At 37.7% G+C, this 72,089-nt stretch overlaps 1 pseudogene; it reads right to left on the bottom strand.

Annotated features, from left to right (window-relative positions):
• Positions 1-46,143: 46,143 nt before the first annotated feature.
• LOC117708080 (U2 spliceosomal RNA) lies at positions 46,144-46,286 on the bottom strand (annotated as a pseudogene).
• Between the last annotated feature and the right edge of the window lie 25,803 nt (positions 46,287-72,089).

The following is a 72,089-nucleotide window of genomic DNA, read 5'->3' as shown; positions in this document are numbered from 1 at the left end:
TAATACTGATTCTGCCATTTCTGGGCATAGGAAGTCTTTTCAGCCTTTTAGTAACTTAAATTGTTTTCTCTGATATGTAGAAGAATTCTAGAGGTTTTTCAGCATCTTAGGTTTACTACTAGATAATTTTTGTTAATGTTTTTTTTTTTCTGGTGACTCCTTTTAAACAAATTTATTTGGTATATGGAAAAGCTACTACATATTCTAGGTTTCTTCTTTACACCGATATTTTGGTAAAAGTCTATCACTTCTAAAGGAATTCCAACAAAGTCTTCATAGTATTTTAAGTTTAGAGTAATTTCATTTATAAGAACAATTTTACTTCTTAGTATCCTACCCCTCTATTTGCATCCTTTTAAAATTGCTCTAGGTATGTCTTTAAGCACAGTATTAAATAAAAGTAGCAAGAGTGGGTAATTTTGCTTTGTTTCTGATTTTGAAGAATATGGTTTTCATTTTCCCCCATGTTGTTATGTTGTCTATGGGTTTAGAGTATATAACCTTTACTGTGTTTATTGGGTTCCTTCTACTCCTAGATTCCATAGACTTTTAGAAGAAAAGAATATTGAACTTTGTCCAAAGCCTTCTTTGTATCCATTGGTGTGCTCGTGTGATTTCCGTCCTGAAGTTTATCTATGCATTGTGCTAAATGCACTGAATTTATTTGCATTCATTGAATCAGCCTCACATTTCAGAAACAAAGACACTTGATCACAAAGTACAGTTGTTCTAGTGTTGTTGAGTTTTTTTTAGACGTGAAAATCTTTATTGGATATTTTATTTACATTTCAGATGCCATCCCATTTCCACATTCCCCCTCCCTAGAAAACCCCTATCCCATGCCTGTTTCTTCTTTTTGATTTAATACTATTTTTAAATGTTAATCAAAGGCTTTATAAGTTTGGTAATGTTCAATAACAAGATGCCCATACAATTAGAAGTGTAACCCAATACCCAACCTAGATATATCAACTATCTTTGACTGGCAGAGACACATGAACATCTGCCTCCATGTTCCCCACCCCCTCTTGTCACCTACCTACTCTTCTCCTTCTCCTCCTCCTCTCCTTACTCCTCCTCTTCCTCTCCATTCTCCTCCCACCTTAGCTTCTCCTACATGTCACCCTTCCTGTTAAAATAAAACTTTTCTCTTAAAATACAGTTAGAGCATAACTATACCAATTTGTGTCAGTAAGGTACAAGATAGACCTAATACCCAGTCCATCATTTTGTTGACTAAACAGAACCTCTGTCATTTCTCCTAACTAAAAGACTTAGTTCTGAACCTGGCTTTTTTTTTTTTTTTTTTTTTTTTCTTGGCTTTAGAATGAATGTCAACTGAAAACCATCCTCTCAAATCTTTTCTTTCAAAGTAAATAGCCAGGATTGGCTATGAGACTATTAAGTCTTCAACCCCATCAGAAATCCAGAATGACTGAGTTAACTGAAATTATGGGAAGCACAAAGCATAGCTTCTAAAACTTAGCCAATTTATAGAGACCGCTGAACACCTGGACAGTCCTTATACTACAAAAAGTTGGAGCATCTGGTTTTCAGCCTTCTGGCCCAGGATCATCTGACAGACCAAGTGATGCAGAATTATTAAGGGATAATTACTCTGTATTGGCTGACATAATCAGTTGACTATTCCGAAAGTGTGTCTTTTCTGGCCAGTGATTTGTCTGTAGATGAAAAGAGTCAATTCTTGCCTAGTGGCTGTCTCACCACAACTGGAGTAACTCCAAAGATGCTCAATTTCTTCTTAGAATCTAAGACAGGAAGCTGTCAGGAGCAGACAGGTCTCTAATCAAAATGAACATTAATACAGAAATGTTTGTAATATCAATTCTGTTGACTTCTGATATTTTGAAAACCAACTATCCATGTAAGGCAATCTGGACTGTTGTCTGTTAACTCCTCTCAGGTATTTCTAAATAAAATATGGAAAACACCCTAACAATAAACTCAGAGCCATGAATTTGCTATAGGCTCTTAACTCACAGGCTAACCATCTCAAATCAGTTAGAAAAGTTAAAGGACTGGGTCTAAGCCTTGTATTCCTAAATGTGTTATATAGGCACAATGACTATGGGAGTAACAATATTAATCTCACTTTTATATCAATAAGAAGCTCATACCAATGAAAATCTTAAATTTGAAATCAAAGTAAATTTTGTACCATTTAAGAAATTATAACTTCATCTTAATAACAATTATACATATTTCTATGAATAGGTTATGGCTATGCAATAAATCCTAACTAATCCTCCCTGTTCCAACAAAACCACTACTTTTCCCTAGAAAGACAGCCCAATATTAAGTACCTCAGTCCCCAAGCCCAAGAAATAGGGGTGCTAAATCTTCATTAACTTCTTTAAGCTGATTATGGGCATTGAGATATTAGAAGAGGGGCAGGGGGAAGAGTAAATGATAAGCCTCTGACATCTGTGTCTTCTCTGCATCCAGCTGCAATTCCAGGATATCAGAGGTTTGAGCAGCTCTGCTCATCGCACTTGATGAGTAGATACACCGAGGCTGTGTATTCTGCAATATACAATAAATAAATAAATAAAAACAAATTTTATATTAAGATAATTTTTTGTTTGAATTCTGGAATCTAGTCTTCTGGAAGCCTGCTTCTGTCATGTCTAATCTATATAATTCTGGCAGTTTCTATGAGAGTGTGCTCCCACCATCTTCCCATTTTCGTCTCCTGCTCTCGAAACTCCCCAACACTAAGGAATTCAAACTTTCAGGCACCAAGGCCATCCACTTCCACTGATGTCTAACCCTTCACCCCATCCCCCCTCCTCCAATTACTATGAGGGTGTGCTCCCAACATCCTCTCATTCCTGCTTCCCTGCTCTTGAAATTCCCCAACACTAGGGAATCCAAACTTTCAGGTACCAAAGCTGTCCACTTCCACTGATGACTGGCAAGGCCACCCTCGACTACCTATACAGCTGGAGCCATGAGTCTCTTCCTTTGTGTTCTCAGGCTGGAGATTTTAGAATGGCTACTCCAGCTTGTTTCTTAGGGCCATTTGCTTGAAAAATTGTTTTCCAGCCTTTTACTCTAAGGTAGAGTCTGTCTTTGTCACTGAGGTGGGTTTCCTGTATGCAGCAAAATGCTGTGTCCTGTTTATTTATCCAGTTCATTAGCCTATGTCTTTTCATTGAGGGATTGAGTCCATTGATATTAAGAGATATTAAGGAACAGTGATTGTTGCTTCCTGTTATTTTTGTTATTAGAGGTGGAATTATCTTTGTGTGGCTATCTTCTTTTGGATTTGTTGGAAGAGGATTACTTTCTTGCTCTTTCTAGGGTATAATTTCCCTCCTTGTATTGGAGCTTTCCTGCTATGAACCTTTGTAATGTTGGGTTTATGGAAAGATATTGTGTAATTTGGTTTTGTCGTGGAATATCTTGGTTTCTCCATCTATGGTAATTGAGAGTTTTGCTGGGTATAGTAGCCTGGGCTGGCATTTGTGTTTTCTTAGGGTCTGTATGACATCTGTCCAGCAACTTCTAGCTTTTATGGTATCTGGTGAGAAGTCTTGTGTAATTCTGATAGGTCTGCCTTTATATGTTATTTGGCCTTTTTCCCTTACTGCATTTAATAGTCTTTCTTTGTTTTGTGCACTTGGTGTTTTGACTATTATGTGATGGGAGGTATTTCTTTTCTGGTTTAGTCTATTTGATGTTCTATGGGCTTCTTGTATGTTTATGGGCATCTCGTTCTTTAGATTAGGGAACTTTTCTTCTATAATTTTGTTGAAGATATTTATTGGCCCTTTAAGTTGGGAATCTTCACTCTCATCTATACCTATTATTTTTAGGTTTGGTCTCCTCATTGTCTCCTGGATTTCCTGGATATTTTGTGATAAGAACTTTTTGCATTTTGCATTTTCTTTGACAGTTGTGTTGATATTTTCTATGGTATCTTCTGCACCTGAGATTCTCTCTTCTATCTCTTGTATTCTGTTGGTGGTGTTTGTGTCTATGACTCCCGATTTCTTTCCTAGGTTTTCTATCTCCAGCGTAGTCTCCCTTTGTGATTTCTTGATTGTTTCTACTTCCATTTTTATGTCCTGGATGGTTTTGTTCAATTCCTTCACCTGTTTGGTTGTGTTCTCTTGTAATTCTTTAATGGATTTTTGTGTTTCCACTTTAAGGGCTTCTACCTGTTTACCTGTGTTCTTCTCAAATTCTTTGAGAGTGTTATTTATGTCCTAAATGATGTGTTATTTATCATCATCATTAGAAGTGATTTTAAATCTGAATCTTGCTTTCCTGGTGATATGGGGAATTCAGGACTTTCTAGTGTGGTAGAACTAGGTTCTAATGATGCCAAGTACCCTGTGTTACTGATGCTTATGTTCTTGTGCTTGCCTTTTGCCATCTGGATCTCCTTAGTGCTACCTGCCCTGTCTCTGATTGGAGCCTGTCATTCCTATTATCTTGGTTGTATCAGAACTGTGTGGGGTGGATGTTACTACTGGGGTAAGAGCTGGGGCCCAAAATCTGCTCAGTGCTCAGATGTAGACAGGAAGAGCTAGAGACCAAGATCTGCTCAGTGCTCCAGGCCAGGAGTGACTTCCTTGGTCCTTGTGGGTCCCAGTTACTCCCTCTTTGGGGCGGGAGTTGCTGTCTGCTTACCTATGATACTACCTGGGTTAGAGCTCCTGGGAGCCCCTGCTTCCTCTGTGTTCTGTGAGATTGGGGCAGAGCTGCAGCCAGGATCTGCTCAGTGCTCGGGCCCAGACCAGAAGGAACCAGTGAGGAGTTTTGTTGCAAGAATTTACAATGGTTGATCTTGATTGTCAACTTGACACAATTTAGAATCACCTCACCTCAAATATTAAAAACTGTGAGGAACCTTCCACAGGGTTTTAAGTGAAGTAGGAAGACTTATAGTGAAAGATAGATCACCATCCATGATCTAAGGTCTCAAAATGAAGTATACAAAAGGAAGATAGTAGAGAATTAGCATCCACACCACAATGCAAACCAAAACAAAACCTATATCCCTTAAGTTCCTTTTGTGGGTCAATGTTCACAACAATGAGTTTTGCTTCCTCATCTCTTGATTAATGTTTTCAGCCATCTTATTACATCTGCCTTAACTATTTCCTCTTCTCCTGGTGTTTTTCTTATCACCTGTAAGAATTGGTCTGCCCTTTGATACTTAGACTCTTCCTGTTCATGCAGTTACACAGAGACAGCTTCTAATTCAACACTGTAGCCTGGATTTGGATTTGCTAGAGGGCTGTAATGTTGATAAAGTCCAACTAATCATTTATTTTAAAGAAATTAACTAATGAAAATGTTTTATGTTTAGTTTCATACAAAATATCTCAGTTCTGTTCATATCTATGAATAGAAATAAATTTCTATCTCTTGAAACTTTCTTTCAAAATCATAGTGTTTTCTAAAATATTATTATTGTACAAGTCATTTCCTGACATTTTCCTTCAAGTTATATTTCTATGATGACAAAGAAAAGAGAAATGAGATAATTTTGCTTTCTGGCTTCTCCATTTTCTGTTATTTAACTAGTTATTACTGGTAAATTTTAATAATAAAACAAGACATTTACGAGAAAATTGTATTTAACTGCCTTTCATTACAAAGAAAAGAGGTAAAATCTGTCCTTGATACTTTAATTTTTTTTCTAGGTTGTAATTAATTGTTTCTATGTACTAAGTACTGGCTATTCTTTAACACCCACTGAACTTATTCTTAAAAAGAAAAAAAAACAACCTATATTTGGCAAAAGAACTTAAAATAAAAACAAGCATACACATACGCTTCTTCTAAAAGTAGATAAAATCCTCAAAGACAATTAGACCAGCCATGTGACCATGTGGAAAAGATTCAAGACATCGTGCATTTTCTAATGTTGTGTTCTGTGTTGTCATTTTGTGTGTGTGTGTGTGTGTGTATGTGTAACTAGTGAAGAGTATAAAAGTATCGTGTGATGTTGATTTTTGTTTCCAAATGTTTATTTTCAAAGACTTAGAATGGTTCTACTGGTAAAATAATCCTGAAAGCAGTATAAAAATATTATACCTTCTATGGACCCTGGAAAATCATTCCCAATGATAGTGAACTATTTTAATAAGTATTTTTAAATGCTTCAACCTCCCTTCAAGCCCACCAGAGTTAGTGGAAAAGAAAGGTTAATAGGAAATGAAAGGGGTTATTGACCTGTTTAGAAATAGTTCTTTGAGGTTATTCCAATCTTCATTGTCAGTAGTCCTGTCCTCTAGCAAAATACCAACAATAATAACTAGTGGCAATCTAGTCTGTTAGGGATCACTACTTATGAATCAGCAATGGCAGTTCATAAAAACTGTGAGGCTCCATCTGTGTCCATGGGAATGGCAAAAGGCCTCCAGAATATCATGAGAAATTCTAGAGCCTAAATATTCATGGTTAAAAAACACGTAAAAATTTACTTGTATTTATAATAACCAGAAACCAGGCTGCATTTCACAGTCTTACAATGCCCTTGCCTACCCTGTGAGGTAAATGAGAGCTAAAAACTGTGAGCCCATGAAAGCACCATGCATAAAATGGGTACAAATGTGTCATTCTCCAGTCCATCCCTGAACCATTCTCTACCTACACATTTAAAAGTTGAATTTCTATATGAATAGTTCTATTTTATATATGAACAAGAAAATCCACACTGTAATTCACCTTCTAAAACTTGCCAAGGTAAAAAGAAAGAAAAACAATCTAATTTAACAGTTTAATATGGCATATAGTCAATAAATAATGTTTTTCTTCCCCCTCATGAGAGAAACAGTAGCTCCAGAACATAGAAGTCTGTTGTCATCTAGTCCTGACCTTTGTCTTCTCTCAGAGCCATGCTTAGTTGTATCGTTTGATGACCCCACCTTAGCACTCACAACCTGGTCTGTTTTCTATTCTGCCACCAGGTCTTCTGTGCCCTCTCAAAGATCATCAGAGTATATCTGTATACATTAAAGTCTTTGTTATTAAAAATCATTAGAAATATTTTTATTTACTTTATATTAAAATTTTAATTAAAACATAATTATATTATTTCCTGTTGCCTCTTTCTTTTGAACCATCCCCTCTTCCCCTTCTTCCTTTCAAATTCATGTATTCTTACACTTCGATTATTCTCTCTCTCTGTCTGTTTCTCTCTCACTCTCTCTCACACACACATACACACACACATACACACACACACACACAAACATGCACACACACATTTTAATAAGTATACTATTTCTATTTAGTGTTGTTTATATGAATGCATTTTTACATCAGAGTATTTGGGATCAGAAAACCATTTAGAGGGCTCAGCTCTGGTCAGGACTTATTCTACCACTCTCAGTAGATTTTAATCTTAATCATCTGCAGTTCTTCATCTAGAGGTGGGGCTAAATGTTATTCTCACCACTCATGTTGATATGTCAACTGAAATAGTCATTTAAAAAGCTAGTCTTCCTGCCTTTCTAACTTCTATTTCTCTAGTGTGAGAATTATCTAGAGCCTAAATATTCATGGTTAAAAAATACATGTAAAAATGTACTTGTATTTATAATATATCAAAATTTTTAAGACTATGATAAATTTTCATGGCACAATTACCTGAGCATATTTTGCAGGCAAGACAGACTGTAGTCAAAAGTTTTGTAACTAGGTTGGTATTCATATTTCTTTTTCAGTACCTTGCAGAGTATCTTTCCTCACTAAAGACACTGGAACTTATGGGTAAAGTCTCCATGTAGCCACCAAGTCAACTTTTCCATGGTCAATCAATTGTGTGTGTGTGTAATGTCCCAAGAAGTGGTGCCTCGTCAGTTTGTAGAGTTTAGCAACAGTCTGTGCTGCTTTGGGGATTTCTATGGGACCCCCTTGGCCAACAACTCAATTGAATGCAATTGTGGCACAGAACTTGTGGACATAGCCATCTAATTTCTGATTTGAACTGATGCCCAGCCCATGGGAAGGATTCATACCCAATACTACTATGCTATTCAAGAACCAAAAATTCATAGACCTAGGGTAAAACCAAATACTGCTATTCAAAAAAAAAGTATTAATAAAATGACCCCGATAGTATTCTGATATACTCATAGCATATACTCATAACCTTATCATCGTCAGGAAAGCTTGCTCCAGCAGCATATAGAAACAGATGCAGACACACAGCCAGACATTCCACAGAGAGAGAGAGAGGAGGCTAAATAAGAGGTGCCCATCAAATTACTTCTCTCAGAGCTCAGTGAATTTCATAAATACTGTAAGATTCAGAGCAGGTGAAAGACGCCAGAACAATACCTTCTGAATCAACTAAATAAGGAACATATGAGCTCATAGAGACCCACATGTGGTTCTCCATGGCTCCTACATCTCTGCCTTTTAGCTCCTCCCCTTCCTTCTCTTTCCTTTCTTCACTCCTCCCAAGTCCTCCCACATTACCAAGTTTATTGTAAAATATCCAGCTACAAGGATATCAAGCTTTTTAATATACTTATAAACCATTTGTTTATCTTCCTTGGAGAACTAGCTATTGAGCTCATTTACCAAATAAAAACTTTACTACTAAAGTTTGATCCATTTATTAAAGGCTTGATTCTCCAGGATCACAGCAGTTGGAAGAGCTCTGGGCCTTTATGAGGTAGAATACAATGGGAGGTTCAAGTATCTTTGGCGCACACATCAGAAAGGGGTTGGAAGCCACTCTCCTAGTCTTTTTTATTACTTCTTCCTCAAGATATGAGAACATGCTCCAATGTAGGATTCACGAAGATGAGCTACCTTCATCAAACACCCAAAGCAATGGGCTTCCTGGCATTGGACTTAAACTTTCCAATCTGTAAAACAACACAAACATCCATTTAATTATAAAGCTCCTGTGTCAGGTATTTCATTACAGTGACATGACAGATAACCATGTCTATAAATTGAACTTTCTTTTTATGACTGAACTATGAGAATAGTTCATCTATTCTGAATACAAGCCATTTGTAAATATTTTTTCACATTTATGTAAATTATCTTTACATACTCTTGAAAAATAAAAAATTAATTTTATAAAGTTTAAGTTATTTTTATTTGATAGTTTGTACTTTCAGTATAAAATATAAAATAGGCAGCACCCAGAAAGACACAAAAACTAATGTAATATACAACTACATACATCCAAAAAAGAATATTTCTAACTAGCGTATTATTTTAAATATAACTTTTCTTTCAATTCAGAGCACACACCAACCTAAAGTTAGGATGTATTACATGTATAAACTTTAAATAAATGTATTAAATAAAAAATCATTTTCATTCAATTTATAGTAGTTTTATTCATAAGATAGTATGCAAATGAGGTCATTTTTGCAGCGGATATTTTCCTCATATTGATGCTTGTTTTGCTGCATAAATAACTTGACTTAAACAAATTTGCTTATAAAAAATAAAAACCTTGGCATAGTGCTAAATCATGGAAATAACTTGAGTTTTTTTAGAAGTAAACTTGGTTTTTCTGATGTGCCATGTATATATCATAAAATTTTAAGAATGCTATCTCTAAAGAAACCACATTGCTAAGTTGAATTATACATTTTTGAAAACTTCATTATGAATTACCATTTTTTGTAGTAATAATTTATAACCAAGCAGCCCAATGTGAGTCCAGATATTTTTAGTTATTCTTCAATGTATGGTCAAGCTTTCTAATTTTTGCCAAGATAACTGGTGTCTTATTAATATTATTATATACATTTTACATTTTAGGGTGCAAATGTAGCTCAGTGGTAGACACTAGCCTCACATTTGTACATTCTCAAGTTCATCCAGCTACCACAAAAATAAATGAATAAAAAAAATTATTGTAACCTCCAAAGGTACTATAATCAGTACTTGCCAAAGTAATATAGGCAACCTAAAACAAAAAGAAAATCTATACTAATGATTGTTGGAGTCCATTAATTATATTCCTCTCCAATTTGAAAACTGCACACAGTCAGCATTCTCTATCCATGGTGTCTGCATTCATAGATCAAGTGAACTGTAGAAAATATTGGGTGGATGAACTGCATTAACAAACACAGACATTTTCTTCCTAAGCCTAGCATGTCTACTACATAGAATTTCCCTTTCATTAGGTTATTTAAATATACTAGAGTTTATTCAAAGTATGTAGAGGGATATGTGTTGATTGTTAGTGTCACTTTATATAGGGGAGGGATCTGAGCACTGAGGGGGCTGTTATTCCCAAATTTTGGTGTCTGCATGGTCCTTGAAACTAATCCCTCATGGATTCCAAAGCATGACTACACTTCATATGAATGGCTTGTTGGAGTTAAGAATTCTGTGGCAGAATTCCAGTATTAGAATTAGAAAGAATACAAGTATTTTCTACCTTCATGTCTTCAGATTTCCAGTATTTTCGTATACTTGATCAGAATGTTGTACTGAATATTTTCTGAACAAAAATTGCTTTTATGTTTTACTTTTGCTTTTAAATTTAAATTTGCATTTTGCTCATTTTAAAATTCTTAGTCTGTTTTACTTTGTGCTTGAATTTGTTTCATAGATCTCGAAATACGTTCTTGAAGTTAAGCCTCTTTTAGGTATCTGTTATAGAAACCATAGGTTTCATCTGGGCTTCTGACTGTGACATATAAATCTGTGTTAGTTGCTGGTGTTGATATTGCTAGTGTAAGTATGCCTCCATCTTATGTCAATGTATATCATACATAACAGATTGATGTTTTTAATTTTCTGATTGGTTTATACTGTTTATATTTTCTCTAATGTCTTTACTAGGGGAGTTTGGCTGGAATATATGCTATGGTTTTGTATATTTCAGTAAGTATGTGCCCATGTTTTTTAACTCATTGATTTTGGAATGCAAATAATGTATATTGACTTCCTATATATTTTGACAAATTCATGACTTTTTCAGAATCAGATATAAATATCTTTCAAAATTAATTTGTTAATATATTTTTCTACATTAAAAAGTCTTAATAATGCACAAATAGAATTTTATGTACTTTGTATGCTTCATTTTTAGGTTTCTCATTTTATTTCTCTTAGCTTTGTGATTTTATTGATTTTATTATTATTTTACTAAAAATAACTCATGATTTTATTGTTTGTAGTTCTTTTTAAAGAAACACCATATGGATAATCTTCCTTGGTCAGTGTCATTTTATGTTTCATTTTATATTTATTTGGTGTTCTACTTTTTCAGCTAATTAAGTTGTTTCTATGCTATTGAGGACTATGAGTAAATGGGACAACCTTTATCTTCAGGCTCCATACAGGTTGTTGTAGGCAGATCCCGGTGCATAACCCTCTCACTTGGTGCTGTCCTTGAGCTATGGAGGTGGTGTTCCTGATTTGCTTCGTAGATAAGGTCACTAGGCCCATCATAGATACATTAAATTCTTACAGAAACAACAAACAAGCATATTTGTCTGGTGTGTGTGGGGGGGGGGAGCTTGTAGTTTTTAAACTAAAATTTTAAGAACTTTAAAAAGTAGAAATAGGGGTGACTATAAAGAGATAATTTTAAATCACAAATAAGTGAAAGATAAAAGCAAAAATGTTAAGTTAGATAACTGTATGACAACAAAACAAACAGCAATCAAACAAACAAATAAATGAATTAACACCAAAATAAACTGAGAAACCAGTTGAAAACTTAAAATATGAAATAATTAAAAAACAAAGAGATGAGGTCATCAACCTTATCTCTGTGCTTATGTTGATGGACTGGTCACAGAATTTCTTCATGGAGGGAGCAGGGAATATACTGCATCTCTCCATCCTGTACTCTGCTTTGTACATCTCAAAAGCAGACCAAAAAGAGGATGCAGAGAAAAATCTTCAAAGGTTACTTCTAGTCCTAGCCAGCCTTAGTGGTGGCACATAGCATCCCAAATCACTTCAGTCATCAGAATATTCATAAACTCATGAAACTGTGAGGGAGGTTGGAGATATATAAGATAGCTGAGTATATACATGGGAAAATAAAACATCTACATTGAGGGGCTATAGCAGACCCAAGCATGGCAAACATGGTCTTGTCTTTCACTCTTCCTTGCTAAACCATTAGATTGCATTCCTTTTGCTGGTCACCAAAGTTTGTTCCCTTTTGAGGTCACTTGTTATGCCCGATTCATTCCTGAAGCTGATTACCAAGGTTCAACTATCAAAACATCAAGGTCCAGCAATCAAAAATCCCCATTTGGCTATCCTAATTAAAGTACTCAATCAGAATCTACCAACCCATCCTAGCTCATTCTAACACAGACCTCCCTTTTTACCCTCTTAAAATTAGCCCTTGCAAAGCTACTTGTTGCTGTTTCTGCCCAGGTCAAGTTCATCTACCTTGTCTCTTTGCCTTGCTTAACAATTGATCTCTTTGTGTTCTGAAATTGGTGTTTGGGTGTGGTCTGTGCCTAATCTAGGGTCCAAAGGGAAGCACCGTGAAACATCCAGGTTCCCTCACACATTTTATGAACAGAGCATTCTGCCACAATGTTTTCTCTCTTTTCTCTTCTTATGCTTAATTAAAGGGCCATTTGCACTGAGTCACAAGATTAGTGCATGGAAAAATTCATAGACACATGTTTTACTGCATCTTCAATAAGCCATGTTTTCCCGTTGAAGAAATAAAGATGCCTTTCTAGCAACACTCACTAAGACTTTCAATTCTTGTTTCCCCAGTCGGAACTATATGTGAAAAACTGTGCCTCCTCTGTTTTCTAAAGGCATCCCTAAATGCATTCTTGGGCAGTGATAGTGAAGAACAGAAGAGGGATACCCACCCTTCCAGAAGGCTGCTTTTCAGTGCTGCCCATGCCACACTGTTCTATTAGCTCATGTGCACACACAAAAGAGGGTGGCTGACCAATGGTAGACTTCTAAAGTACTCATCCACTCAGAGGACTCTGCACAGCACATCTCAGACTGCAAACCTTTCGGTCCACCCCAGTTTCTTTCTTCAATCCTATTCTATACAAAATTGAAAAATTGTATACTTAATAATACATTTTTAGAGTTTAGGGGTTAAAAATAAGATTTTTTTCCACCCAGGCATATGATTTATTTTTTTCTCTCGTAATGACCCAGCATGAATATTGCAAAAGAAGCTGGAAGCAATACATTCTCAAATTCATTTCTTAAAGAGCCATGCATAACCCAGACATTATCTATACAATTTCTATGGTAACTTAGCTTAATATTGATAATATACATATTCATACACACGTTTACATGTGCACGTGTGCACGCACACACATGAACAACAGAGAGAGAGGGAAGGAGAGAGGAAGGGGGAAGAGAAAGCTATAAAGAACTACAGAAGTGAACTTATTGCTGCCTGGTCAAGGTAATTTAGTTTAAGAAACTGTGTGAGCAACCTACAATCAATTTTAGTGTTTGAAAAAATAATCATGATCATTTGTCTAGCTCGCTTTATAGTAAGTAATAGAGTAAATTTTAAATAGGTTTTCTGTGTTTGAGTAGCTTTGCCAATACTTCAGGCTTCTGATTTGTGGATATATATATATATATATATATATATATATATATATATGGCAAAGCTCACCCTTGGCTTGTAGAACATACAGTAAAACCTGTATACCTACAGTTCTAGAAAACCATGCCACAAAGCAGCTGGAAGTCTCATATATGGATGCTGTATACTGCACATTTCAAAGCTGAAGATGTACTAAATTTGTTTTTTAATGTGGCTTAATATAAGGATCTAGTTCTATCAATGTACAGAAATATAATCCCCTCCGTGTGTGTGGTGTGTGGGGATTTGTGTGTGTGCATGCACATTCACACATTTTCATTTTCCTTACAGGAAAAATTTTCAAAATCCTTAGAGTTTTTGTAGTGTACTGCATACCTGCATTGCCTGTATGTAATCACCCTGCTCTGTGCAACCAAGTACTAGAACTTGTTCCTGCTTACCTATAGATAAAACCACCAACCAAACTTTATTCTGTTAAAATGGTTTTCTGCTGCTGCTACTTTTTGCAGTGGAGTGCTTGGGGAAGAGCTAACTTGGGAGGAGGAGGAGGAGGAGGAGGAGGAGGAGGAGGAGGAGGAGGAGGAGGAAGAGGAGGAGGAGAAGGAAAAGTTGGAGCTAGAGGAGAAAGAGGAGGTATAGCAGCCATGGAGAACCACGCTTGGGGTCCAGAACAGTCCTGGATAACCGATTAAGCTTAGATATTGGGAAATAACTCTAATTATATGGGCAAATTGTTAGTTGAGCATTTCTAAATATATAAAGCCTTTGGATGATAATTAAGCTTTAGAGTCGCATTTCTACCTGGTACCAAGTGGATGGTGGGATGGTCTGGGCTGAGCCAAGCATTGTGGAGACAGTGTAGTGGATTGGCAGAGCCAGCAGCTGCCACAGCACCTCTTGGGTGCTGGTTTCACTGGTTTCTAGCTGCATGCTTGCGTGGCCTCTGGCCACTTCCAACTGTGAAGCACTTGGCTTCAGGCCATGGAGCATATGACCTAAGCTAAGCAGAGTGGCCACCACATAGATAGTGGGCCCATGCAAGCCCCATTTTAAATATTACACTCAACAATTAGGCTTGTGCAGAAGGGCTTTAACCTGAAGCTACATCTTCAGATGCCAAGAAGCTGTGACTGTTTTGCTACCTTGTATAGATTTACATGGTCTTTGTCTTTTTTATTTTTATTTTTTCAGATAGAGTGTCTTTGTCAGGGTTTCTATTCCTGTACAAACATCATAACCAAGAAGCAAGTTGGGGAAGAAAGGGTTTATTCAGCTTACACTTCCACATTGCTCTTCATCACCAAAGGAAGCCAGGACTGGAACTCAAGCAGGTCAGGAAGCAGGAACTGATGCAGAGGCCATGGAGGGATGTTACTGGCTTGCTTTCCCTGACTTGCTAAGCTTGCTTTCTTATAGAACCCAAGACTACCAATCCAGGGGTGGCACCACCCACAATGGGCCCTCCCCCCTTGATCACTAATAGAGAAAATGCCTTACAGCTGGATGTCATGGAGGCATTTCCTCAACTGAAACTCCTTTCTCTGTGATAACTCCAGCTTGTGTCAAATTGACAGACAAAACCAGCCAGTACATAAAGCAATGGGAGGTTACCCACTCTAATGTAGCTTGAGTTTATTTTCTTTAGTCTCATTAGCTGAAGGACCTCATGAGTACCTTCCTCTTTGGTAGCCACACCTCACACGCCCTCCTCAGGGACTTAACTGGAAGAAAAACATTTTGGTGTGGACTTGTGTTTTTAGTGTGTGAGGAGAAATCAATTGTATTTTCTCTTTTCTAAAGGGGATTTTTGCCTAACTCTCTCAACGTTATTAATTTCCTCTCAACGTGAATTGCTGTATCTGTGAAAAATTACTCTGGGCCAAATACTAAAGCAAGAACTTAGTATGAAAAGGTTCAGAGGTTTCAGTCTCATTAATTTTTTGTTTCTCCTGTGCTAGGGAAAAATCTGTTTTCATTCCACAAGCTTTAATTACTCACCAAGTAGCCGTAAATCAGGGTGTTGTTCCAGGCATATTATGGGATAACAAAATGGGATAGCTTCTGTTGCTCTAAAAATACTTTGATCTACTGTGGGTTATAATGGAGATATCAAAAGCATGATTAAATAAACCAACTTGCTGGAAGGAATACCATAATCAAAAAACAAAATACAAACAAAGAAAACCGTGTTTCTATCCCAGATGGGTCACTGGGTACCTTGGTTATGAACAGCAATAATGCCGCTATTAACTAAATATATCCCTCACACCTAACAAACCATGTAAAGGTAAGAAAACTCCCTTTTAAAGTGACCCGCTTAAATACAAAGTGAAGAAAGCTACTGATGCACACAGAGCAAGTCATTAACTATAAATAGATGGGCTAGCAACTCTGAAGCCAATTACGTGGAAAATTAACAGCAATGTGTTGCAAATATGCCAGATTTCTAGGCCAAATCATTGGATCACTAAAGATTAGCTAATCCTCTAAGGCTTTTACATGGATCTTTAAAAATACAGATTGGGAACTTGTTATAGTATTGTGTGGTTCTTTTTCATTTAGACTTGCTGTTCTGTGCTGCGGACTGTGGAAGGCATGATTGCACATTTGGGGAGCAATCAAAGCTCAGTCTTATCATTACAGTGAGTCCTCCCAGACAACCATAAACAAACTGTCTAGCCCTCTGTGGGAGACAGGGATGTACGAGTTTGATTAATGGTTGGCATTAACAGCACCTGGGATCAGAACAGTTGAAATTACACCTCAGGAAATGCTTCAAGGACACAAGCGCCATCTGAAGCAACACAGAGAAATGGTTCCATCCGGGATGAAAACTGTATAAAAGAGACAGCTGAATTTAACCCGAGGGCAGAATGCAGAGCAGGCCTGAGGAGAGGAAGGTGATGGTGTCCTTTTCTGGAGTTTTGTCTTACTCCCTGGGAATCTCTCTGCCTCCTCTCCTGCAACTGGGCTCATTTTCTTTGACCCCTGTGGTTGTAAATTTAACTGCAGTATCCTTGAAACTTCCTCACTTGGGTTTCCTTCCTTGACTGTTCGTTCTTGTTCTTGTTCATAGGCTGGTTTGTTTTATTTTCTTTTCTGGAGGTTGGAGACCCATATTTAAAAACAAAGACAAAACAAAACACTGACGCTTTAAGAGCATTTGCTGCTCTTCCCGAGGACCTGGGATCAGTGAGATGACTCACAAACACCCCTCTAACTCCATGGCTCCTCAAAACCTTCCTATCACCCCTGAACCCATAGACTCACACAAATACATATAAACAAATATCTTAAACCATAAATTAGAACAAAAGCTGAAAAGGATTGTGGTTTGTTTCTTGTAAAACCTCTGGCTATTAATTTCTAAACAGCAATATTTATATTAATGGCATTCTAAGCAGTGGAGGCTCATGTATTTTGAGAGTCCTTTGCTCAGGGCACCATAGAGACAATTGTCCCCAGGATTTTAAAATATAGAGTTTCCAGTTGCTTGCCCCACCTTGTGGGCAGTTCTCTTTTCTGGGACTTGGTTTGTTTATATCTGAAGTGGAGTGCTCCTAAGATTCTGAAATGACTAAGAAAAAATTACTCATATGAACACTTAAAATTTGTAATGTTGTTCTTTTTATGTTTTCAAAGTTATGCTCTGTTGTAGCCTTAAAAGTTTCCTCAGATCTCAGATATTTGGATGAAAAGGAAGAAAAGAACACAACCGGCTCACTGTAGCTCCTGAAGACAGAAAAATATAAAGTGGTTTTTTAAATGTCTCCCAGCCAAAGTATTGATTTGAAATCAGAAGATGCTGAAAGTGACTTCACTTTTTTACCCTAAAATGAAAAGGTAGAAGTGTCTAGATAGTGAAAATTGTATTTTCAATAAAAAGACTCATAATCACAAGTACTCTAGGTGACTTGCTCAGTGTAATCAAGATGTCTTATATGCCTTCAGGGAGCCAACTGTGTAGCAGGTCAGGGAGAGATCAGACAGCAGCTGTTACCAAAGCCAGTTAAGTCAGAGGTCTTGAGCAGCCAGAGCTCTGTTTAAAGGAATTAACTTTCATAGTAAGTGGAGTGTTCTAGAGGAAAGGAGGTGGGCAGTGGGCAAGCTTCTGGAAGTCATAAGTGGGCTTAGCACACAGGCTACTGTATATTCTTTCAGGGATGATAAGTTTATTTACTATTTCATAATTGCTCCTTAGAAATTTCTATTTCCATTTTAAACATATAACTCAACAACTTTAACTTGTGATTCATTTTCTACCAAAGTTATTTATAACCTATAAAATGTCACTCTCACCTGAAGGATTATGACTGGTTGAGAAGAGCCTGCTTCGATTCTAGGTGCTGTTGTGTATCAGGGAAGGAAGCATCCTCTCATTCCCCAAACACTCACTATTAAAACCCTACTCATCCATTCAGTTTACTGTAAACTAACAAAACAAAAAAAAAGTATTAGCCGTTATACCCAGGTAAGGGAATATAATAATAAAAGCAAACAACCAAACAACCACAGCTTCTTTTGTCCTATATGAAAGGAGATAAAGTCAAATTATATTAGACTCTAAAAAGAGGAGTATATAAAACAAAATCCCAATTCTGCTTTGAGTGCCAAAGATGAGGCTTGATGTTTTACCAATGGGCTGCCATGAGATGTGATGAAAACTCAGCCTAAGCAAGGAAGTGCCTTTGTCCCCATTGCAATTTAGAAAGATGTATACTGTGGGGGTAGATTATCTAATGGAACTGAAGAATGGAAAGCAGTGTAAGGCAGAGATGGCCGCATGTGAGTAGATATTGTAGTGGTGTTCACCTCGCCAAGAATGGAATCAGCTTAGGTATCCATCAACAGGTGAATGGATATGGGAAATGTTACTCCTTGGTCATTAAGTCAATTTAAATTACTTCATTTACAGTAACATGGCTGGAACTGGAAGATGTTATACACAGAGAACTAAGGACAGAGAAACAAAATTGCTTGCTTCCATGTGGAGACTTAGCTGCTGATTTTAAAGAACTGAATCCAGCAGTGGCTCTCAGAGCCTGGGGGTGATGTGAACACATTGAGAGGCGAATGACAGAGGGTACAGAGCTATGGTTGGCTAGGCAGAATACACCAGAAAAACTAGGTTGACAACACTTCATTATATAGTTTAAAAGGCTAGTACAGAAGAGTTTTAGTATTCCCAACAAAAAATCATTCTTGCAGAGACTGATAAATGAATGACACTGACCTGACACTATCATAGATTATGTGTGCTATTGAAATGTCCCTTTGGGTCCATCAGTATGCATTTATTTTTAAGATGAGAAGTAAATTATTTTTAAAAGAAGATGGTTTACTTGTGCATTGTGTATAATGAAAGAAGAAGTGGAAAAGAGAGACAGAAGAGTTTTCAAATCCTTGATGGTAACAGGCTAGAATACTGAGAGTAGATAAAGACCTCATTGAGGATATCTAAGACCACTGAGGACATTAGGAAGAAAGCAGAGAGTTTTTGGGAAACTTATTAGAGTGCAGAGTGAGAGAAAAAGGATGTGAGTGTGACATTCAGGTACTTGGCACCTAAGTAGATACTAGTAAGAGAAACTTCATAAGCCATTGGACCTCAATTCTGAAACAGCAAAGCCAATAGAGTTACCCATCACAGTGGTGCTTGTAGCTCTGTGTGCCACAGGAAATGATGGCCCAGAGTATTGGTGGCAACTAATGAGAGGAAGATAGAGGAAAGAAGTGACTTCAGGCTTGAATATTACTTCCCAACTTTTGATGGTTTCCAATAAGCTCCAGGAGAGAAATTATTTAATTCTAAAAATGTATCTAAACATGAATTACTTTAAAATAAATTTTAAAACAAAAACGATTTACTTGTATGCATACTTATAAAGGAATATAAGTTATGTAAAAATACCTTCATCATTTTAGTTTTATGTTTTTCAAGTATTTAATCTAACACTTTAAAAGCAGTATACACAGTCTGGGATAATTTGATGACAATAATTCTGAAAACTTGCCTAGTTACTCATTAAAATGCTCCTGTTTTCCTCACTAATGGTCCCAAGGAAGTTTCATAGGAACTACATGCAAGTAGTCCTTACAAAACTTAATTTGATAGAGGAAGAGAAGTTTTGACATGTTCTTTTTTACTTTCCCTGTAACAAATAAGCTATTAGATAAAGTGACTTCATTAATTTTATAGTATTTGCAATAAGCGCTTCCCACATTCTATTTCAGAACATTCTCCTGTCCAATATTTATGTCAGACTGATGTTTACTTTTGGAACTACAGATAAATTGGCTAGGCCAATATTTTGAGATATGATTTAGGTTTACTGCTTAACACTTGCCTATAATTTTTGCTTTCTGACCATTTCAGTCACAGTAATTCATTAGCCAAAAGACGGGGTGATGCAATAGAGAAAGAAGTAAATCTTGGGGCTTTCGTTATCAACTGACTGTCTCTTAAGAGAGTATAGGGAAGAACACAAAACATAAAACGTTTGCGCCGAAGGATGTAAGTTTACTCCTAGGGCACGATCTGGAGGCAAGATTAATTGCCTCTTGACTGGGAAAGAAAATGAGTCAGAGGAAAAACAAGGAAAACAGAGATATTGATGGATCCCTAAGATAGGTCTCAGGGCCTTTTCTCCCAACTCACCCCACCAAACACTGCTGTTCTTAACAGGCTGTCACTCCTGGGACCTGTTCTAAATCTTCTCCCAACTCCATGCCTGTGCGTCAAGACTTACAAAATAGGACCAATTTAGCAATAAAGTTCACAAGGTCACGCACATGGGTAGTAATTTCACATCTTCCTGTTGAAAACTCTAAAAGCTCTATGAGAGGAGCCTTTGCATGAAAAGTCTCGGTTTTCTAGATGTGAGAATTCCATTGTTCTCTGCTGCCTCTGTAGCTAGCTTAAAGCGTATCTATGCTTTTGGGATTCATTTTGCTTATAATCAAATGGTGGAGCAAAATGTCAATTTATGTTTGGATGTTTAAGATATGATAAAAACTAAATTCAGCATTAAAGCTCAGTGAAGTGTTCCTAAGAAAGAAATAAAATGTCAATTTGTCAAGGCTATGTATCTTAATTCATTTTCTGTTGTGCATAACACTTTATGACTAGCTAGAGGAGTTATAAAACAAACCTTAGCTCACAGTTGTGGGCTAAATAAGTGAGATGGGTCACATCCAACGATGTCTTACATGCTAATAAAGTTTCAGGGTGGTGCTAGACATCATATGGCAGGTACAGGAATCACATATATTGTGTTTGTGTGTGTGTGTGTGTGTGTGTGTGTGTGTTCTGATGTCTCTCCCTGTCTTTATAAATCCCTGGAATTTAATCATTGGGCACTACCAAAATGACCTTACTTAATCACCTCCCACAAGTGTTAGTCCTAAGCATGTTGGTCAGTCTAAGTTTTCAAGTGTTTTGTTTTGTTTTTGCTTTGCTTTGCTTTGCTTTGCTTTGCTTTGCTTTGCTTTGCTTTGCTTTGCTTTGCTTTGCTTTGCTTTGCTTGTTTTGTTTCTCAAAAGAGGGCTTCATCTTGTAGCTCTGGATGTTCTGGAATTTAATCTGGAGACCAACCTGACCTTGAACTCACAAAGATCAGCTTGCCACTTCCTCACAGATGCTGGGGCCAAAGGTATATGCATTAGTCAGCTATGTTTCTACTATTTTGATACTTCATGATGGAAATGAAGTTTTAGTACTTGAAGCTTTTGAAAATATACCTACTCAATATCCAAACCAAAACACTGAGATTAATCCATTTTCATCTACTTGATATAATGGCATTACTGCAGTGTCAGCTGCTCAAGAGGATCACTGAGCCAAAACAAACCCTAGAATTACAGGTTATTTGGGCAATGCTAGGAGAATCTAGTACTCCCCCTCACAAATCTCCTAAAATTAATGAAAAAAATCACATACTTTATTTTCTTTATATATTTAGTTATACATTTATTTGTCAGACTTGGAAAACAGCTCAGTGGTACAGCACTTTATTAGCATGTATGAAACCCTAACTTTGATTCTGAAGTCCTTCTGAGTGTGATTAAATAAGGAAAAAAAATAAGGGTCTAATATTTGGGATTTAATATGGCATGATATTATATAGAGGAAATTCTAAGATAACTTGTTACTAACTTTGCTGTTAGTTTATGAAAGTACAAAATCAGAATAGGCAATGATAACTTCTACTTTTAATAAAAGTAACAAATATTTATAAATCTAAAATTAATAACACTCCTCCATTGCTGATGAGATTGCAAACTGGTACAAACACTCTGGAAATCAATCTGGAAGTTCCTCAGAAAATTGGAAATAGATCTATTTACCTGATGACCAAGCTATACCCCTCCTGGGCATATATCCAAAAGATACCTCACCATGTCATAAGGACATGTGCTCCATTGTGTTCATAGGGACCTTATTTGTGATATCCAGAAGCTGGAAACAACCCAGATGTCTCTGAAGCAAAGAATGGATACCGAAAATGTGGTTCATTTATACAATGGAATACTGCTCAGCTATTAGGAATGAGGACATTATGAGTTTTGCAGGAAAATGGATAGAACTAGAAATACTATGCTGAGTGAGATATCTCAGACCCAAAAGGACAGGCATGGTATGTACTCACTAGTAAGTAGATATTAGCCACAAAGTACAGAATACCCAGGACACAATCCATAGAACTCAAGAAGATTAACAAGCCAAAGGGCCCAAGTGAGGATGCTTCAATCTCACTTGGGAGGGAGAAGAAAGCAAAGGGCAGAAGGAAGGAGGGACATGGGTGGGAGAAGGGAGGGAAAGGGGCAGGGGAAAAGGGGAACATGATCAGGTATGGGGGTGGGGAGAACCAGGAGTGAACCCTCAAGGGACAGCAGAATGAATGGAAATATACAACCAAAGAAGGTAGAGGTAGGGTGACCCTCTAGCAAATCCCAGAGATCTAGGAGGTGAGAGACTCTCAGGATTTAAAGAGAGGGACCTTGGATGAGATGCCCAACAGGAGAGGGAAATACATCCCTCCATCAAGTGGAGGGATGGGGTTGCCATCCCACAGTCAAGAACTCTGACCTGGGGTTATTCCTGTCTGGGAGAACTGCAGGGACATAAATGGAGAGTATAATTGAGGGAAGGAGGTATAGTGACCCACCCAAACATGGACCTATCTCAGGGGTTGGCACCAGGACCTAACACTATTGCTGATGCTGTGGTGTGCTTACAGACAGGAGCCTAACATGGCTGCCCTCTGAGAGGCCCAACAAGCAGCTGACTGAGATGGTGGCAGATATGTGTACCCAACCAATGGTATAAAGTTGGGAACCCCTGTGCTTCAATTAAAGAACGTCTGGAAGAGGTTGAGGAGGAGGGTGACCCATGGGAAGACCCGCCATCTCAATGAACCTAGACCCTTGAGATCTCTCAGACACTGAGCCACCAACCAGGTGGCATACACTGGCTGGTACGAGGCCCTCCAACACATATACAGCAGAGGACTGACTGGTCTGGCCTCAGGGGAAAAAGAATGTACCTAACCGTTGAGAGACTTAGGGTCCCAGGAAGTGGAGAGGCCTGGCAGGGTGTAGAGAGGTGTGGGGTGTGGGGACATCCTCTTGGAGACAAGATTGGGGGATCGACACCCGGAGGAGAAATGGGGTGGGGAACTGTTGGAGGATGGAAAAAGAGGGGGATAGCAACTGGACTGTGCAGAAAGATTAAAGATAATGATGATGATGATGATGATGATGATGATGATAATAATAATAATAATAATAATGTTCTTTTGAAAGGGCATAGGAGCACTTGAAAATAGATGCACAGTGTGCAAGTCCAATGCACAAAAATCTTTATACACCTCAGACATATCAACAAGTTCTAAGTAACCAGTGAAGAGCTTACACTCTGTTATTGTATATATGAACCACAAGATTTGAAATGGTTAAAGGAGTTTTTCTATTGTAATCTGATGCAAAATCAATGAAATCCTCATGTACTTATGTATGTGTCTACATAAATGGACATGCTGATTATAAAATTCTTATAAACTTTTTTTGAGATAGGGTCTCAACATCTCAGGCATGTTTTGCATTTAGTATGTAATTGAAAATGACCTTGAAACTCCAGAAATGTGCTACCACACCTGGCTTCATGAGGTCTGGGAATCAAGCTAAGCTTTGAAATATACTAGGCAAGCATGGTAGTCACTGATCTACAGACATTGAGCAAGATATTATTGAAGAGCTGAGAACATAACTTTTCTAGCTCTCTGAAAGCTAAGCTTCAATATACTAAATATGTTTCATAGTTTTTTTAAATATGTTTCATTGGTTTTTTCCTTAAAATGTGAATTAAATTAACTTTGTCCTTGAGTATGCAAATTCAGCCTTATACACCAAGAATTACAACATCTGGCAGTTTCAAGAAAGCCCTTCCAATAGCCCTCACAGCCTGCTAATGGGGCAAGGTCCTTATTCAAAGGGAAGCAGCTGAGGTCTCTGTTTAGTGTGTGCCAAGGCTTTATGGGAATATATGATTGACTGTTAGGTGCCAATTGCCAAAAAACTCCACTATTTCCCATTCACAGTTGGTCTTAAGCATTTGTCCCAGAAAGTGCTACTTAATTGTTCTGTATTTCCACACATTCCTGGCTGGCTATGTGATGCTAGCTCTTCATAGCTTTTCTTGGTTGACCATACTGATATTTCTGTAAGTTATCATCTGAGTCTTCACATTTAAAATTCTTGCAGCCTGCTGTGAAATCTAAAATATGTAGTGTCTGCCGTCTTCAGAAAGCTAATGCCGAGGATTAAACTGTCTTACTGCTGGAGATCTTTCTAAATTGGAATACTGAATTTGGGTTAGAAAGGGAGACATTTTACATTCTATTTTAGTATTATTTCAGTATTGTAGTTTAAGAGAACTTAGTCTTTGAGAATTTTATAGCTGGAGACAATAAAATATGGAGTATATTGACTCCCACTTCTGTAACCAACTCCAGACTCTTCCATACATTGTCTCTTAACTTTGTGTCCTCTTTTATTTTCTTTAAAATAAACTGCTAAGTCTCATTAATGATGCATGAATGTGGGGTGGAATATGGGGTATCACTGGGTCATGGGCAACAGAACAATGGCCACAGCCCTAAAAGAAGAATGAGCTTCCTCCTCCAGCATACAATCAACTACCAGGAGTTCCTCAGTTAGGGGCAGGGCCTCATGAACTCTTCCCTCACCCATGCTGGAATTTTGACTGGTTTGATCTTTTGCAGGTAACCAAAATTACTTTGAGTTTATGAGTTATATGTTTTCACTTTAACATACTTATTAAAAGAGGCATATGAAAATGTTTTCAAAGAAAAGTCATTCTCCCTAGAATACACGGTATAGAGATACCAAATATGGTATATAACACAGAGCCAGGAGAGAGCTTTGGCTCTCAGTGCAGCAATGCAGGTGAGCAATGGGGTTCAGAAAACTCACCCAAATCATCTATTCTCACTGTGGTTTCCTGCATAAGCATACACCAACACACAAGTTAATCTGGGGTTCCAATTCCTGTTTTTCAAGGGAATAGAGTATTTTTATAACAAACCACAGAAACTCAAATATCCACATATTAAATGGTTGTTAATGCTGCTGTCTGGTTTGGTTTTTTGTTTGTTTTTTGTTTTTGTTTTGAAAATGCAGCTGAAGTTTTGAAAATACAATTCTATGCCAACAATGGAGTAATAATATGATACAGTACCCTCCGATCTCCTAAGATTATTGATTGTGCGTATCTCAGACATAGCCCAGTGAAAATTTCCTGAGGTTTATACCCAATGATGAGATCCAAGGAACTCAAGGACATGATGTTCTACAGATTGAGTTTCAAGAGATATAATTCTTAGGCTGGAGTTTGAAGCAATGATAAATGTTAAAGAAATGAAGAATCAGTGTTTAACTTTTTATAGACTATAGTGGTAGGAAGTGAGGAAGACGGGATAAAGACTGTCAGTGGAAAGGATTTTGAGCCATAAACTGAAAATGTGTTTTATAAAGTCATGGTTGTGGTGACTCAGGCTTCATTGCCGGCACTTTTATTATTCCCAATGTAATAGTTGTATTGATTGCTAGGCAGGCCAAGAAAGGAAGATGATGAGTTTGAAGCTAGTCTGTGCTAGTGAGTTCTAGGCTTCTCTGAGATATATATCTCTAAGGGCAGAATGTGAAAAGCTGAACATTCGAGAGTCAAGTCAGTCAAGGAACTTCTTTTGCAGTAATATTGATGACTGCAGACTTTGAATTGAGAATAAGAGACAGAAGGTTCTGTGATAACCTCCCCCCACTCTCACCCTCCACTCCCAACCACTGCAAAAATAATAAAAAAGAATAAAAGAAAATTTAGACAGAAAAGCCATTGAAGAGTACTCTTAAAAATTGAGATAGGGCTCCTGAAGTGTACTTCGTTATAGGTGATGCTTTCTGGCAGAAGTGGGGGGAAGGGAGGGTATGCTAAAGAACTCAGCTTTCTTTAAGGGGCTGGACACTGGGAATTTAACCATGCTCCAATAGGCATATGGGCAACACAAATTAGACTTGGTATTTTTTTCTTTTTCTTCTTTTTTTCTTTTCTTCTATTTTTAAGTGTGTGTGGGGGGGTCTCAAAGGTTGGGGGTGTGTCTGAGAAGACTAGGAAGTTAATGTGATTGGGGTACATTATGCAAAACTCCCAAATAATAAAACTATTACATTGTGAATAATAAAAAAAAATCAGAGTCAAATCAGTCACTTGGTTTGACTTGGTAGATATTGTAGAGGGACCTTCTTTCATTTCATGAGAACTGACTTCATGTCACAAAGCTGAGTTGGACTCACTATCCAAACAGAACCCCAACTCATGTAGATCTTGAATGGTGCTTCTTGGACCCAGGCACAAGCTCACCAGACAGAGCGGAAACAGTCATGTCATTTGTTCTTAACACACATAAAGTGTGCATGAGAGAAAGAGTTCAACCAGAAAAGTTTCTGGCCTCCTGTTTCTTCTTTCATTCCCAGGCTAATAAGACCTGGTAGTTTCAGATTACAGAAGAACCAAAACGCTCTTGAGAAAGACCAAACATATTTTTAAACTTTCATTTGGCCCCTATTCCTTGGTAATTTTCCACCTCTTTAATCATGCTTGCTGTACTTGACACATCCCGCTGTCTCTGCTCCCCGTTCCTTCACAGCACTCAAGTTCTCATATAGACCTTAATGCTAAGTCACATCCTCTATCATAGAAGTTAATGTCTGACTCTACAGCTTCATCTGAACCCCTATCTGTCCTTCTTGTCGTAATAGTCCTTTGAGAAGGCACCCAATGAGAAAACCCTTGGAGCTCTGATTGACATTTCCTGCTCTGTGTTTTTATAGCACACTTCATGCACCCTGTTTTCGTACAGAAATGTACCCTACTCTGAGCCTCTTGCTGCCACCCCAATTCAGTAACTTCACTAACTTAAAAATGATTGAAATATGCCTCACATTTGTCATATATTTTATAAAAAGTACAGACAGAATTCTTAGATAAGCTCTGGGCACAATGAGGAGAGCCACAAGTGGCCTCAGAGGGCTTTGCAAAGTGCCCAGAACTATCTGAGAAAGGTAACCTTTAGAGCATTCAGAACATTTTTCCTAAGAAGTGTGTTAATAGATTCAACACATTCTTAGGAATCTATGCTGTGACACATGTGTTACCTCCTTAGACAAAATCAGAAACTCAACAGTGTGGCAGACAAACCTCCCCGCAGCCATTCAGCACAATGAGAGGTGTTATAGCATGAGCTGTATGTGGGGGCGGGGGATTATCAATGTCCCAGATTTCAATACTAGTTTGATCATGTGATGCTATGATATTGGAAGTACATTCTGTCTAGAAACTCACTTGGCTTGTATGATAAATGAGATAACTTTTGTCTTCTCATAAGCCTGCGTTGGACGTTGAATTTCATAGCAATATGAAGTGGTTGAGAAATAATGGGCACTTTTCAAATTGTATGTCTTCACTATTCAATAGTCGTAACTCAAATGATACTATTTGAAAATTAGTATGGTCACGCTTGCTGGTGATATCCCTGAGGCTAATCCTGTTACAGGAAGCTCACTTCACTGAGTAATTAGAAGATTATAAAGCTCGGAGATAAAGTTAATGTCAGGTGCAATTGTACTCGACTCTGCTTACAATTTTCTATTGCACTCTTAGCTCCCACCTTCTCTATATCCCTGGTTCTCCCTCAGGCTTGCTCTTCCTATTCTGACTCCATATGCAGACTCCAACTTTGAACATGGACCTCACACCATCAAAGAATACTACTCATTATCCACCCTCGTGTGGTTATTTTAACAAATCCTTGAACAAGTAGAGACTGGACTTCAACTTCCCAGTCACTGTTGGAGAGTTCTGATTGGCCTAACTTAGATCACTGTCCATCCTACATCAACCTCTGCAGCTGAAATTACATCTTGAGTCTTGAGAGTCTCTTGGGTCACTTTCATCCAAAGAAAACTCAATGCTATACCTAATGTAAATTGTTAAGTATTTAGCAAACAGAATGGTATAATGAATGCCAGTGGGAACGTACAGTTGTCAGCCATGAGGACACACCCTGCTGGGAACAGCCAGGATTCTGGGCACGAGCTGCTCTCCAAGAGTCTTATCCTATTTAGGAGAAGGTGGAACCTTGATTCCAGGAGGCAGCACACAGTGGCCTACTGCATATACCTGCTCGGGAAGAAGCTGACCCTCTTTCTTCTGTCTGTTCCTGGTTGCTACATTGGTCAGAGTCTGGTTTGCTTGAGATGCTAGTGAGCCTCATGGCGAGGTCAAGTTATGTAGAAGAAAACACAGCTGAAGATGCCTTCTCCATAAAGAACAAGTCACAAGAAAAACGGGAGTGTTTTCTGATTCTAAAAGCGTCACATTTCAAATTCTACCTTATCACATTCAGTTAGCAATTTATAGTTTTATACACACAGTCATACTTAAAAATGCATTAGTGGATCTTACATTATTTCAAGCCATTTTCAGAGGTTTAGTAATTTATACCTAAAATGATTTTTTCCCTCTGAATCAATTCATACTCCATAGTAGGAGAAACAATTAGCAAGCACTGTTTGCTGTTCCTTGGTCTCATTTCATCATAAATTATTCACAAATTGCTTCTCAAACCCAGCTCAGGAACTCCACCTATCACAAGTCCAAGCCTCACATTATACCTTCATAGAAACATAAACGAGCTAACGTTGTTTCTCCTTTCCTTCCAAGTTCTGTTCCCCTTAGTTCCATCTGGAAGCTTTCTAGAAACCACCAACAGGGCGAGGGAGGTGGTGGGAGCTGTCCTCAGGATTCGACAGTGATCTTCACCACAGTGTTTTCAAGGTTAAGTCACAGTAATCCTAGGAGAGCCTGGGAATGTGGGAGGACTGAGACAGCTGCTTCATAATCTTAATAGTAGTTACTTTTCAAAACCAAAGTAAAAGGAGAACATATATCCAGAGTAGCTGGTTAAGAGACTGTTGGTTAACTTCTTCCAATGGCATGATTTTAGCCTTTTACTATTTTCCATTACCCAAGAGGACTTAAATAAGGAGAACGGAGAACGGCCCACTGGAGATTCTCTAACTCTAGATGACATAGACTATTAACAAAAATCACTATCATCTCAGAGGCTGTATCCCAATGCCAAATAGAAAATCAGCTAGCTAATTTTTAATTTAAAACAATCTCAAATACAACATACAGGAGATGATTATAAAGAGATCTAAAAAGTAAGTCAGCGCAGCTAAGGAACAGAAAGTAATTCAGGGAAAAGATGGTGTCTATAGCTGGCTAGAGAGGACCAGGAGACTGCATGGAATCTTGCATAAATTGAAACAAAGAGCTGCAAATGTCCAGAATGTGAAGACATCAGGGTGCTTGAACAGGTGACCTGGATGCTCACAGATAAGCCTCCTATGACCAAAGTAACAAAGGCCAAGTTGGCTATCTACTCTCTGGGACAAGGACTTTGAGTGGTACTGACTTTTAAGTGTTGCTTTTGAAGGAGTAGGTTGGCCAGTGCTTTACAGACTTGCTTTTTAATTGACAAGCTTTTTTGTACAATTAAATGTTCTCAAATTGTAAATCCTAAGCAATGAAAGCTCTCTGGAGGAAGCAGGCAGAATGAATTCTTTATAGGCCTGGATGTAATCCTCTGACCTTTTGTAGGCCTGGGCATTCTTCTGCCTGCCACACCTCTGTAGATCAAAGGCTTTCCTTGCATGCCTTACACTACTCCATAGTTTCTCTTTGTATCAGATGGAAGGAATGCAGGTCAAAGGAGATGCAAGCAAAGAAAAACAAAACCAGGAAGTAACTATCTCCACTTATTCAGACCTGACAAAACAATGCTCTGAAGTTCCAGATTCAGTACATTTATTACACTGTTTCTGTGTTCTAGAAATCTGGATCTATGTTAGCTGGATCATCTAGATCAAGGTACATAAGGACACTGTAATGAAGGCTCCACCCAGTTTATTTGGAACCAGCATCTTCTGGCTCAGCTGTCTGATGATCTGCTTTGCATATCAATTGCATGTTTTGTTTTACTAAGAATATTAGTTTCAGTTGGTCTCTCTGTGGGGTTCCTGGGGGTAACCTCTGGGGCTGGGGATCCAATCAGAGAAGGGGAGGGGGAATGTGAGAAGGATTGTGAGAGGGGCTGACTAGGAGGCAGACAGCAAGCAGGATGTAAGATGACTACATAAAAAATTAAATTAAAAAAAAGAATCTTATTTTTTTTTATTAGCTATTGGCCAAAGATTCTCTCAGACCCTTGTAACATTGGCCTCTTCATATGACAAATTACATGCTCTAAGATCTGGCTTCCTTGGATGGAATAAGACAGCAGAGTTAGGGGGTGGGGATTGAAAATAGAGTCAAAGTCCTTTTGTAGCCTAATCAAAATTGTGACATCTTGTCATTTTGTCTACTCTGCTTCTTAGAAGGGAATCACCGGGTGTGGCTTACACTCAAGAAGGGAGTTATATGTAGGCAAAGAGCACGAGCACGAGGGGCATTCTAGAGTTTGTCTGTCACATGGAGGGAACCCCCAAAGTGGAAGTTCATTTTACCTTTATTGTGCTTGACACATTCGATGCACTAGCAATCATTTGGGGACACAATTTCACCTTTCTTTCTTACAAACTGAAAATATACAAGGTATTTTTTCCATTGTAAATATTTTTAATAGAAATTCCCTGTATTTTCCCTAATGTTAAAATATAAAATATCCTTTTGAACAGAATCCTATTCAGAATTGTCTTGCTTACACGATAATTACAATGTTTGCAATACAAACACCAATTACAAATTATATACAAGACTTTCACACATTGTCTGGCAATACTAAGAATGCTTTAGGAAGTTGCCCTGGAAATGCTCACAAACTTGTTTAGTGATCAAGGACACAGCCATGCCCTGCCCTATCCTGTGGTTAATAATATAAAGGGTGTGACACTTGACATGGTTGCCTCAGTTGTCTCAAAGTTACAGCTAAACAATTTGGTGAAGACACTCTCAGGGGTAACATATTGTGCTCGTTAGTTTTTATGAATTCCCTACAGATTAGAAATACTGGGAAGAGAAAACCTCAGCTCAGGAATTAGATTAGCCTCTAGGGAGGTCTATGAGAGCATTTTCTTTGAGGACCTAGCCTACTGTAAGTGATGCCACCCATGGGCAGGTAGTCTTATGTTTTATAAGAAAAGTAGCTGAACATTAGCCTGAGAACAAGTATGGTGCTAGAGGCAAGCCAAGCTCTCTGTTTAAATTCCTGCCTCTAGGTCCCTCCCGTTTTCCCTCAATTATAGGATGATGGGCTGTAACATGTGTAAAAGTAACGTTTAATCATCTGCAGTACTTGTCATCTCAGAAGCTTACAGCTGAATAAACTCACTCTTTCTAGTTCTTTCTCAACTCTGATTGGCTGGCTCAACTTGATGTTCTGTCTCAAACTCCTCTCCAATCTCACTGATGCAATCTGACTTCTCTAAGCTTCTCCCTGAATTGCTCCGATTGGCCTCAAGCTAACTATTTATTCTAATCTACTGGCTCCTTCTTATCCTCTGACTTCAATTGTCTCTGCTGACCTGCACTGAACTACAGGAACTCACTAAGGAACTCAACTCCACTGCACTGCACTCACTTCACTGACTCCCAACTGAATGACTCTTTCCCTGCTCTTAAACTTCTCTTTCCTGTCTGTCCTCATGAGAATTGGCTATATCCTATCACAGACTTATACTGTCAAATCTTTCTCTGATTCATTGCCTGCCCCTTTATTAGACATTACTTTCAAACAAGGATGCTTCCTTCTACAAACTAAGTTTACTTTAAAAGTGTATATTAAGAGTGTATCTGTATTCTAGTCAGAGGAATTAAAGGTTTGTGGCATGTCCACATTTCAGCTCAATCATTTCTAAAATGTCTTTGGACATGATCCCTTGACAGAACAGCCCTGTTGCTGGAATAAAATTCCTCTACAAGATGAGTCCTTCCATTTGCTTGCAAAACTCAGATGTCCTTGTTCTTAATAGCAGAGTAGTATTCCATTGTGTAAATAAACCACATTTTCTGTATCCATTTTTCTGTTGTGAGACATCTGGGTTGTTTCCAGCTTCTGGCTATCACAAACAAGGCAGCTATGAACATAGTAGAGCACGTGCCCCTGTGGTATGGTGGGGCATTGTTTGGTATATTCCCAAGAGTGGTATTTCTGGGTCTTCAAATATATCTGTTTCTAATTATCTGAAGAACCCCCAGATTGATTTCCAGAGTGGTTGTACCAGTTTGCAATCCCACCAACAATGGAGGAGTGTTTCTCTTTCTCCACATCCTCCCCAACATGGGTTGTCACCTGAAATTTTGATCTAAGCCATTCTGATTGATATGAGGTGGAATCTCAGGGTTGTTTTGGTTTGTGTTTCTCTGATCACTAAGGACTTTGAACATTTTTTTAGGTGCTTTGGAACTAGAAATATCATCCTGAGTGAGGTAACATGGATCCAAAAGGACATGCATGGTATGTACTCACTAATATGTGGATATTAGCCAAAAGAGAGAAAGAAAGAAAGAAAGAAAAGAAAAGAAAGAAAGAAAGAAAGAAAGAAAGAAAGAAAGAAAGAAAGAACAGAATATCCAAGATATAATCCATGAAATTAAAAAAGGTCAACAAGCTGAAGGACCCAAGTGAGGATGCTCAGTCCCATTTGGGAGGAAGAAGAAAGCAATCACAAGTGGAGACAGAGGGACCTGGGAGGGAAAGTGGACAGGGAGTGGGGGGGGGGGGAATTTTGGGTGAGGGAAAAGGACTGAAACCCTGAGGGCCAACAGAAAGAATGGAAACATGCAACTTCAGGAGGTAGGATGTTGGGGGGACCCTCCAAAATGTTCATACATACAAATACTTGCTCATATTACCCTCTTATCATTGTGAGCAGAAATTATCAGAAACAAAGTCCTATTCTCAATAATGATTATAGACGGCTGACTGAGTGTTGAGAACTTTGTGATTACAGAGAGATGGAATACTGGAGACCCAGAGCCAATTTGCTTTGGGCTATCTTTAGTCTGTTCATTTTTTTTATCCACTACTCGCTTCAGTCTGATCTAACACCATCTCACTGTCCAGGTAAAACCTTAAAATGTACTATGTTAATGGGTCAAAACGACTATTAGCTTTCACCAATATAACAAATAAAACGTCATCTGATAAAATCCGATATGATATTTTCCAACTTGTTGTACTCACCTACCCAGTGTCTTCATAGATCTTTTAAGAATTTTCATGATTTATGATTTTCTTTTGTTCAGTGTCTACAAAATTTATATAACCATTTCCACCTTCAAAAAAGTTTGAATCCATGTCCCTGGGCCATGTCTACTCACGTCTGCCTCAAGAATAAATTATCTCAAATTTTCTTTCAGATACTACCCTTTCCTACCTCTACTTAGCTTTTGCTGGTTCTCTTCCTTTCCACAAATAGTCTCTGTACTGCTTGGTTTTGCATGTCAATTGACACAAGCTAGAGTCATCACAGAGAAAGGAGTCTCAGTTAAGGAAGTGCCTCTATGAGATGGAGCTATAAGGCATTTTCTCAATTAGTGCTCAATGTGGGACAGCCCTGTCCATTGTGGGTGGTACCACCCTTGGGCTGGTGATGCTCGGTTCTATAAGAAGGATGAACAAGTCAATGGAAGCAAGCCAGTAAGCAGCACCCCTCCATGGCATCTGCTTCAGCTGCCATCTTCAGGTTCCAGCCCTGCTTGAGTTCTTGTCATGAGTTCTTCCAATGATAGACTGTGATCTGAAAATATAACCCAAATAAACTCTTTTCTCTCCAACTTGATTTTTGGTTGTGGTGTTTATTTCATTGCAACAATAAAAACCCTAACTAAGACAGTCTCACTATTTTGGATATGAAAGGGAAAAAAGTCTGTGTCCTCACCCACTGCTCTCCATTCTTATTTCTCTTTCTCCCTTTATTTACTCTCCCGCCCCCCCTCCTCCTCCTTTTTGGGACAAGCTAAGAAGTGTGGACTGGCTTCAAACTTTCAGGACATACCCTGCCTCTTTCTCTCAAGTCCTGATATTTCAAAAACAAGTAAACTGAGCCTCAAATCTTATGCCCCAGTAGAGCATGTCATCACTGTTCCTCAGTCTGTCTCTGCAGCAGTGTAGTCTCTCTCTCTCTCTCTCTCTCTCTCTCTCTCTCTCTCTCTCTCTCTCTCTCTCTCTCCCTCCCTCCCTCCCTCCCTCCCTCTTCCTCCCTCCCTCCCTCTGTGTAAGAGCTCTCTTTCTGAGATGCAGGCAACTGTGTTAAAGGTGGATGTGTTGAGGTCCTCCAGGAAAGAATCTCTAACTTCTCAGCTAAATCTATAAAAGATCCTATGATCCCTCTTCTCTCCAAGGTAATACTTTCAGGGCAAAGTGAGAAAGAAATTAAGAGGTTTTTTGTTTGTTTGTTTGTTTGCCTTTTATGTTTATATTTTTTCTAAATTTTGCCAAATTGTAATGAACTCAGTTTCTTTAATTTTTTTTTTTTTAGTCTCTTGGCTTTTCTCCTCAAAGTGTTGTGGTAGCGGACCTTAGTGTCTGTTTATAGTTCCAGATCTGTGGTAGCTCAGTTATTTATTCTTTTTTTAATTAAAATAATTTTGAGAGGCTGGACTAGTGAGCTCTCAGGAAAAGTTCAACTCTGCTCCGTAGTCACTATGACAACCCATCAGGCACATGGTTATTCCCAGGAACTCTAGTGACTGACTAGGCCTGGACAAAAAAAACTTAATTTTAAATAATGCTTTGTTTCAAGGATGCTTTGTGTTTTAAACAAAATTGATTGAAGCAGTCAAATGGAATATGCTGTGACAAATTAAAGTGACAACAATGTTGTCAAGCTTTCCATGACTAACAACCCTCAGATGACACCAGTGAGGTTTTTTTCCCTATCCCGGATGCCTCTGTCTCAACACTCAGCATACGGATTTGCCTCTCTCTTTTCTCAGGAGACTGTGCACCCTTAAAAACCCTGGCATGGTAGAAAAATGCTGACTGCAAGGTTTAAGGCACAACATCACAAATTATGACTGTGAGAAATCTAACTCTGCTGTCATAAAATGGGTTTCTTTGCCCAAAAGGCTAGGTTTAAATAGGTTTTTAAAATATTTTTTTAAATTATTATTTTTTAGTATTTTTAATATTTAATATTTTTATTTTAGTCTGTGTGTATATGTATGTGAGTAAGTGTATATTGTGCGTGTGTGTGTGTGTGTGTGTGTTCATATCTGTATCTGTATAGGCACGAGTGGGGGCTACAGGAGGGCTAGAATTAGGCATGAGCCACTTGATACGGGTGCTGGAATAAACTAGCTGAAAGTATAGAGACACTCTAAATGTGTACCTTTGAAAGAGAAATTTACTATTATAAAGGAAATTTTCTTTGTGGGCATGCCCACTGTGTATCAGAAGGAACAGGATGACAAGACACTAAAACCTGTCCATGGAAAATCCTGCACAACGTTCTTAATTTTTTGTTAAACTTGGTGGGTGGGAGAGAATTTTTATTTCACAAAGGGCCAGGGCTCAGTTCCCAGCACCCATATGGTAGCTCCCAACTGTCTGCAACTTCAGTTGAATGGGATCCATTGCCCTCTTCTGGCTCTTAGTTTCTGGATAAAGTTACTTTATCCAGAAGCTCACCTTAACTGGGTCTTTCTATGCTTCTTTCCTTTTCCTTTCTCTGCTTTTCTCTTCTTTTCTTTTTTTCTTCTGCTTCAGAAAAGAATGAAAATTCAAGCCCAAAGTCAAAGCTACTTCTTTGAGATATACTGTAATGAATCTGCTAGTTTTTCATGGATTATGTCTCATATAGAAAACTGGCAGACATGTTATGGAACTTCTAATTTCCTCTTGGTAATCTGTATCTTGTTACATAAAATCCTAGCTAAGTGTTTGTGAAGAGTGGTTTTCCTTTATATTCCATGATGTACTTAATATTATCTGACAAAAACAAAGTGAATGGAACACATGAGGGTTTAATTAATAGTAATTTTTTTCTGGAGCTTGGTGGGTGGGAAAGATTTTTTTTTCACAAAGGGCCAGGGCTCAGTTTCCAGAACCCATATGGTAGCTCCCAACTGTCTGCAACTTCAGTTGAATGGGATCCATTGCCCTCTTCTGGCTCTACAGGCAGTATGCACACATGTGGCACATACACATACATATTTGTAGGGAAAATACTCACATACATAAGATAAAAAAAATAAAGATTTAAATAAGCATAAAGAGTTTTTTCTGTTTTGTTCTAAGTGTAAGTGTGATTTTGTCCTAAGAAGATTGGGAAAATAAGAATTTCCAGGGTTTGGTGGTTTAGTTCAGTGCATTAACTCTTGTCTTAGAAAGCACAAAGCATGGAGGTGGGGATGTTTTAAATAGTTTCATGCTTTATCAAAATGTTACAAAATAACTTCTAACTCTAACAGCAGCAGTAGCAGCAACACCACACAGATTCCATAAGAAGGTCAGAAAGTTAAAATCTGTCTACTTTGGAAGTTGCAGATTGCAAAGGTACAGTGTACTCAGTATACTAGTACTGAGTCAGAGAACCAATACAAACTAACCTGCCTGCGCTTTTGTGTATTTGCCTGTTGATTGTTGATATGTCCATGGTGTCTTCCTAAATGATCTTTGTAGCCTTTTGGGAGGGTCTCAAACTCAAGACTTAGGATGCCTGATGCTCACAGACATACAAACCTTGCACAGACCCAGTGGCCTTTACATTCTTTTCTTGTGAATTTGAAGAATGAAATACACAGACCACAGAAGACAAGTTTTAGAGAGAAGGTTATTGCATATTTATAGGTAGGATGTTAAGAGAGAGGGAGAAGGCAGAACTACTGTATAGCAGGAACAGGCCCCTAGGGATGGGGCATTATCAAGCTGTTGGTCTATGGGTTTTATCGAAGGGCTTATGACAGAAACTGTTATGTGCCTGGAGAGGAAGATGTGCAGTGCCATCAAAATTGGAAATTCAGAGTAAGAGTGAGAGATAACCAGGACCAAGAACTCATCTCTCCTTTGGCATTTCTCCAGCAAGGACACATTTTGTCCTTCCTGACCAGATTCTATCTCCTGTTCTCATTATTACTTGATACTAAGGATTATATAACATTTATAGGTGTAAGGATGTTCTCCTAGTTGGAGTTGTGCAATGTTTGCTCATCACTTGCTTGTGTTTATCCTCATGTGTATAATAGAGAATAACAACAATGAGCAGCATTCTTCCTTCCAATAAGATACTGCTTCTGTGAGCATCAAGGAATGAAAAGGACACAGCTACTCCTTATACAATGGAGAACTATGCCTACTTTTTCTGAAAAGATCCTCTTTGGACCTTCCAAAATGCTAACTAACATATTTAAGAATTAGTAAGGTGCCCAAGATCAACTTTTTACAAATAACTGTTTTTACCTTCATTCAATATCTTAAGAGGCTAGTGGAAAACCACTTCTGGATAAACAGACCAAGTAGATATTTAACTTCAGAGCCATTAATCAGTTTTAGTTTCCTGGCATTTCATAAGATCTTACTAAACCTAAAAGCTATTGGTTTAATGATTTGAGATAAATAACACAAGATTACTGTACACATTCATAATGAGACATTATTTATAAATCAATAGATATGAGTGCTACCTTAGCCTATATGCTGAACTTCCATAAATGACCTTATAGCTTGGGGTAGGATCATTCCAGTGAGCCATGGAGATTGCCTTGCTGCAGTATACTCTCCAACTGCAAAGGACCAGGCATCTCTGGAAAGGACCAAAGCACACTGCACACTTTGCTGTCTTTTAAAAATTGTTTTCTTGTAGATTTATTGCAATCAACTTTCTCAGAAAAGTAGAAGCAGCTTTTTAAGAGGATGGAGTCTTGTGGCTTAGGAAACACTCCATGTGTTGAGTAGTATATCCTCAGTATATTCATGTAACTTCAACACCGCCTTACTCTCTCTTTAATAGAAGAAATAAAAAAACGGGTGATGCTTGTGAATAATAAGAAATAAGAATTATTTAATAGAAGAAATAAGAAATGGGTGATGCTTACTTACTCTGCAAGTAAGAAAAAGATCTTAGTAGACCTCAATCAGTTCAGAAAATAACTCCTCAATGTATAATACTTTTACATTCTATAGAGATCAACTTAAAAGAAATTCAAAAGACTTAGCAATAAACTTTTAACTTTCCTATGTGCTTCTCCCCTACTTCCTAATCTCTAACACAGTATTCAGTTTTCTCATGTAATTGTCTTGGATTCTTTCTCTAATATTGTATTAGCCTAGGAGAATAAATAGAAAACTAAAAGGTTTTTATCTGTCAACACTAAAATCTATTTTTTTTCTTCTGAAGATACTATCTAAGAGACCTTACCTTATCTTATAACAGACAATGGCCTGATGTTTGTTTGTTTTGAGAGACAGTATCAGTACATAGCTCAGGCTTGTCTGAAACTCATGGCAGTCTTCTTGCCTTAGCCTTCTTGCTGTTATATTCTAGGTATATACCACACTATTCAGGCTGTAATAAGATGTATTCATGGTGTAGTTTGCCCCACTTAATGTTTTTTAACTTGTCACCAACTCTTCTACAGCTGAGAGGATGTCTGCCCTTAGCTGTTTTCAGTGATTTTCTTATTTACCTGTTGCCATTAAAAATAATTAACTTCTCATTTAAACTTGAGACACTCTACCTACTGTTGCCCCATTCCTTTATCCTCTAAGAAGAGGGTGTTTAAGCTTTCACAAAATGCCTCTTCTATGAGATTCATGTCTTTATGTGATGCCCCCATGCATGTGTGCATGGTGAACATATTGTATGCGATTCTTTTTTTATTATTTTTTTCTTGTATTTGCCTGTTGTATCACTTTTATTTCCTCAGATGAAGGGGTGAGATGAGAGCTCTACCCAAGCTGTGTTAATTTCTTCTCTGTTGTAACTATCCTTAGGTCCAGGCCTGAAAGCTTCCAGCCTCTGTACAATCTAATCTTCTGTAAGCCTGAACCTTGAAAGCTTCAGCTTCTAGCTTTCATCTGCTGACCTACGCCTAGAATGTTTTCAGCCTCTGAGACTCACTGCTGAATAAACTCACACTTTCTCTTTCTGAACTTGGGCTGGCTGGTTCAATGTAACTGTTCTGGCTCAAACTCTTTTCCAAGCTGACTGATTCAAACTGACTTCTCTCAGCTTCTGAATGAAATCCTCTGCTTGGGTTCAAACTAACTCTGGCAAGTTGTTCTAATCATCTGGCTCCTTCTCATTCTCTGGTTCATTCTTTCTTCACCTCCAGTCTGTCTCTGTAAAACTATCCCAGTAAAATGGCCTCTCTCATTCTCTCTCTGTCTCTCTCTGTCTCTCTGTCTCTCTCTCTCTGTCTCTCCCTGTCTGTCTGTCTGTCTCTCTCTGTCTCTCTCGCTGTTCTCTTTAGTCTCTTTTTGCTCTTTGTTTTCATGAGAGTTGGGTATATCCTATCCTAACTCATTCTTTCCAGGTGTTTTCTGATTCACCACTTTGTCTGCCCCTCAATTAGATATTTCAAACATGACTGCTTTCTTCTACAAACTAACTTTTCCTTCATTTTGTGGGGTTAAAGATGTACACTAAGGGCATGTCTGTATTCCAGGCAGATCACACAGACATAGAAAGTCTTTGGATATTATCCTCTGCCAGAGCAGCCATGTTGTTGAATTAAAATTCTTCTACAGCCTGTCTACTGTTCTAGCCATCCTTGCAGATTAGACATTTTAAAGAGAGGCACATACCACTCTCTTTTTGTCTATTAACTTGCTTCCTAGGGAAAGATTTTACATAGTTCTAACAAAGCAGAGATGACACAGTGATGGGTCAGGGATGAGCTGGAGCATATCTTGGCCATAGCTTCTTAGTTATGCATATCTCGTACTCTTTATTCCTACCAGAACCTCTTGGTCAATATCCCACAGACAAATTTTGATGGGGGCGGGTGGTATCACTGAACTCTTTTATCTGTTCTTCTTCCCAAAATGAATAATTTTTTTATCTGACTCCATCTCTTACCTTTTTAATAGATATTTTGGAGACTGCTGCCCAGGGTCCAAGTTGCTATATTACAATATGGTAACACTGTCATTTTATCTCTGTACATCTTTAGAGAGAAGCAGAGTGATCTCTTTTTCTTCCACGATGTCAGCTGACCCTAATCAGCCTTTCCATATTTTCAGCTCAACCACTGTATGTTCTTTTTTTTTGAGACAGAGTTTCATTGTGGAGCCCTGGCTGGCCTGAAACTTGCTGTGAAGACTGGCTTTTAACTCACAGAGATCCTCTTGCCTCTGCCTGTTGAAATTTCTACTGAAATTCTAAGCCCCCCTCCCTGCCTTGTTGTTCTTCCTTCTCCTAAAACAACAGACTATTCTTGAGTTCCTCTCCATATCTGTTTTCTGTATCTTTTAACTAGAAAAGCAAGAACCTCCAAACAGGTATTGTGTCTTCTGTGAAAAATAGAATAAACAAATGAGTTGTTAATCCAATTGCTAGTCTAACAATGGATTCAAAATGTCATAACCACTCTGTGACACAGTAGACTGGATTGTCAACTAGCATACTCATGTAGAAGAAGGTTGAAGTCATAGAACTGATATTATAAAAGAATTACCAATAGATTTTCTTAGGAGACATTAAGTTATACAAGTGCAGTTTAGCTACAAGGAGCAGTGTCCTGCAACTACCCCAAAGATAAGTAGGCCTATTAAAGATAAGCAAAAATTAGGATGTTGGGATATATGTGTTTACTCACTAGGATTGACCAACCATTGGGCCCTTTCTCAAAGACATACTTCTAAGGGGCAACTCAGCGGAAAACAGTGTAGGGTCACAACCATCATTAAGTCCTCATATGTCATTAAGTTCCCTGTTCTTTGGAAAAACATAATTTCACCAGGTAGGCAAGATGACTCTGGGTAACAACTGTTTGAAAAAAAAGAACAATACTAATACACTAAAAATAATTCAGGCAATTGTAAAATCTGTGCTATGTAAAAAAAAAAAAAATCTCTTATCTACCTATGTGACAGACTTGCAGTGTCCTGTCTCTGTTCAAATTGTTCAAAATATAATTTCAGGCTGGCATCTGAAAGAAATTTAAGTAGGTCACGGTTTGTGAAATCATAATACTTGTGCTGGAGAGATGGTCCAGAGATTAGGTGCAATGGCTGCTCTTCTAGAGGACCCTGGGTCAATTCGAGCACCCACATGGCGACTCAAACTTGCTGGTAGCACCAGTTGAAGGAGATCCCATGCCATACACAGAGATATATGCACTCAAAACACCAAAGTAAAATAACAGCAAAATGTGTATGCCTAAGGTATATATATATAACTTTGTAAAAGTTTCTGTTCAAAGCTAAGTATTATTTAAGTCTTTTTAATCGCAGTTGGCCAGGTCTTAAGTAAAGAATTTTTCTTTCAGCTCTAAGTGTGCTGAGTGATTTCTCACTGACAAGGCATACTATTCCTATTATAATACTCATGTAAGTAATTAGCTTGTTTTAAAACAATAGTATAAATATTAAGGATCACACAGATGAACATACTGACTTCAAAGGAGTAGAAAAATAATATTTGTATTATTTCAATGGCATAAAAATTAATGGCAGAAATATAAACAAAAACTGTTCAGTTTGACTTAGATGTCCTCCACAATTTTGGGCATTTGAGGATTTGGTCACCTGTTGATGGCCCTGTTTGGGAAAACACAGGCAGTGTGGTCCTGCTGGAGGAACAATGTCACTGAGGGTGGGTTCTGAGGGTGTGTTAAAGGCATATACCATTTCAAGTTCACTCTGCCTCCATCTTTCAGTTCCAGACACCACACCTTCTTGCTATCATGGGCTATGATAGCGATGGATTCCTATTGCTCTGGAACAGGAAGCCCAAAACAAACCCTTCCTTCTGTAAGTTGCTTTGATTGTGGTGTTTTATCACAGCAGTAGAAAAGTAACTTATTTAGTGATATCAGCTTATGGAGAAATATGGTGGAGAAAGCACAGGTGTAGCCGTGTTCCATTTGGACCAAAGTGAGGGTTCCAAAGAACCAAAGGTCACCAGTCTCTCATTTTAATCTGCTTGGCATTTTCTCTCCCCACATGCTGGCTATTTTATGCTCCAGTATAGAGTTAAGACTCTTGCTTCTTGTTCTTGTTTGCGATCTTGTATTCTTGTTAGAATGGTGCAAGAATCCATGGACCTGCCAACAGCATTATACCAAAGTCTCATTTAATGAGCATTATTGAATAAAAAGTTGAATTTGTTTTACTAAATCCAAGTGGAAAGTTGTAGTGGAGGTTAGATCTAGAATGCTTTACATTTGACCTCAGTTACTTCTTGGAATAAGATAAAGGAAAATGTCACACACATTAAGCATACCATTTCAAAAAGCATACCATTTCACACTTGTTAAACTTTGTGTTATAACAAAACAATTTGTTTTGGCAAGAATGAAAAACAGTAAAAAATACATTTTTATATCAATATTTCCAGTGCCTCATATAAAAATTTAAAAAGCATTTAAAAACAAGACTCAGACTCCAAACACACTTTGAGACTCTACTGTAGAGAACTTGCAGAACAGTAACTAAATGGTCATATTTGTCATCAAATAAAAAATTATGAGGTGATTTTAAAACTTTTGGTTATTACACAATGCAAGAAAGGGTTAGTCATCAGGTTCAGTCATCACCAGGCTCAGAGAGAACTCACTATTCTTGTATTCACTGTGCACAGTTCCATGAGTTTTTCAAAGTGAGCTCCCAAAGCTGCCAGCACAGTATTATGTGCTTTAGAAATCTCTTCCTTCAAGTGTCTCCTTTATATTTTAACATTGATGTAAACAAGTCATAGCTGTGCAAACACCATTGTGGTACAGATAGGGAAAGCAGTGGGCTTTGAAGACACTTGGCTTTCTGTAGGGTAATAAGGAGGCTGAGAGAGGCCTTCTTTAAAAATTAGGTTTGTTTACTTGTTTTCCCTATGTGCTTGGTGATTCTTGGAAAAGACAAAGTCATCTCATTCAATGATTTTAATGAAGGTTTAAAATGTAAGCATTCTTACTGACTTCAACCTGCGAGGTAGATATGTGCTATGGCCTTTTTTTAAGATGACTTCAATCAGGAAACAAAGAAAGCCCATGCATTTAAGTTTCATGGATAGAACAAATATTAGAGGAAAGAGGTTGCTGACCTCAAAGATAAATGTCAACATCAGATTTTGGCCAATATAGCCTCTGATTAATCCTGAAGGCAAAGTTATGAATTATCATCAAGAACAATATCTAATAGCAAAATAGTCTTTCCTTCGGAGTTGTCATGGATCCCTCCACCCTATTATGTTAATCTACATTATGCAAAGTCAGGTATAATTTTATCATGACTCCTCAAACAAAGTTTAACTATTTGGCTCTAGTTGCCTTTAGCACACACATGAGAAATAAGTTCAATAACATGAATTTTATTGAATGTTAAAATCAACACATGGAAATGATGTCTTATGAATTTATTTGTTCACTCATTATTCATGAATAAATGAATGATTTGATGAATACAATAACAATGAAAGGAAATATGTACAGGTTGGGAAACGGACACAAGTTTTTACTGAGTCACGGAGAAAGAAAGGAAGCCATTAACACAGAGGAGTTGCCAGACAAGGACCAAGAATAAACATAGTTTTCTCTGTGGGTTTTATGGGGACCACTTGTGGTTTCTACTGGCAAATGTGCTTGACTTGTACTGACGCTTTTCCAGTATCCAGTCTTGGTTTAAAACTACATTTTAATCCAATGAACTACATCGTGAGTGTTTTAGAGACTACCAAAGATCAGGTGTTTTGCTTAAGCCACATTCACAAAGGTCACCTCTTCTTGATTGACAAGTTAATTCATCTTTTCTCAATGCTTATCTTCCTTGACCTTTGTTATAAGAATTGACATTCTTGACTACCCCATAATTAATGACATCTCCTGGAGTGACTATGTCACTGAGTGTTCTCTCCATTCTCTTAGTGGATTATTTCTCTGGAATATTCTTCTGTCTTTCTACTCCATGTGATGTGCACTGTTTTACTTCCATCTTCCTCCCTTCAGTTTTGGGAGCTCCCATTGGCTCCATCCCTAGTTATAAATTTCTGGGGACAAGTGGTCCCAAGAAAACCCACAGAGCAAACTATGTTTATTCTTGGTCCTTGTCTGCCAACTCCTCTGTACTAACTGATTCCTTTCTTTCTCTGTGACTCAGCAAAACCTTGTGTTCATTCCTCAAACTGTACATATTTCCTTCTTCATTGTTATGATATCCATCAAATCATTCATTTATTCATGAAGTGAACAAATAAATAACTCATCATTTCCATGTGTTGATTTCAAAAATTACATTTTGTAAGTTTGGTTTTGACTTTGAATTTTTATCCTCCAGTTTTGCAATAGAATAAATATTCTTGCTTTTGGTAATTTACGTAGGTGTCGATCCATTTTTTTCCCTTACTATAATAAAAACCCTGAAGCTGGGTAATTTTACAAAACATAAATTTACTTATCTCACAGACACAGGTACATTATGCAGAGGCTTGAGAATATGACACTAGAATTATAATATCTTTCAGAAGAACCTCACAGTGGATGGCAGCACAGTGGCAACAAGGAGTGCAAGATGGAGAGTTCACATTTCCAGGCTGGATGGCAAATAGGGGAGGAGTTGTTTTGTAAGAACATTCTCTTTCATGAGAATGAAGTCTCCTTTCCAAGGGCATGCCTTCAATAACCTCCTAATCTCATAATATCTACCTATGGATACAGTACTATTCCCCAATAGCATCAAAAGGCAGACCACTCTGAGCTCATAAGATCAAATTTGGGAATATTTCAAACAGGTAACAGGTGAAGTAAGAGAGAAATCAATAATGGTCCAAGATTTCTTCAAACAAAGGATGTCACTAACTGCTCTCATAGCCTGGTCTCTGCTTCATCATATGGTCCTATACCATTTAATTTAAAAGGCCCTGTGTGGGATGAGAAGCCAGAGACATCTGTTTGAAAAGGTGATGGATTACTCCATTCATATTAATTTTAGGGAGCATCGGGAAACAATTATTGATTGGAGAAAATGTATCAAGCATGAAAATTTTAGGAGAGTGATTTAGTATAGACAATAATTATGAAAACACTGTATTCTGGCAATTCCAATGTCTAGTTCTCTAGTCTTAAATAAAAACCAAAGAGTATTATGGGACTAAAGAGCAAAGCTATTGGGAAAGGTCTTTGAATTTTTGTCAGTCAGTGCAGAACACCATTCACATTACACATTTTTAGGGCTCATTCCCATAGGAATGAAGGAAAAGACTATTTAGGGAATAACCTTCATTTCACTTAAGAACATAAGCATTTGTGAGATATTCTTTATATTAAATAAAAAGAACATACCAGCTTTAATATTTTAGATGCTATAGAAATTGGGAGAGTGTTAATATTTAGTTTAGCTTGGTATTAGGAATATATCATCAACATTTGGAATAGAGACAAAGGCACCAATATTCAGTAGACAAATGCTGATGCTTTGCAAGCCTAAGGACCAGAGCTCAAATCACCAGCACCCATATAAAAAGGCAGACATGGAAGCATGTACCTGTGATCCCAGGACTGGAGAGCAGAGTTAGGCAGACCCCAAGAGCTCAATGGCCAGTCAGTTTGGCTGAAAGGTGAACCTCCACTTTAAGGAAAGACCCTGTATCAGGACAATAAAGAGAAAGCAACAGAAGAAGACATCTGCATTCCTGTGTGGCTACTATATACACTGTACACTTGCATGCATGCACCACACATGTACACTACATACACATAACACACAACACACACTAAACACAACAAAAATAATAATATGACAAAATAAAAAAAATTAAAAAAAGGTCAAGAGTGGTTCAGTTCTACCTTTTATATTTAACAGATGAGAAAAGAGAGTAACATGTGTTAAGTGACATCAACAGGGGCAAATGGGCTTAAAGCCTAAATTATTTAGTCAATTAAAGCTTTCTTAATTATCAATATGATATACATATGGATAAAGTTCTACACTTGATCTTAGCCAAAAGGCCAAGAAGCGATGAAGGAATAAAGTTCTTTTAAACTAAAAAGAATGTATTTTATGGCTAGCTCTGATACTGTGTAGCTGAAGAAAAAATCATGAAGTCACAATGCTAGGTCTTCTTACCTATAAGTCAGGATTTATTTATTATGCCTGATTATCATAAGGGAAAATGCCATGATGTATAGGAAAGCATCATACTTCACTAACTGAGGTCTCTTCAAATATTTAAAACTTAAATATTTGTTCAGTGTGTGTGTGTGTGTGTGTGTGTGTGTGTGTGTGTGTGTGTGTGTGTGTATCTGCCATCTGAGAGACATGAGTAAAATGCAAAAAAAAAAAAAAAGACTCTAGGTGGTACACCGGATCACTCTTTTGCCTCTTTACTGGAGAAGCAGAGTTTTTCTCAAATCTGGACACATGTATCAAAATAAATACCCTGCTAAGTGTGGTGGCACATGCCTCAAATACTAAGTACTCTGGAGGCTGATGCAGTAGAATGGTAAGTTTTAGGCAAATCTGGTAAATTTAGAGAGGTTCTGTCTCAAAATAGTCAATAACAGTAAGTCTGGAGATGTAGCTCAGTGGTGGAATCTTTGCCTGACACATATACTCGAAGAAGCTAGAACAGAACAGTCCGATTTGAACTTGGGGTATATGCATTGTGTGTGCATGTCTGTATGTATTTGTGTGTGTTGGAGGTATCATGCAGCAGGAAGATGGTGTACTGGAAGCCAGTTCATATGCAGTTTGGAAATTAAAGGGAATAGAATTTTTTATCACTCTATCCCTTTAAAAATCTCCAACACAAATCTTCTACCATTAAGCACTGATCACTGGAGGGGACAGACTTCTGAAATTGTAAGAAAAACAGCTTTACCACCATATTGGGCTTTTCAAACACATCAGATAGGATGAATGATTGCAATGAGGAAATCTACAAAAAAACAACTCCAGTAGGAACTTCAGAGTGGTTTCCAGTAACTGCTGTCAAGGCCACCATCAGCATCCTACTGGGGAAAGGTGATGCTGTGGGAGCTAAACAGAAATTCCACTGAGCTTTGCAAACATCATAGTCCCCCAGCCACTTCCCACCCAGTGAGAACGTAGCAACTGTGGTGGTGTGTTGCCTTGGCTATCAGCTACCCACAGAGTTTTAAAAGTAAAATGCCAAGCATGGAGAGTTGACCATTTAAAAGCATCATGGAGTACAACCATGACCAGGAATAAAAAGAAAAGCAGAGGTCATCCAAGGAGAGGAAATGAACACAGTGATCTCATTGTACTGCCATCCAGCTGTCCCTCCTCTGCAGCTATTTTTTTTTAATCCAGAGTACAGGAGGGCATCACAACTGGCCAACACTGTCCCCTACTGTCCACTGCATGCTTCACTATTTTGCCCATTCTCACTTGCTCCATTTTTTCTTTTCCTTTCATGCCTTTTTCATACCCTTTCCTCTTACTGTTATGTTCCCCTAAGCCTAGAGTCAGACCTTGTTTATACTAACTAGTAAAATTAATCCATACTTACACATAGCCGCTCCATTTTTCCCCTTGCATCAGTTGTGGCCACACCCATATGTGCCCTTCTCTGTTTCTTCCTGTCTAGCCTAAAGCTTCTCATTTGTCTCACGGGAATTGAGTTCCTCTTTATATCTCTTATATTGCATTCATACTAACATATTAGTGTATACAGTACCCTAAATTTAGATTCCTAAAGTCACTGAATTGATCACCACTTAATAACTGTCTGTTTTGTAGTCACCTGCCACTCTACTATCAGAGCAAGTTGGCTGAGATTGATAACTGGAACACCATTTCTGTTGGTTACTTTTAGTCAGTTTGAGACAAGTTAGAGACTTGTGAGAAGAGGGAACCTTAACTGAGAAAATGCCCTAATCAAATTGGCCTATAGGCAAACCCATGGGACACTTTCTTGAATAATGACTGATATGGAAGGCTGGTGTCAGTAAAATCTCTCGGCAGGTGGCCCTAAGTTATGAGAAAGCAGGCTGATCAAGGCATGAGGAACAAACCATTAAGCAGTATTTCTACATGGCCACTGCTTCAGTTCTTGCCTTCAGGTTCCTGCCTTGAGTTCTTGTCTTGATTCCTCTTCATGACTGAAATTAACCCATTCCTTCCCACATTGCTTTCAGTCATGGCATTTTACCACAGAAATAGAAACCTGAGACAGAACTTGGTACCAGGTTGTGGAGTGTTGCTGCTACAGACATGATCTTCTTGTTTGGAAAAGGATTGTGGAAAGACTTTGGAACTTTAGGATGGGAAAAAAATCATTATGTGTTCAGAGTTTAATGATCTGTTGAGGAGAGAAAATGGAAGCCCAACTTATGAAGTTTCAGATCCATTTGTGCACTATTTTATGTTAAAAACCTGTGGTTTTGGTAAACTGGAGTGTGAGAGTCAGCTATGGTTAATAAGGGACTAGCACCACTGAAGAGAAATCTTTCTTTTGCTGGGTCAACTGATGCTGGTTGGTTAGCTGGAACTACTGAATTTCTCAGTAGACATTAGCCATGATTAAGGAGACTAGTGTCATTGAGGTGAAATCTTCTGAGAGTATTTCTTCAGGGTAGGTACACAAATGCTATGGGACAGAGAAGGCCAAGCAACATGCTGTCAACTGGACTTAATAACATATAAGAATTGTCCAGATGGTCCTAGTTTTGAAAGTACAAAGGGGTCATGGAGAACATCTAAGGATTGGTACCATATGACAAGGATGAAGTCCATGAAAAAAGGCCAGTATAGGCCGCTGATAAAGGTGTAGCCTCAGTTCAAATGGAGACTCCTTGTAGGTCCACTCTACTCCAGTGCATGGTGCTACAACCAAAAGAATGAGTAACATGAATTGGAGTCAATGGGCTACTCTTTGAAAAGGACACAGAGTTTTCAAAACTTCCTTTGAAAAGGAAGATGGAGTTGGACCTGAGATCAGTAAACAGGAGAAACTGAGCATAGATGTGATCAAAGTTCATTGTATGAAACTCTCAAAGAATTAATTTTACACAAAACACATACATATACAGATACACACAGACACAGACACACCACACACACATACACACATACACATATACACACACATACACACACACACACACACACACACACACACACACATGCATACACTCACACACAGGCTCTCCAGAGTGCAATTTGTTGTTTTAAGATTTCACTGGTAATTACTATTTTTTGTAGATTAATATTTCAGTAATTCCCCAATTCCCCGCTTTACCTTGGTTTGTATTTCTTAAACAATCAAAGTTTTTATCAAAAGTGAGTGATACAGGGCTTGAGAAAGTGTGAGAGCAGAGTAGCCAGCAATTTTTGAATGAGCAATTTTCAGAGGAGTATAAAAATAAGAGTCAAGGGCTCATAAATACAGACCTGATGAAGCCAATAATTAGGAGGATTTAAACTAATTTAAAAAGAAACAAAACAAATAAGCAACTTCACCAACCCTTAATTTTAGCATCTTCTTCTTCATATGAACAGTGTGATTAAAAATCCTTAACTCAGTCCCATCTTGTAAAAATTGGATATTTTATCTAATTATTTTTCTCCTATGACTAGGTAGTTCTTTCTTTTCTTTTCTTTTCTTTTCTTTTCTTTTCTTTTCTTTTCTTTTCTTTTCTTTTTTTCAGGGTACCAGTAACTGGTATGTTTAAACTTCACATAATTATTTATATTTTTGCTTGCTTTTATACCATTTTAATTACAGGCAAGGATTAAGGCCAGTTCTAGTTTGAGGAACTAGCAATACAATAGATGCAAATAGTCAAAAGCAAGCAAGACAACAAACACAAATAGTCAAAGAGCTAAACCAAGAATTCTCAACTGAAGAAACTCAAATGGTCAAAAAGCACCTAAAAAAATGTTCAGCATCCTTAGTCATCAGGGAAATGCAAAGCAAAACAAAGCTGAGGTTTCACCTCACACCAGTCAGAATGGCTAAGATCAAAAACTCAGGTGATAGTGGATGCTGGCAAGGATGTGGAGAAAGAGGAACACTCCTCCATTGTTGGTGAAATTGTAAGCTGGTACAACTCTGGAAACCAGTCTGGCAGTTCCTCAGAAAATTGGACATAGCATTACCTGAGGACCCAGCTATACCACTTCTGGGCATATACCCAGAAGATACTACAACATATAAACAAGGACACAGGCTCCACTATGTTCATAGCAGCTTTATTTATAATAGCCAGAAGCTGGAAAGAACCCAGATGTCCTTCAACCGAGGAATGGACACAGAAAATGTGGTACATTTACACAATGGACTATTACTCAGCTATTGAAAACAATGAATTCATGAAATTCTTAGGCAAATGGAATGAAATAGAAGATCTTGAGTGAGGTAACCCAATCACAAAGAAACGCACAAGGTATGCACTCATTGATAAGTGGATATTAGCCTAAAAGCTCAGAATACCCATGATACAACTCATAGGCAGTCTTTTTCAGGTAATAAGACTACAGAGTTTTCAAACATTAACTCACTTAATGGTCAGGACAGCAACCCTTTGAAGTAGTACTGTTAATATTTTATGATAAAAGGAAGAAAACTGAAAAACATGATTATATCTAGCAGACAGAGCAGTGACTGATTCTCTGGCAATGTCTTTCTAAAATCAGTGTTTTTAATTAGCTGCTATGCTTAGCTAGTCTGAACAATTTCTGTGGAGACTAAGTAGAATGATACATTTTTCTACAAGATAATTTATCTTAATATATTTTTCCATATATGTGACAAACTATAAATGTAACAATACCAGCAACATGTATAAATATACAAGGTAAGGCCAGGCATGTGGTGGAAGCCTTTAATCCCAGCACTTGAGAGGAGACAGGTAGATATCTTACTTCAAGGCCAACCAGTCTACATACACTTCAGGACAACAAGGGCTATATACTGTGACCCTGTTTCAAACCAAAGCAAAAAAAAAAGGAAACAAGCAAAATACAGAAGCTACCAAATAAACACCAAAACCCTCCACAGAGATAATAATAATAATAATAATAATAATAATAATAATAATAATTGATGTGTTTATAAAAAGATAAAGATAGAAGGGATATGTTCTATGGGGATGTGGTAAAGTATAAAGGAAGGAGATATCTCAGACGATCTATGCCAAAGCATCCCTTCCCCCTGAGGGACCAGCCACATGATGGTATAGTATAGAATAGAGTTTATTCACAGCATGGGGAGGGGAATTAAGAAGGTAGTAGAGGCAGAGAAAGGCAGAGAGTGTGTAGAGAAGTAGAGGCTGCCCATGAGCACATGGGGACAGGGGAAGGGAATGGGGAGAGAGGGGTAAAGAGAGCAAGGGAGCAAGAGAGAAGCAAGAGAATAAGAGATCAAGAGAGGGAGGAGGCTGCAAGCAGCCCCTTTTATAGTGGGTCAGGCCTACTTGGCTGTTGACAGGTACCTGGGGGGTGGAGTTTAGACAAAATGCTAACAATAATGATGATGATGATGATGTTGATAACAATAATGGGAACAAAACAAAGCATTTCTAAGGTTTTGCAGACTTCTTGATCATTGGATTAGTGATATCTTACTGAGTTCAGCTTGGTTGAGTTTTCTTAATGTTAGCTTTTCCAACTAGAATCAGATAGTGAAAACATGCCATCTACTTTCTAGGTATCAATTTCTGGGCTGAATGAACAACTTTCAAATGATCAGTCACATTTCAGATTGTTCAGCCTGTGTTCTTTAAGAGTCTTTGTTTAAATTTATTTTGTCATTATAAGTGAAATCTAAAATACAGAGTAGGGTAAAAGGAAGTTAGGCTGAAGCCTTTGGTTTTTGTGCAGCTCAAAGTACTCAAGGTGTCTAGAAAGGTTGGTGGCATCGAGCTCTTCCTAATCCCAAGTGCCAGAATCACAACTTGTTTCTTTTGCTGATTTACTTTTTTTTCTCCTATCAAAAATAGATTTTTTCCTCCTCATGTAATATATTCTGATTATATTATACTTTATTTTCTTCCAAGATCCTCTACAGCCTGCCCCCCATTTGGTTCCACCCCCTTTCTGTCTCTCATTAGAAAATAAACAGGCTTCTAAGGGATGATGATAATAATATAATATAATAATATAAAACAAAACATATCTGAATAGAACAAAACAAACAAGCAGAAAGAAAAGAGCCCAAGAAAAAGCACAAAAAAACCAAGTATGGATGCAGAGACATACTCATTCAAACACACAGGAATCCCATACAAACACAAAAGCAGAAACCATAATATTGCCTGGTTCACTCAATTATCTCTACACTCCTTTTTCATTAAAGCATCCTGGGTGAATTGAAGGCTGGCATCATTCTGAAGCACTTTAGTATGAGCCACTTTTAAAGCTGTATATTTCACCATTTTCTTCTTCCATTTAAAGCTCTATACAAAGCTTTATCAAGTTGCTTGTAGTCCCATTGTGATTCAAAGCAGACAGTCAATAGAGAAACCTTTCTGCACAATTTACAATTGTGTGCAGTAGCTGTTTACATTCTTCTAAGCAAACAATGGACCCATATTGTTTAACACTGATTGGTCTGCATTGAACAAGAAAGAAAAGGCAATACCAGCTCTATTTTGGTTCCTAGTAGGTGATTTTGGGAGGGGGGGTGAGGAACAAAACAACAATTGATATTTAAATCAAACCTTTACATTTCTTTTCAGTATCATTATTTTTGTTACCAATTAAAATTGTCAGTTAAATAATGCACAAGTATGAAACTCAAATAGTGATATTTTAAATTTCCTTTAGTTGATCCAAAACCAGATACCGACTCTAGATGGGTTTATGATTAAATAAAAAATGTCTTGAACGTACCTGAGGAACATGTCTCCCATACCTGCCTTCCTGTACTCTCTCCTGAACCCTTCTTTATTTCTTCTCCTGGATTTAGAATCCTCAGTTTTGCTGAGCTGAGACTATTTCTGACCCCCACTTAAACATTTAAAATGAATTGCCCAAAGACTGACTCCTAAGCACCCTCCAGCTGGTCAATCACCTGACAAGGTGGAGTAGCAGAAAACAGAGCTTCAAACACCCACTCAATAAAACAGAGATAAGATTTCCATAATAATAAACACAACTGACATAACTCCATATGCTCAGGTTCTATCACCACACAATCATGAATAACTAGTACAATAATCCCACAGAGAATTAGTACACCTATAGTTATGAATTCCAAGAAAAAAGTTACATGACTTACCAGACAATGAATTAAACATAGCAATAATAAGATTAGAAAATTCAAAGAGATTATGATCAAGTATCATAATGAAGACCTTACACACACATACATGCACACACACACACACCAGCTGAATGAAATAATGAAAATATTTCAAGATGAGAAAAAAATTGAAATAGAGGTAGAAGTTCTGAAGAAAGAAAAATGAAGTAGAGATTGAAATGAAAAATTTAGAAATTCAAGAAAAAAAAACTTCACAGGAAATCCTTGTAAGTATATTTAATCAAGTAGAAGATAGAATGTCAGGTCTTGAAGACAAAGTAGAGGACTAGCAACACTCAGCCAAAGAAATTGTCACATGCCATAATAAAATAAAACCAAGAACAGAACATGCCAGAATTCTAAGGCACCATAAAAAGATCAAAATACAAATATAAAAAAATAGAGAGGAGATCTAGGTTAAAGGCACAGGAAATATTTTCAATAAGAACAACAAATAATCAGGACACTAAAGACTCCCTGTGTCACATAGTAAAAATGCTAAATTTTAAAACAAAGGAAAGATGTTAGATGCATTAAAAGGGAAAGATTGAGTCATAGACAAGGGCAGGCCCATCAGATTAGCAGTCATGTTTTGTAGAATGGAGATTGTGAAAGCCAGAAAGGATCAGACTGGTGCTCTATAAATTACAGGAAAAGCCCATATGCAAACCCAGATTACTACAACTAGCTTGGCTATCAGTTGTAGTGGAAGGAGAAAAAAAAAATCTTTCCATGATAAAAAGAGATTTAAGGAATTTATAGCCACTGAGACAGCTCTATGGAGAATACTGAAAGAAATACTTGGGGCTGAAGAGAAGATTAGTACAACCAAGAAAACACAAGAAACACAAAATATTCCAGAACACCAAATCAAAAGATATCTGATAAAACTTAACAAGAACAACAACAACAAAAAAACCGATAGTAGTTAGGACAGATTGTTCAGTAATAACCCAATATTAATGGTCTCAGCTACTTAAGGAAGAAACAAAGACTGGTCAGATCAGAAAATATTTTTGCTGCCTCCAAGAAACACACTTCATAATCAATGGTAGGGGAAATGGATGGAAAAAGTACTCCTAGCAAATGGAACAAAGAAACTAGCGGCATAGCTGTTTAAAGCCCGATAATATAGACCTCAAGCCAAACCTGACCAGAAGAGACAATGAGAGGTACTTAATATTTATTTAAGGAAATATTCAACAATAAGTTATTAAACTCATGAAAGTACTGAACACTGGAGCAAATAATTGCACAAAAGAAACACTATTAGATTTTAAGCCACTCACCAACTCCAGAACAGGAGGTGATTTCAACAATTCACCAAACTCATCAATAGGCAGTGAATATAGGAAAAATAATTAAACAGAGAAACTCTCAGGTTAAATGACATCATAAATCAAACAAACCTGGCAGATAACTACCCATTTCACCCAAATACTAAAGGATGTATGCTCTTAGCAGACCAGGGAACTTTCTATAAAATAAGACTATGCATTATAAAACAAAACTTGTCTCAACAAATATAGGACAGTTGAAATCATATCCTGCAATCCAACTAAACCACCATAGTGTAAAGCCCAAGCGAAAAGGACTTCACGATCTGTGGAGAACTGCAGATGCACCCCAAATCACTCATGGGAAACATGGCTTGATGCAATAGCAAGAGGTTTACTCAAAACTAGCATGCTAGGGCATCCTTCACTCATAACCCATGCAGGAGTAGAGGAAATCCACACCCAGCAACAGATTTTTACAGCTTATAAGGGAAGAATCTACAAATCAGGTGGGGTTAGGGAAGGGGGAAAGAGGGGAAACAGGTCACTAGGTCTTGTCCTTGCTTTTAAGGGTAGGGTTCAGGGGGTCAACTTAAATTTTTAGCTTTCAATAGAATAAAGTAGAACCAGCAACAATAAAGAGAAGAAAGAAAGCATACCAACTCATGAAAGGTAAACAAATGCATTACTGAATCAAAATCTTCTTCAAGGAAAAGATCAAGGAGGAAATTTAGTTTTTTAAAGAGTTGAACACAAAGGAAAATATAACATCCAAAATTTATGGAAGACAATGAAAACATCATAAGAGGAAAGCTTGTAGCACTATTCTTACATCAAATATCTGAGAGATTTCAAATTAACAACTTAATGATAACCCTGGAGGCTTTATCAAAAGAATAATCAACACTCCCCCCAAAATGTAGGTGGGAATGAATAATCAAAATCAGGACTAAATATAATGAAGTACAAATGAAAAAGAAAAAACTACGAAGAGTGAATGAAAGCAAGACTTGCTTCTTTGAAAAGATCAACAAGATTGACAAACATTTAGGGAAATTGAACAAAAGAAAGAGAAGATCCAAATAACATTAGAGATAAAAGGGAGACATTATGACAGAAATGCAGGAAATTCAGAGACTAATGAGGATATACTTTTTTTTAAAAAGCTGTACTTCACAAAACTGGAAAAATCTAGAAAAAATGGATAGATTTCTAGATATATATGACATACCAAAATTAAATCAAGAGGAAGTTATTAATATATATATATATATATATATATATATATATATATATATATATATATATCCATAATATCTAGTGAGATATAAATAGTACTTTAAAACCTCTCAATTAACAAAGCACAGAGACAGATGGATTCAACCAAGAATTCTACTAAACTTCCAAAACAGAACTTTCATTACCAGTCCTTTAACTATTCCGTCAAATAGAAAAGGAAAGGCTATTTTATTTTACAAAACCAGAATTTTCCTGCAACCAAAACCTGTAAAGCAACCAATAAAAAAAAAAAGAAAAGTACTAAAATGTGCTAGAGGTAACACCATTCCAGATTTCAAGTCATAGTAATAAAACTAACATTGTACTAGTACAAAATCATACTTGTTGATTACCAAAATAGAACTGAGGACCCATATGTAGACCCACTGTCCTATAGCCACTTGATTTTTGACAAAGAAGCCAACAGTATACAGAAAAATAATTACACCTTGAATAAATGATGATGGTTCAACTGGATAGCTATATGCAAATGAATGAAAGTCAATTCTCAACCTCTACTTTACATAGAATTTGACAACAGATGTATAACGGACCTCAACATAAAATCTGAAACCCTAAATCTGATATATGAGAAAATGAGGAATACACATGAACTCATCAGTACAAAAAACTTCAAATACATTTGAACTTATCTAAACAAAAATAGCAACAGTGCAAGCATTAAGACCAACAAATAATAAATTGAAATTGAAATATTTCTGTACAGCAAATAAAACTATTGCTTGAGTTAAGCTACAGCCTATAAAATGGGGGAAAAAATCTTTGCCAGCTATACATCTGAGAGAGGGTTAGTATCTATACTGTATAAAGAACTCAGAAAATTAAACCTCAAGAAAAGAAAGAACCTAATTAAAAATAGGGCATAAAACTAAGCAGAGAGTTCTCAAAAGATGAAGTACAAATGACTGAAAAATACTTTTTAAAAAGCTTAACTTCCATAGCTATTAGGGAAATATACAATAAAACTACTGCTTAGAGATGTCATCCCACCTCAGCTGAGTGGCTAAGATTAAAAATAGAAATGGTGACAAATGCCGGCATAGAAGTCAGAAAACAGGGATCCTCTGGTAGAACACAAACTTTTTCAACTCCTTAGGATGTCAGTGGGGAAACTACTTAAAAAAGCCAAAAGTAGATCTACCATATCATCCAGCAATACCACGTTTAGATATATACCCAAATGACTTCATATCCTGTTCTAGAGATATATGTTCATCCATGTTCATTGTTGCTCTATCCACAATAGACATAGGATGGAAACAGCCTATCTAGGCTGTCCATCAGCTGATTAATGGGCACTGAAAACATGGTTATTTATGCAATGGAATACTATTCAGTTATTAAGAGAAATAAAATCATTAGACTTGCAGGAAAATGTATGGAACGCGCAACAATCATCCTGAAGAAGGCAACTCAGATCCAGAAAGATAAAAGTCATTTTTTTCTCATTTATAGATGTTAATATTGAGTTTTCAGATATCTATGTTTCTTTTGGATTACCCATACAGGGCAGAAAATTACTAAGAGACCATGAAGAGCAACTTTTCAGGGTAGAGACAGAATGTCCTGGTACAATAGGAAAAAAAGAACAACAGATGTAGTGGTTTGAATTAGAATAACTCCCCAAGCAAATGAATGATATGAATGTTTGTTATGCAGCTGGTAGAACTGTTTGGAAAGGATTAGAAGTTATACTCTTGTTGGAGGAGGTGTGTCACTAGGAGTAGGTTTTGAGGCTTTAAAAGCTCATACCATGCCCAATTAGCTTCTCCCTTTGCATCATGTTGGGTCAATTATTCCAGCACCACACCTTCCACCCTGCTGCCATGCTTCCCATCATGATGGTCATAAAGTTGCACTCTAAAGCTGCAATAAAGCTCTCAATTAAATACTTCCTTTTATAAATTGTCTTGTTCATGCTGTCTCTTCCTAGCAATAGAAAAGTAACAAAGACAATGAAATAAAAAAGCTTAAACTGAAGAAGGAAAGCAAAAGATAAGATAGAGAAGGGAATAGGGGAAATGATAAATAACACTAAAGACTTTTCAAATAAGACATGTGGAAATCTATTATTTTGGAAGCTTTCTAAAAACATATATAATATATGTATATATATATATTATATATAACATATATATATAATTTATATGTAAACTTTTAAATATATATATACTATTTAAATATAATGCTATATATTTAAATGGTCTTACAATGCCCCTACTAGACACCAGAGGCTAACAAATAAAAAACCAAGTACCAGGAATGGGTTACCTAATTTGAATTTGTTAGTCTATGAAATGCTATAGACTTCAAAACATTACATTACCATTGTTCTTATTTATTCTATACAATGTTATACTAAGACCTTATTGCTAAAGATGACACACATTTGAACCATAGAACATAATGACATTAAGCTGGTATAATCCTAAAGAGTTTCTTTCTTCTGACTAGCTTGCATGGTGCTGGAAAATGTTACGTAAGCTACCAGAGGAGAAAAGTAGTCTTCAGTCTTACCCTGCTGTGAATGCTATGAGCTATAGCAATGACTAGTCTACAGAGACATTGCCACTGGTACAATAGTGAAATGAATATCATTAGAGTAAACTATCACTTTCTGATTAAATTAAGTCTCACTTCACAAAATGAAACTATACCTTGCACTATTTTCAGCACAAGAATGTACAACAGGATGGGACATAGGCCCTTGTGGAGAACCTAGAACAATTACGCTACTAAATAGACATGGTATTAAACCATCCCATTGATCAATGCATCTCTCAACCCTCATCTGAGAAGCTTCTATTTGCAGTATATAGTGATTTACACAGACTCATCATTGGCCAGGACACAGAATAAGAGACCTCAGAATATTCAGCCCTAAAGGGAACAAATATATCACCCCTACTCCTAAGGCAGTGGATTACTACAAGGAAAACATCTAGACAGCGCAGGGCAGCCTCACACATAGAAATAATAATTACAACAGAAACCATAAAACTCTGCTAACCCAAGTAAGAGCAAATCCTGGTGTGTAGAGAGGACTTGGGTATGAAGTCCCACCTCCAACTGAAAAGGTAGTAGCAACTTTAGCTGTTACAAAAGGGAGGATCAGTTTCCTCTAAGAGTGTAGCCCATAAGATGGTGACCAAGCTTCAGTGAAAAGCTACACATCCAAGAATATTTTGGCAACACAAAATGGCCTTGATTTGGGAGAAAAAGAGAACAAAATCAAGCACGAAAAAGGACACAAAATTGGGCAGGAAGGGAAAGAGGTGTGATCTATGAAGAATTGGGAAAGGTAGGTAAATATAATCAAAATTCATTTAGGAAAATTTCAAAGAACTGGTAACATACATTCTAAATGCCTGTCTTAAGTAAAGTTATGAGAATTACAAGAAATGCCAAAAAAATCTTTGTTTAGCTACTAAAAATGCTACCAGAGGAGATTATAATCTGACTATTTGAAAGCTGATGTGAGTCTTGTGTGTGTGAACGTGTGTGTGTTCATGCAAATGTGCACATGCACATATACATGCACGAGTCAAAGCATTAACAAAGTCTGTCTCGTCACTAACCTCCACTCACCTACATTTTATCAATCTGTTATTGACCTTCTCTCAACTTGGATGGAGACTTGCAAAGACTTTTTTAGGAAGTGGCTCATTTGCATCAGAGAACGTACAGACTGATGGGTTAGTTCAGTTGGAACTTAGTCATTAAGCTGTGTTCAACTTCTAAATTTTGAAAAATCTCAAAAACATTTTCAAAGAAACAGTAAGCTCACTTAGTGCCAGCATACCTCACTGCACAGAACATCTATCCACCATGTGATGTCATATGACGCGATGTAGAAGTGCTCTTTCTGGGAAGAACATTATGTAAAATAGGTTGAGTTTATGGCATTATTTTAACACTTATCCAAGCAGGTGCTTTTTTTGTCAAACCAAAACTATAAAGGCACTAAATATGAAAAATAGAGTACTCACAGTATTTCTTTCCAAGCCTTAAAATGAACTGCTTCTATTTTCATTTTCATACTCAGACAAAATTGGGCTTTTAAAATCAGCTCAGTAATATTAATATTCTCTTCATGGAATGAGTAGGTAATTTAACCAAATTCCCAGTTTGTATTTTGAAATTTCATTTAGCACATTGTTCAGGCGAAATGAAGACAGAATTCTATCTTGAAAACAAAAGTAAGGTAATTTTTAAAGGATAATTAAACGGCCACAAATCTCAGTGGTATCTAGGTTGTGATAATTATACCCTATAAAAATGTTTTTCCATTGTCATCTGGAGCATTAGAGTTCCCTTTGGAAACAGTTTGTGATACTGTGAAGAAAAACTCCTTGGTTTTTTCCTTAGTAACTTGACAGATGCAGTTTATCAGCAGAGATTGAGAGTATTTTTATTTTTTGATATCAGCTTTAAAAAGTGCTTTTGCAGTCTACCATAATTCTATGTCCAACTGGCTCCCTCTAGCGGTGAGAGTCATGTTTTACTGAGACACTCGGAGTCATCTGAGACTGCATAAAACCTAAATCTTGGAATCGCATCATAAAAGGACATCTGAGATAAATTTCATTACATAGGAAAAAAATTCTTACAGCAGCCCTGATCATCTTTAACAGTCTCTCTTAGTTTAATATTCTTACTACTTTACAATAGTTTAATATGTAACTACTGTTTTAAAATATGGCAGTATATGGAGTGTTTGCCACTCTGATATTCAACATCTCCGTTCCTTCTGGGAAAAGCAAGCTCAAGTAAATAAATTAACTCTCCTATGATTAAGAAAAAACAAGTTCTTTTAAAAAATATCTATTTAAGAAGTCCATGACTTACTAGAAATGTGCGGAATTTAAAGTGTCAATCTCTACATATGGATACAAATGTCATTTCAATTACACCTAATTCTTTTCTTTTAGCACATGGAGCTTGAGGCTTAAATGTGTGTTCAGCAATCAGAGTATCCATGGCCACTTTCCTGAAGCTTCTGAGTTTCAGCTGCAGAGGAGCAGCTGGTACCTGGATCTGTAAAGGATTGGTGAGCAAATTTTGGACCTTCTGGATTATACCAGTGTCTGGGCCCTCATGTTGCCCTTATAGCTTAAAACCAGAGGCAATTCTAACATGGATTAAAAATCGTGTTTTACTCAGATGAAGAGACAGAAAAGTGCATGTTCTGCTGATGCCAGAACAAACAATGATGCTGACCTGTGAGCTTATTGTGAGCACAATGGTGACTGGGAAGCTGTATTGGACATAAGTTCCTGACCCATGATTGCTTACCTATAACCCTGACAAGACAAAGTACCTTGCCTCAAATTCTTAGACTTTGTGGAGCAGAGAATCAAAAAGAGAAGTTATAATGCCTCTTGTATTGTTATTAAATGTGACCAATTATTCAGACTCAATCATGGACTGGTCTAGAAATCAATCCAATATTGGAAAATAACAGTCTTCGTTTGGAAGTCTGGTTCTGGACATTTTCAGAGACATATATGGAAGTTAGCTGCAGTTCTCTATGATGTTATGTTAGCAAGAGATAAAGTTGGGACAGGATCTGGATTTCAACAGGTGTTAACACATATGTTAAGGCTTCTTTAATTGTCAAGTTAAAAATACTTTTGTTTCTTCTACAGTATTTAATGTAAGTTGCATTTATTGTACACCTTCTAATTGTGTTTGTGTTTTGAAATCCAGCATGTCAGTTATGGAGGTCTATCAACCAGCTTTTGTTTTAGTGCCCTGAGTATCACAGAACCTTGGTATTCTAAAATAGCTTGAAAGTACTGGAAGAAATGAGTCAGGCTTTAAGCAGAAGCAAGAGGGTAGTGAGCTTGATTATTGCTGGTAAAACAGCTTTAATTACATTAATCACTAGCACTGCTGCTTCTGCAATTGCTATGACACAAGAAGTTAAGACAGCTACTTTTGTTAATCATTTAGCAAAAAATGTTACTAATGTGTTGAATATACAAGAGGATTTAGATAGGCATTTGGAAGAACACATTGATGCTCTTTATCCTATTCAAATTACTGGAAGGAGGTTCAGAATTTAAGGGTAAGGAACCATCTTGAGTGTCATGCCAAATACCATTAGATTTATGTTAGTTCTAAAATTTACAGTAGTAGTCATTATAATTAGGAAGAAGTTTAATGACACATGCAGTGTATTTGGCATAAGTTTAACACCACTCTGGAAGTTTTAACGATACATAGGGAGCTTATAAATCAAGAATGCGGCTCTGCTGAGCATTGATGCTGTAGATACTGCAGACAAAATTATCCATGGCCTGAGGTCAGTATTTCTATTTTGGTCAAGTTTCAAAAATGTCATATATAGCTTGATCATGCTAGCCCTTTTTTGTCCTGGGAATACTTTTATTCCTACCCATTGTGTTCAAGCTTGTCTTTAACAACATCAACATGTTGGCAGCCAAAGTACATAGCTTGAACCTGAAAATGGACCCCCAGACAGAGTTATTAAATTAACAGGCTGGCAAGCCAAGGACAGGTAAGATTCTGCACAGAGCCTTATCAACCCAAGACAGAAGTGCATTGCTTTTGATAATGCATATTTCACGATAAGTAAGGAAGGCATTCTTGTCAGAATGACCTAAGACAGGCTCACTCTTTTTTTTTTTAATTAAAAAAAATTGTATTTACTTAGAAGCATTCAGAATGTCAACAAAACAGCCGCAATTTTTTTTTTTTTGCAATTACAGAGTGGTATTCAGTTAACAGAACAACAATTACCTTCATATAAGCTGCATCAGAGACAACTGAAGATGGGAAAAAAAACCCAAAAATAAAACCAAAAGAAAAGAAAAACAAAAACCAAACTACTGTCCCATATATAACTAATTTGTGCTGTGCACCAACAAGAACCTGCTTTAAATTTCCATGCCAATTTACAACCCCCAGACTGTACCAGGCAAGGTTAGTGGCTATTGAAAATACCACCAGGACAGGGCTACCTAAGGACACATTCGGTAGTGAGTTAACTATACAAAAAAAGACACTGTACAGTTTAAAAACAAATCTTACACAGCCTTACATTTCAATTTGTTTTTAAAAGGAGTGAGTTGTGTACAGGGGGTTAAATGCTTTATAGACAAGAAAAAAACTGCGCTAGAACCAACTTATTCATCATCATCATCTTCTTCATCATCTTCATCTTCCTCTTCTTCCTCTTCTTCCTCCTCTTCCTCATCCTCTTCATCCTTATCATCTTCCTCTTCCTTCTTTTTCTTGCTCTTTTCAGCCTTGACTACCCCCTTTTTTTGCTGCATCAGGTTTTCCTTTAGCTCTGTAGGCAGCAATATCCTTTTCATACTTCTCCTTCAGCTCAGCAGCCTTCTTCTCGTAGGGCTGCTTGTCATCCGTGGCACTGTTGTTCCACATCTCTCCTAGTTTCTTTGCAACATCACCAATGGATAAGCCAGGATGCTCGCCTTTGATTTTTGGGCGGTACTCAGAACAGAACAGGAAGAAGGCCGAAGGAGGCCTCTTGGGTGCATTGGGGTCCTTGAACTTCTTTTTGGTCTCCCCTTTGGGAGGGATGTAGGTTTTCATTTCTCTTTCATAACGAGCCTTGTCAGCCTTTGCCATATCTTCAAATTTCCCCTTTTCTTTAGCAGAGAACTCTGAGAAGTTGACAGAAGCATCTGGGTGCTTCTTCTTGTGCTCCTCCCGGCAGGTTTGCACAAAGAATGCATATGAGGACATTTTGCCTCTCGGCTTCTTAGGATCTCCTTTGCCCATGTTTAGTTGGTTTTCCTCCGCGAGGCACAGAGTCGCCCAGTGCCCGTCCAGCTCTCGCTTGCCCCAGCGCTGTCTCTAACGACAGGCTCACTCTTGTTAATGAAATAAAAGGGGCTTGGCAAAAATCTGACATGGACCAAGGGCAAGAAAATGGGCTGCTTGGCATGAACATGACATTGGCCAAGGACAAGGAAGTAGGCTTCAGGCAGGAATCTGACATTAGGCTAGAACAAAGAAGTAATTTCAGGAAGGAGTTTAAATATTAGGCTAGAACAGAAAAATAATTTCAGACAGGATTCTAAATTTTAGACTAGAACAAGGAAGTAGGTTTCAGGCATGAAAATGACTTTGATCTAGGACAGGGAAATAGGTTCATTTACTTTGGTCATCCTGATAAGCCCTCAGAAACAGTTATCACGGGAGTGTTCACATAATTGGGTTTAATGCCTTGCTTTTTCTTTGACTATTTGTGTTTATTGTATTGCTTGTTCCTTGACTATTTGCGTCTATTATATTGCTAGACCCTCAACCTGGAAATGACCTCAATACATGCATGTAATTAAAATGCTATAAAAGCATAAAGAAGGAGGGGATGGGATGGGGGTTCTAGGGAGAGGAAATGGGGAAAGGGGATGACATCTGTATTGTAAATAAATAAAAACACCCAATAAAAAATTAAAAGAAACAACAACAAAAAAGACAAAAAAACAAACAAACAATCAAACAAAAAAAACCCTAAAAGTGCATGTTCATAGGAAAACTCAGCAAATACTAATTTGTATAAATACAGGGATTTAATTGCAAATAGAAGCAACTATATCATATAAACTGACATAAGTACCATGTATAAAACATCTCAACCAAACCCATCACAATACATTTCTTTTCAGAGGCGCAGGAACTTTGACCTAAATACAGCACACACCAAGCCATAGCAGAATATAACTGCAATGTGGGGAGGACGTGGTTGTTACATTTTAGGCTAAGTATGTTTTATGGCCAGAGTAAAATTAATTCAGAAGTTAGTAAATATTGTGAAAAATATTTAAACACTGATTACATGGCTCTAAAGCACAGTGAGAGGTCACAAGGAAAATCAGAGAGGTTTGTTGATGAAAATTCATTAAATGACAGTTACATGAGTAGTTACAATACATTAAGGCATCAAATGATATTCATTTTTCTTTTTTATTGCATTATATTATCTGTATTTATTTTTATTGGTTATTTTATTTACATTTCAAATGTTATCCCCCTTCCCAGTTTCCCCCCACAAGCCCTCTATCCTCTCTTCCCTCCCCCTGCCTCTCTATGGGGGTTCTCCCCCACACACCCATCCACCTATTCCTGCATCAGCAGCCTAGTGTTCCTCTATCCTGGGTCATCAAGCCTCCACTGAACCCAGGGGCTCCCCTCCTGCTAGTTAAGGCAATCCTCTGCTACATATCCAGCTAGAGCCATGGGTACCCCTGTATACTCTTTGGTTGGTACTTTAGTCCCTGGGAGCTTTGGGGGATCTGGTTGGTTGATATTGTTGTTTTTCCTATGAGGTTGCAAACCCCTTCAGTTCCTACAGTTCTTGCCTTAACTTCTTCATTGGAGTCCCTGTGCTCAGTCCAATGTTTGGCTGTGTACATCCACATCTGTATTGGTCAAGATCTGTCAGAGTCTCTCAGGAGACAGCTATATCAGGCTCCTGTCAACAAGCATTTCTTGGAATCCACAATAGTGTCTGGGTTTGATGTCTGCATTGGGATAGATCCCCAGGTGGGGCAGTCTCTGGATGACCTTTCTTTCAGTCTCTGCTCTACTCTTTGTCCCTGCATTTCCTTTAGACAGAAGCGATTCTGGTTTAAAATTTTGGAGATGGGTGAGTGGCCCCATCCCTCAACCGGGGGTGGGGGGGTGGGGGGGCGGGGTGTCATGCCTAACCTCTGGATATGGTCTCCACAGGTTCTTCCTCCTCTTTGTGGGGTATTTCAGCTAGTGTCATTCCCGTGGGATCCTGGGAGACTCTTGCTTTCTTGGTATCTGGTGTTTGGGACTTTCTAGTTGATAACCTCAGTTCTCCATCCCCCACTGCTACACACCTCTGTTCAATTTTCTGACCCTCTGTATATCTTCTCCATCTCCTCTCATACCTGATTCTTCCCCTCTTGTTTCCCTCCCCCTCTTTTCTTTCTCCCAAGTTCCTCACATCCTCTACTTTCATTGACTATTTTGTTCCCCCTTCTAAGTAGAACTGAAACATCCACTCTTTGTTCTTCCTTCCTCTTGAGTTTCATGTGGTCCATGAGTTGTCTCATGGGTATTCCACACTCTTTGCTTAATATGATGTTCATTTTTCTATGTCTAAGTTATTTTTCTATAAAGTTGACTTCCAAAATGCTGGAGAAAAGACATTTGGGGAAAAAACATTTGGTCCATTTGTGGACCAGCAAGAAAGTGGAAGGAAAGAAAAGGAGGCAAGGGAGAGGGCCACCAGCCAGAGCAAGCCCCATGTTACAGTTCAAAGAAACCCATGCCTTGTGGTCTAGAGTTTTAAAATTCATGAAATATAATGATGGAGAAAAGCAAACTTAAGTAGCTGCTGCCAATGTGGAAAGACTTCAGGTTGACATTCAAAGAAAAGTGGTGTATTTAAAATAGAGGTATATTTTGTATTCTATACTTTGTTATGTTTTTCTAGTCTGTAAACGAAACACATTTAGAAACAAAAGTAGAAAATTTATATACACTTGATAAACATACAATTTTGATATTTCAAATAGGACAGAAGAGCTAACTGCACCTATAATTTTTTAAACTGCCAAGTAAAGCCACACTGACTTTTGTCTATAGTTTTTATGTTCACATTGGCAAAAATGAATATGGTAAGTGTATTCTTCTTGTGAAGCTGAGACTCACTGATTGTAGAAATTAAGGAGCTATAATTTTTTTTAGGAGGAAATATAACCATATTTAATGAAAGCATTAGAAATGTCATCTTTAAGGATTGCCTTAAAGATATTCCCTCCAGCAACTCTGAGCACTCATAAACATACTACACCGTTAAGTATGTATGAAGCTACTCATTGCAGTACCACTGAAACACACGAGGAGGGTCTAACTACCATAGAAAGGGGGATAGTTGGACACATTAGAATGTACACAACACACTCTCTAACTATAAAAGAATTGAACTGATTTCTATTGAACTAGTTCTTGGTGAATTCCAGAAACACTGTGAAATAGAGTTAGAAGACAGACATGGCTGATGCCTTTGTATAAGATGTATTGAGAATAGAAGGTGCATGTATCTGTGCTTTTGGGAAAAGATACATAAAATCAGGAAACTAATGGGACTGGTTCCCCCTACCAGTGAGAAAGTATATAAAGGACCAGAGAAAGCAAGAAGACAGAGGGATTAATTAGATTGTGATACTCTGGATATAATTCTATGCATGTTTTTAATATTTAGAGTAATATTTCACAAATTTAATACTTAAAAATAAGAATAAAGGAGAAACTCAAAAATGGAACCACAAGTGAAATAGTAAATCCAATTGTATTTCAAAGGAATAACAAGCACACGGAAGCTAATTATCAATTAACCTAACAGAAGACTAACCTAATTAACGATTGGAAGCTGCAATTGCATAATTTTAAAACAAGGATAAAAATCACAAACAATATTGAATTCTGAATTCTGTGTTTGTCTTTCAGAGTGGACAATTTAACAATTGTGGAATTGTTCGATACATATTCTGAGACTACATAAATAAAGACACTGTACTACAATCAACACTTCTCACTGCAGAGTAAGAAAGAGTAAATCTGTGATGTTTCAGAATTTACTTGTCTTATGCTCCCAAGGCTAGAAAGTTCCACACTGTTGCAAACACAGTACTTTTACATGTTGCAGGTGAGGGTAGTCATATGTTCATGCTTTAAGCCAGGCTATTCTAATACGGAATGAATAACTGTAAGTGAATTAAATATATCAAAATTGATGTTTAAGATTGGGAAATGATCAAGGAACCTAAAGATTTCACATATCTGTGGGTTATTATCAAGAAAGACAGGAATAATTAGTATGATTGGAGAGATCTTTGAAAGACTTTTGGTTTATTTTTAAAATGTGATGGCCATTGTTGTATTCATGCCATATAAACATTGTGTAAATCTAATTTATTTTCATTTATTATCATTGAAACATTCCAATTATGTTCCAGATAAAACAGTTATGTTTAATTTGAGTTTCAGCTTAATTGGAAAATAAAGAGAGACTATTGCTTATTACTTCCTTGCTTTACTAAGGACAAGACATTTAGTCATTTAAAGTGAATTTTGAATAATTCTACTCAGTCCTAGTTTAACAGATTGCAAACCACTAGAGACAGTCTTATGTGAAGTAAGCACAGGGAAGGCTTGCTGAGGAGGTGATGTCTAGTCTAGTCCAGATTAAAAGTTGAATATCCATATAAATATAAGAGTCTTGTGTGAGGAAAACTGTCAGAAAGGAAGGCTGAACATAGATAGCTAGCAAGGTTGCTGTGCTGTTCTCACAATACATCATTGCAGCTATTTTTTACTTACATAAATATAACTTTTTCAATGGGTTTGCGATTGTTGTTCAGAGCTCTCAGTTTGTGCACTCTTGCCCCCACCTTTTCTGTCTTCTCACTGTAAAGTGCATCACTGCTCTTAAATATTGCTAATCTCTGTAATAACTTCCAATACTACATCTCCAACTTTAAATGCATTCATATTCCCAAACTCCTCCCTTTTATATTCTTCTGCTTCTTTTTGCTACTGATTCTTACTGTAAAGTAGCCATTAATAACCATGCAATGACATATATATATATATATATATATATATATATATATATATATATATATATGCTATCTTGAAATTTTCTTTGCCAAATAAACCAATCCATTACTTTTGAATTAAAGTTCACTCAAATTTTCAACACATTGGCAAACCACAGCCAGATTGTTTGCCATAATGTAATGAGAGTTCTTTGTAGTGCAGACCTCAGAGAATCTTCGTTGTTTATGTGAGCACATTTTTTACTTACTGCCTTCATTTCCATTGACATTTCAATGTCTCAAACCCACACCAGCATTGCTCAGTAAAGGATACTTTACTGCATTCAAGAGTAGACTGTGTCGCCATAGTTTCCCACATCCCTTCCACAAACCACACTCTCAACTCATAGCAATGACCCCAACTCTCTGGTACCAATTTTCTATATTAGTTATGTTTGCATCATTGTGATTTGACCAAAAGAACTTAAGGGAAGAAAGGCTTGTTTTGGCTCACGGTTTCAAAGATATTTTAATTCATTATGATGAAAACATGGCATCAGGGTGGCCATAGAAGAAGAAGAATGTGTTGGTGACCTTGTGAATGGCAGCTGACAAAGAAGCACTGGAAATTATCAGTAGCCAGGAGTGGGTATAACTTCAGAGCCCCACACAAAGAGATCTATTTCCTTCAGCCACTTCTTTATTAAAATTATCCTTAATCTTTTTTTTATACAATCTAATCTTTATCTCCCTCCCAGTGTGTCCTCCAACAGTTCTTCATCCCATTCCTCCTACCTCATCTCCAAGAGGATGTCACACCACCCTACCCCACCCCTCTGTCAGGTCTCCCCTCACCCTGGGGCCTCAAGTCTCTCGAGGGTTTGGTGCATCCTCACTCACTGAGGCCAGATCAGGCAGTCCTCCACTGGATATGTGTCAAGGGGCCTTGAACCAGGTGTATACTACCTGGTTGGTGGCTCAGTATCTGAGAGATCTTGGGGGTCCAGGTTAGTTGAGACTGCTGATTTTCCTATAGTGTCGCTTTCCTCCTCAGCTTCTTCTAGCCTTTCCCTAATTCATCCACAAAGGTCCCAGGCTTTTGTCCATTGGGGTGTAAGTATATGTGTCTGTCTTGGTAAGCTACTTGTTGGGCCTCTCGGAGGGCAGCGATGCTAGGCTCCTGTCTGTAAGCACACCATACCATCAGTGATACTGTCAGGCCTTGCAGCCTCCCCTTGAGATAGATTCCAATTTGGGCTTGTCACTGAACTTCCTTTCTCTCAGTCTCTTCTTTTGTTGTCCCTGTAGTTCTTTTAAACAGGAACGATTCTGGGTCAGAGTTTTCACTGTGGGATGGCAACCCCCTCCCTCACTTGATACCCTGTCTTTTTACTGAAGTAGACTATACAAGTTCCCTCTCCACAGTATTGGACATTTTATCTAAGGTCTGCTCTTTGATTCCTGAGAGTCTCTCACCTCCTATGTCTCTGGTACATTCCAGAGGATACCACCACCTCCCACCTCCCACCTCCCACCTCCCACCTCCCACCTCCCACCTCCCACCTCCCACCTCCCACCTCCCACCTCCCACCTCCCACCTCCCACCTCCCACCTCCCACCTCCCACCTCCCACCTCCCACCTCCCACCTCCCACCTCCCACCTCCCACCTCCCACCTCCTGAGGTTGCCTGTTTCCATTTATTCTGCTGGCTCTCAGAGCTTCACTCCTGATTCACCTCCTCCAAGACCTGATCATGTTTCCCTTTTCCTCTCCCCTCTCCCTCCCAAGTCCTCCTTTCCTCTGCCCCACCCCCATGATTGCTTTCTTCTCCCTCCCAAGTGGGATTGAGGCATCTTCACTTGGGTCCTTTGGCTTGTTAACCTTCTTGAGTTCTGTGGATTGTATCCTAACAATTTTGTACTTTTTGGATACTATCCATGTATTAGTGAGTTCATACCATGCATGTCATTTTGCATCTGAGTTACTTCACTCAGGATGATATTTTCTAGTTCCATCCATTTGCCTGCAAAAATTATGATGTCTTCATTCTTAATAGCTGAGTAGTATTCCATTGTGTAAATGAACCACATATTCTGTATTCATTCTTCTGTTGTGGGAAATCTGGGTTGTTTCCAGCTTCTGGCTATCACAAATATGGTTGCTATGAACATAGAGGAGCACTACCCCTGTGGAATGGTTGGGCATCTTTTGGGTGTATTCCCAAGAGTGGCATAGCTGGGTCTTCAGGTAGATCTATTTTCAATTTTCTGAAGAACCTCCAGATTGATTTCCAAACAACCCAACCATAAAATAGGGTATAGAACTAAACAGAGAATTCACAACAGGAATCTCAAGTGGCCAAGAAGCACATAAAGAAATGTTCAAAGTCCTTAGTCATCAGAAAAATGTAAATCAAAGCAACCCTGAGATTCCTTCCATCTTACATGATCAGCATGGCTAAGATAAAAAACTCAGGTGACAGCACATGTTGTCGAGAATGTGGAGAAAAACAAACACTCCTCCACTGGTGATCAGATTGTAAACTGGTACAATCACTCTAAAAATCAATCTGGAGGCTTTTAGCCACTTCTTGAAGGCTCCAGAGCCTTGTAAAATAGTGACAAGCTTTAGGGCAATCATTTAAAACATGTATTTGGAATGAGAACATTCCAAATTTTTTCTGCTTCACTTCCTAGAAAACCTACCCGTCCCTTTTAGTTCTCAGAGCAGGAGAAGTCTAATATGTGAAGAACGAGTGCTATCCCTAGCATTCCTGTACTTCAGACGTCAACAATCACACACATTACAGTCTTAGTGCTGTCACTTAGGGTTCTATATAAATTATTTTATCTAGATCTAGTTAACCTTCAAAGGTTTTACTTTCAAATATATTTCTTTTGTGGTTAGAAATCAGAAAGGGGCATAATCCATACTATAATAATGGATGTAGTCAAAAGACAGAAAGAAATTCTTTATACAATTCATGCACAGGTGAAAATAAAAATATAGGTTACCTAATATGTATTAGAGAGTTGAAAAAAAATAAATGAAAGGCTATAAAGATGGATAGAGAGAAAAAACATGAATAAGAAACAGTTTATTTTCATTTCCTGCTCTTTATCGTCCTCATCCCCTCCTTCTTATCCTCCCCTCTTTCTTGTCCCTGTGTTTCTCCTGTTTTCTTTTGACAGAGTCTTATATAAACCAGGCTAGTGTTGAATTTGTTCACCCTCCTGCCTCTACCTCCCAAGTGCTGGGATTATAGGTGTATACTATCACACTCAGAGTTTTTTGAATGCCTTTAGACCAGAGTTGCTTAGCAACTGATAAGATATCCTGGTGAGACTCAGTGAAGAGTGCTTTTAAATACTGACAGCTCTGAACATCTTAATTGCTGATGTAATATGTGA

The sequence above is a fragment of the Arvicanthis niloticus genome, chromosome 4 (genome assembly GCF_011762505.2).
Source record: "Arvicanthis niloticus isolate mArvNil1 chromosome 4, mArvNil1.pat.X, whole genome shotgun sequence".
NCBI classification, from domain to species: domain Eukaryota; kingdom Metazoa; phylum Chordata; class Mammalia; order Rodentia; family Muridae; genus Arvicanthis; species Arvicanthis niloticus.
The sequence above is the reverse complement of the archived record's forward strand: the minus strand, read 5'-3'. Positions and strand labels throughout refer to the sequence as shown.